Source organism: Hordeum vulgare, chromosome 4H, assembly GCF_904849725.1.
Source record: "Hordeum vulgare subsp. vulgare chromosome 4H, MorexV3_pseudomolecules_assembly, whole genome shotgun sequence".
Classification (NCBI taxonomy): Eukaryota; Viridiplantae; Streptophyta; class Magnoliopsida; order Poales; family Poaceae; genus Hordeum; species Hordeum vulgare.
Window position 1 is genome coordinate 587,061,164 of NC_058521.1, and position 72,089 is coordinate 587,133,252.

A 72,089-nucleotide genomic window follows, 5' to 3' on the forward strand; every position below is an offset into this window, starting at 1 on the left:
TAACGATTTCCACTGCGTGCCTCAGCACTCATTGGACTGCACACATCAAAAATGTATTACTCCCAACAAGTTACTCTCTTGTAGCATGATTTGCATGTCTCAAGTGATTCAAAATCAAGTGAGTCCAAACAATCCATCTGCATGGAGTTTCTTCATGCGTTTATACCAACAGGTATGGTTTGCATGTCTCAATCGTTTCAAAAATGAGTGAGTACAAAGATCCATCAGCATGGAGCTTCTTCATGCATTTTATACCAACATGACTCAAGTGGCAGTGCTACAACTAAGTGGTACTATCATTATAACTTTGTATCTTTTGGCACCAATATTATGAACATGTGTAACACTATGATCGAGATTCAATAAACCATTGATGGTAATTATTCAAGCAAATAGAATAACTATTATTCTCTTTAAATGAATAATCGTATTGCAATAAACACGATCTAATCATGTTCATGCTCAACGCAATCACCAAATAACAATTATTCAAGTTTTACCACCAATCCCGATGATAGAGGGAGCGTGCGATGTTTGATCACATCAACCTTGGAAACACTTCCAACACGTATCGTCACCTCGCATTTACCTAGTCTCCGTTTATACCGTAGCTTTCATTTCGAGTTACTAATCACTTAGCAACCGAACCGGTATCCAATACCCTCGTGCTACTAGGAGTACTAGTAAAGTACACATCAATATCATGTATATCAAATATACTTCTGTCGACTTTGCGAGCCTTCTTATATACCAAGTATCTAGGGTAGCTCCGCCTCAGTGACCGTTCCCCTCATAAGAGAAGCACTTAGTCTCGGGTTTGGGTTCAATTTTGGGTTTCTTCATTAGAGCAGCAATTGGTTTGTCGTTTCATGAAGTATCCCTTCTAGCCCTTACCCTTCTTGAAACTAGTGGTTTTACTAACCATCAACAATTGATGCTCCTTCTTGATTTCTACTTTCGCAGTGTCAAACATTACGAATCACTCAAGGATCATCATATCTATCCTTGATTTGTTTATAGTTCATCACGAAGCTCTAGCAGCTTAGTGGCAGTGACTTTGGAGAACCATCACTATCTCATCTGGAAGATTAACTCCCACTTGATTCAAGCGATTGTTGTACTCAGACAATCTGAGAACATGCTCAACGATTTGAGTTTTTTTCCTTTACTTTGTAGGCAAAATATCTTGTCGGAGGTCTTATACCTCTCAACAAGGCACGAGCATAAAATCTCAATTTCATCTCTTTGAACATCTCTTATGTTCTGCGATGTTTTCAAAACGTCTTTGGTGCCTTGCTTCTAAGCCATTAAGTATTGCGCACTGAACTATTATGTAGTCATCAAATACGTGTATGTCAGATGTTCGCAACATCCACAGACGACGCCCGAGGTGCAGTACACCGAGTGGTGCATTAAGGACATAAGCCTTCTGCTCAGCAATGAGGACAATCCTCAGTTTTACGGACTTAGTCCACAAAGTTGCTACTATCAACTTTCAACTAAATTTTCTCTAGAAACATATAAAAATAGTAGAGCTATAGCGCAAGCTACATCGTAATTTGAAAAGACCATTAGACTATGTTCATGATAATTAGTTCAATTAATCATATTACTTGAGAACTCCCACTCAAAAAGTACATCTCTCTAGTCATTTGAGTGGTACATGATCCAAATCCACTATCTCAAGTCCGATCATCACGTGAGTCGAGAATAGTTTCAGTGGTAAGCATCTCTATGCTAATCATATCAACTATACGATTCATGCCCGACCTTTCGGTCTCTTGTGTTCCGAGGCCATGTCTGCACATGCTAGGCTCGTCAAGTTTAACCCGAGTGTTCCGCGTGTGCAACTGTTTTGCACCCGTTGTATGTGAACGTTGAGTCTATCACACCCGATCATCACGTGGTGTCTCGAAACGACGAACTATAGCAACGGTGCACAGTCGGGGAGAACACAATTTCGTCTTGAAATTTTAGTGAGAGATCACCTCATAATGCTACCGTCGTTCTAAGCAAAATAAGGTGCATAAAAGGATTAACATCACATGCAATTCATAAGTGACATGATATGGCCATCATCATGTGCTTCGTGATCTCCATCACCAAAGCACCGGAACGATCTTCTTGTCACCGGCGCCACACCATGATCTCCATCGTCATAATCTCCATCAACGTGTCACCATCGGGGTTGTCGTGCTACTTATTCTATTACTACTAAAGCTACGTCCTACAATATAGTAAACGCATCTGCAAGCACAAACGTTAGTTTGAAGACAACCCTATGGCTCCTGCCGGTTGCCGTACCATCTACGTGCAAGTCGATATTAACTATTACAACATGATCATCTCATACATCCAATATATCACATCACGGCATTGGACATATCATATCACAAGCATACCCTGCAAAACACAAGTTAGACGTCCTCTAATTGTTGTTGCCTGTTTTACGTGGATGCTATGGGTATCTAGTAGATCGCATCTTACTTACGCAAAAACCACAACGGAGATGTGCAAATTGCTATTTAACCTCTCCAAGGACCGCCTCGGTCAAAACCAATTCAACTAAAGTTGAAGAAACCGACACCCGCCAGTCATCTTTATGCAACGAGGTTGCATGTCAAGCGATGAAACCAGTCTTTCGTAAGCGTACGAATAATGTCGGTCCGGGCCGCTTCAATCCAACAATACCGCCGAATTGAGAAAATACTAAGGAGGGAAGCAAATTGAACATCACCGTCCACAAAACCCTTTGTGTTCTACTCGAGATAACATCTACGCATGAACCTAGCTCATGATGCCACTGTTGGGGAACGTCGCATGGGAAACAAAAAATTCCTATGCGCACAAAGACCTATCATGGTGATGTCCATCTACGATAGGAGATTTGGATCTACGTACCCTTGTAGATCGCACAGCAGGAAGAGTTAAGAAACGCGGTTGATGTAGTGGAACGTCTTCACGTCCCTCGAACCGCCCCACGAACCGTCCCACGAACCGTCCCGCGATCCGTCCCACGATCCGTTCCGCGATCCGTCCACGAACCGTCTCGCAATCCGTTCCACGAACCGTCCCGCGATCCATCCCACGAACCATCTCGCGATCCGTTGCACGAACCGTCTTGCAATCCGTCTCATGATCCGTTCCGATCTAGTGCCGAACGGACAGCACCTCCGCGTTCAGCACACGTACAGCTCGATGACGATCTCCACCTTCTTGATCCAGCAAGAGGGGCGGAGAGGTAGAAGAGTTCTCCGGCAGCGTGACGGTGCGCCGGTGGTGGTGATGATCTACTCCGGTAGGGCTTTCCCTAAGCTCCGCAGAAATACGATCTAGAGGAAAAACTACGTGGTATAGGGTCGAGCAGCACATGGCAAAGTTGTGTCTCAAAAACCCTCAATACCTCTAGTATATATAGGAGGGAGGGAGGGGAGGAGGCAGCTTCAAACCCTCAAGGTTTGGCCGAAATTGGAGGTGCAGGAGTCCTACTCCAATCCTACTTGGAGTAGGATTCCACCTTCCCACTTGGAAACTCTTTCCACCTTGTGTTTTTTCTTTCTCAAACCTTATGGGCCTTAGTGGGAAATTATTCCAGCCCACTAGGGGCTGGTTTATCTCTTCCCATAGCCCATGAACCCCCTTGGGGCGTTACACCCCTCCCGATGGTCCCGGGCACCCCTTCCGGCACTCCTGGTACACTATCGATGAGCCCGAAACTTTTCCGGTAACCAAAAAAGGACTTACTATATATCAATCTTTACCTCCGGACCGTTCCGGAGCTCCCCGTGACATCCTGGATTTCATCTGGGACTCCGAAAAACTTTCGGTTATCAACACCTATAACTCAATTATACCGAAACGTCACCGAACCTTAAGTGTGTAGACCCTGCGGGTTCGATAACTATGTAGACATGACCCGAGATACTCCTCGGTCAATAGCCAATAGCGGGACCTGGATGCCCATATTGGATCTTACATATTCCCCGAAGATCTTATCGGTTGAACCTCAGTGTCAAGGATTCATATAATCCCGTATGTCATTCCCTTTGTCCTTCGGTATGTTACTTGCCCGAGATTTGATCGTCGGTATCCGCATACCTATTTCAATCTCGTTACCGGCAAGTCTCTTTACTCGTTCCGTAATATAAGATCCCGTGACTTACACTTAGTCACATTGCTTGCAAGGCTTGTGTGTGATGTTGTATTACCGAGTGGGCCCCGAGATACCTCTACGTCACACAGAGTGACAAATCCTAGTCTTGATCCATACTAACTCAACGGACACCTTCGGAGATATCTGTAGAGCACCTTTATAGTCACCCAGTTACGTTGCGACGTTTGATGCACACAAGGTATTCCTCCGGTGCCAGTGAGTTATATGATCTCATGGTCATAGGAACAAATACTTGACACGCAGAAAACAATAGCAATAAAACGACATGATCAATATGCTACGTTCATAGTTTGGGTCTTGTCCATCACATGATTCTCCTAATGATGTGATCCCGTTATCAAGTGACAACACTTGCCTATGGCCAGGAAACCTTGACCATCTTTGATCAACGAACTAGTCAACTAGAGGTTCACTAGGGACAGTGTGTTGTCTATGTATCCACACATGTATTTGTGTTTCCAACCAATACAATTATAGCATGGATAATAAACGATTATCACGAACAAAGAAATATAATAATAACTAATTTATTATTGCCTCTAGGGCATATTTCCAACATGATTCTATGTTGATTTTTATGAAAATCTCGTTTTTATTCCGTTATGTATAAGAGATTGGTTAGGTCTGGTGAAAGCTCATTAGAGTAAAAGTGCTCCACTAAAGGTTTTCTCTACGAGATCCTTCGCTATTTAAGAGGATTTGTTAGGAATGCCCTTAGGGCATCTCCATCGACGACCCTCAAACCGTGTGTATCCGTACGGACCAAGTGTCTCGGAGGTGTTGTGCCATACAACACGGGCCTGTATCGGTATGCAGAGCGATTCAGATGTAATCTCTCAAATTGAAACCCCTCCTCCCTCACCCCCGTGTGTTCAGACATCACTGGCCCATGAAAACCCCTCTTCCTTCACCCGCTCACGTTCTCCCAACGCCACATGTCCACAATCATGCCGTTGTGGAGTGTGCCACTCCACATTTAAGACAACTCAAGGCGGATGCTTCCTCTAGCTGGCTTCGCTATTGAAGCGGCACGTTGGTCGACGGTGCCGCCAGCTGCACGCCTGGCTGAATGCCTAATCGGCGCGTTCAAAAGTAGCCACTAAATCCACTTGGAAGCCGAGAAACATACTCCGGGCACACGTCCGTTCACAAACGGGCGACATTAAACACAACGTTGGGCAAGCTCCTCCCCATCCGCTCGCTATATAAAGGACGCCAGACGTCAGGCAAGAATCGCAGCACTCTGCTGCTCCCCATCTCCTCCTTCCAACATTTTCTCCACCCTTTCGATGGCATCCGACTAGGTGGAAGAGCGGATCTCCGATATAAAATCCGACTAGGTGGCCCGTTGAGCCCGTCGGATACGAGGCAGCTTGCTGCTTCACCTCCCTCGCCTAATCCGACGCAACAAGGTTTCGCTCCAAACGAGGGTGTGGTTTAGCAAGTCAGTGATCCAACCCAGCTCGCAGAGGTGTGGTGAGTTTCTCCATCGAGGCACGCGAGGGAGCATGACGGAGTTGGCATCATGGGCGACGTCATGTCGTACAGCCCTCTCTTGCATGGGACCCTGCCATTCGCCATCAACGAATGCGTAAGCACACCTTGTAGTGAGAGAAAGAAGTCGACGACACGGAGATCGACGAGTCGGTCGTCTTGCCATGAGAAGATTGTATCCATTGGGCAAATATAGGTTTGATCAAGATTTGCTTTTCTGGAGTACCAAAAGCAAGCATGACGTCGTTATGAACATAAAGGCCCAAGGTATGGAATCCTAGAAAGAGGCTAGCCCAACTTAAATGAGATATGTTAATGATCTAACATTCTTGCCAATACATTATCCTCATTCTCTTCCGGATTTTAATCCCTAATGAAAAAAATTCTCGATGAGCAAAATCCCCTAGTATGATGACCCCTAGCCCTTACTCCGTTGTTTCGGTGGTTTGTCTCTACCTTTTTCTATCTCTTAGCTAGTTTGTCTTCCTCTTCTTTTTGAGGGTAACATAGTAAAAATCCTTTATTTCAGGGGTTCCCTTATCATTCCAAATGAATTTATGCTTAGTCTAAAATTGGTAAATACCAAATTTTTATATATATATATATATATATATATATATATATATATAGGGTCGCGCTATTCGTCATCCTGGGTGAGGAATAGTTATTCTTCACCCCCTCTATTTTTACATCTATACACCGTAATTTTACGTTTCTAAAATTTTAATCTTATCTCATACGTAAAAAGAGACCGTAAAAAAAACATAGTCATGGTAAGAAATATTTTATTTCACGTAAATTAATAAACATAAAAAATAGTGCAAATTATACATAAAATGTGTTTTTTCTGGTCTTATGACCTAAATTTTTGTTTTCTTATGTCAAACTTTTCGTAATGAATCAATATAAACGTATCTATTTGCATTTCAAATTTAATTTATTTATGAAATGGTCGTAAAATTACCTCGGGTGAGGATTAATTTAATCTGCACTGTGGGTGATGAATAGAGTTTCTCTCTCTCTCTCTCTCTCTCTATATATATATATATATATATATATATATATATATATATAGTATCGCGCTATTTGTTACCCTGGGTGAGGAATTCTTATTCCTCACCCTTGTCCAATTCTACACCCATGATTTGAAAAGGTAAGAAAAAATTAGACTTGAGGTAATATTACACTCTTGAGGAAGGAAGTTTCTCTTTCACCGTATGAAAAGATGTGAGGTAATTTTACAACATGCTTGATGTAAAGTTACGTTCTGTATGTTTGGAAAAATATGGTGCGACAATATAACACTAAAAGTTATTTCGATAATTTTACATTAGAAGTGAGGTAATTTTACATCATGCATGCTAAAAAGTTACGCTCTGCATGTGAGAATAAATATGGCTCGCTGAAATGGCTAGGGTGAGGAATAAGTTATTCTTCACCCTGGGTGCCTAATAGAGTCTCTCTCTCTCTCTCTCTCTCTCTCTCTCTCTCTCTCTCTCTCTCTCTCTCTATATATATATATATATATATATATATATATATATATATATATATATATATACATACATACATACATACTATTAGTTGTAGTAATATGTACTAGTTTTTTGAAACTAACAAATATAGTTATATCTTTGATTGACTTACTAGGCTTCCACATCTATATTATGGCATAAAGCACATTGTACCAAACGCCATTATGGTATGTTTTTCTTTTATTGAAGATCACTTCCAAAACATAACAATAGAATGCAGCTATCTCGAAAGGTACCAAACACCATTGGGGTCTTTCTTTCTTCCCTTATGTTGAATCGACTTCTTTGTCTCTTTCTAGAAAGTCGGCAGCACGCCCGTGGCCTGGTGGGAAATGATTTTTTTTTGGCTCAATCGAGTACTTATAGGATGAACGGAGTTCTCTCTCATATTGTTATGTTTACCTAGAATGCCATAAGCCCGCTCTCAAAGAACAACTCGAATCACTCCTGACGCGGGACTTGCTTTTGCACGGGTAGTTGGATAAATTACCCTCTTGTGGGTATCCAAGTCCTACCGACACAGAATTTAGAACTTGCTATCCTCTTGCCTAATAGACAAAGATTAACCTGTGTAGAAAGATTGATTCATTCGGATCGATATGAGGACCCAACCCTCATTCCATTGCCAGAATCCATGTTCCATATTTGAAGCGGGTTGATCTCTCTGCTTCTCTCATGGTACAATCCTCTTCCTGCTAATCCCCCTTTCTCCTCGGTCCATAGAGAAAAAGATGTAGATAGATCCAGCTTTGCAGGACAAGCATAACAAAAGTAAGCATTTGGCCAGACATTCAAATAAATCATATATCTAGAAATCCATCATCCATGTCTAAACGGTCTAAGCATCATATCTTTTTCTTTTCACTTCTGCTGCATCATCCGGACATCAGAAATAGATGCATTAGCAGTATCCCGCTACAACTCCCTTGGCAACCATCGCACCAACAGGAACAACTCAGTTCAAGCAAAAAGTAAAACGATTCCTTTTTTTTATAAATATCTTTATTCAGGTGATAACTAGGTAACGAAGTTATTTGATTAACTTTTTTAATTTAACCAACTACTAAATCATCGAGTTGTTCTAAAGAATCAAAACGGTCGGTTATTAATGGAATTACTTGTCCGCTTTCCGTGAAATACTCGTTTGCCAAGGATTTCCAAACACGTCATAAGCTAAACCCATAGTGACAAATAAGCAACCCGCATTGAATAGGGAAGGTATAATAATGCTATGAATAACCGAGTATCGAATACGGGTAGTAATATCAGTAAAAGAACGTTCTCCCGTGCTTTCAAACATGCTAAACTCCCAAAAATTTTGTACATTCAAAAAAGGAATTGATTTCGTAAAAGATGGGATCGACCAGTAAATAGAAAATTACTGATATTTCATCCTTGTGAGATTGTCAATTTTGTACCAAAGGTGTATTTTGACAATTATTCCAACAATTACATATCCGATTTGCCTTATGGACGAATATGCAAGCATACGTTTCATGCTTGTTTGAGTAATAGCAAGGAGATTCCTTAAAATCATGCTAAGAATAGCTTGGATTTCCACACAAAGATGTCATTCGTTTGATGACAAATAAAAAGGAATATCAAGAATTCGCGTGGCTGAAGCTGAAGCAACTACTTTCGAAATTACAGAAAGAAAAGCAACGACTGGATGGGGGAGTCAGAGTCAAAAAGAGGATTCCTCGCTTCTTTCTCTCATGCAAAACCATGTCGTAGAGCAACTAGTATCCATCGTTTATGGCTAGGACTACTTGGGACTCTAATCCCATTTGCTCCCCTAGCTTTCGTCTCTCAGTGTCAGTGTTGGCCCATCAGAGTGCTTTCACCGTTGGTGTTCTTTCCGATCTCAATGCATTTCACTGCTCCACCGGAAGTTCCCTCTGCCCCTACTGTACTCCAGCTTGGTAGTTTCCACCGCCTGTCCAGGGTTGAGCCCTGAGATTTGACGAGGGACTTGAAAAGCCACCTACACACGCTTTACACCCAATCATTCTGGCCAGCGCGTTCGTGTCTGCCACCAACATCGTAGGAAACTAGAACACGAGAGGTTGTCGCCGCTTGGTTCCCAGGGAGGCCACCACCATCACGTCGCCGGCTTGTACAACTGATGATCTGTCCGGTTCTTTATCTCAGAACATCGTCGGCCCCCGTCCGGGCTCCATGGAAGCGGAGGAGCTCCCTTTTCCTTCCAACTGAAGCACCCTCTTTGCCATTTGGATGAGCAACACAGTTGGACATAGGGAAAATACGGAGAAGAATATACCTTATGAGCTCCCAGCAGCTCGATGAGTGGGTCTTCGGATATGGACAAGACAAAGGAAATCATCACGGCCGGTCATAGACTAGTGTAGTGTATGAAGCTTCGTACGATCGTACATACATATAGTTTTATCATTTCAGTTAAGGCTACCCGTAATGGAAGTATCATAGGTAGTATCATGCATGTCAACTAAGCAATTTTGATAAGATGGCATGGAATTAAATGAAGAAGAGTATCATACTATAATACTGTATCATATTAAATGATGTGCTACTATGTGTCTTACATTACAATAAATGAGCTACCCTATGATACTAACATATGATACTATGCATTACGGATGTGGTGATACTAGTATATGATACTATCCATTACAAGCAGACTAATATATGTCCAAAATATAAATCTGCTCGTCCAATTCGTATGAAATCCGTTGCCTTTACACGGAATTCATCCCGTTATTTTTTTTAAATATGCGGATGGCGTTGGACAGCCGCCTCCCACATCCGTATCTGCGGGCTGGCTTTATACTCCACTACCCTAATTTCCTGACCGTCTCGTTGAGTGAATCCTGGAAAGACCGACGACTAGTTTCGTCCGTCGTCCAACAAATGATAAACCTCGTCACCAACCCATTCGACCGATCGAGATTGGCTTGGCGCCCATGAATGAAAATCGTTAGTCATCGAGCGAAGAACATCGTCGCCGAAAGCAGCGGAGCATGAATCCTGCGGCTCGGCGACTTGCGACGCTGCCCACCGAGAAAAGTTACCGGATTTTGTAGTATTTTGTCTGTACGTCCGGCGATTCAGGCCACGGCCTCGCCGCCGTCGTCTACTCATTATCGCTTCATGGTTGCTACTCGTACATACTACTACTAGTATCTCACACGTCAGCTGCAGCTCATGCACGTTTGTCCACAAGAGTTGGATAAGCAACAAGGACTCAACGTGTCTCTGCGTCAGTTACTAATCTCTATCTATCTACCAATCCTTCCAATTGCAATTCCAAGCCAAGCCGAAACGGGCAGCAGCAGTGACGAGGCTTGCCATTTCGTTCGATGCCCAGCCATGATTTTGGAGCCTAGCTCTTCCTCTTGGCTTGCCTCGTCGTCGTCGGTGGTCACCTCACCTCCACTCCTGCGCGTTGCAGGGGAAGCAGGCTTCTTGGGCGACGTCGGTGATCTGCACGCCGGTGTCGTAGACCTCGCCGGCGCGCCACCCGCGCGGCAGGACCTCCCGGTCGGCCCAGACCCACTTCCCGTCGTACCCGCCGGTCACCACCGCCCTGAGCTGCAGCGGCCCCGGCGGCGCCAGGCTCGTGCTCCACGCCGGCCCGTGGTCGCGTGTCAGGGACCTCCAGCTCGACGACGACCCGACCTGCGCGACGTCGACGGCGACGATGTCGGTCTGGCCGCCCTGGTAGAGCAGCGTGACGGCCAGCTTGTTCGGCGCGCGGCTCCGCTCCTCCACACGCAGCGAGAGGTTCTTGCCCTTGTACTCGCACGGCACCCTGCACATGCGCGGCAGCGTTCACAACCGTGAGCATCGCTTCCAAATTCTAACAGCTTCGAGACAAGTGAAGTCATGTCATGTATTTATGCCATGACGGCAGGCATGCTCGGCCGGCCGCCGCTCTCTTTTTTGTTCGTATGCCGCACATGGCGCCCGCGGTTGGTGAAAACCAGAGAGGGGCGTTCTGATTACCGCTTGTACTCGACGTCGACGGCGCCGAGCCTGGCGAGCCGCGCGGCCATGCCGGGTCGGGCCATGGCGGCGAACGCCGGGCTGCTGAGCACGAGGTCGGTGTCGTTCGTCTTCGACCTGGCGCGGTCCGTGACGACGACCCTCACGCCGGCGGTGCTGCAGAGGTCCTCGTCCTTGCACCGCACCTGGAAGCACGCGCCGCAGCCGACGCCTTGTCTGTACAGGGCCGGGCCCGCCGCGGCGAGCAGGCCGCCGTTGAGGGACGCGGCCGCCGCGCCGTACCCGCAGGAACCGGCTGCAAGACACGAGCGACAATCGAACAATCAGAACCACACATGCAAAGGTAGAAAACAGAGCATCCATATGAACATAATATGCAGCTGCATGAATCGAGAAGAGTTGAATCGATCGATGGGTACCGGCGAGGGTGAGCGAGGAGGTGTAGTAGGCGGCTCTGGAGCGGTGCACGCAGCGGTCGCAGGCGGAGGCGAGCGACGGGAGGGTGAGGAGTAAGAGGAGCGGGGGAAGGAGAAGGATGGAGCGGAGAGGGAGAGATACGGCCATATTTTCTTTTCTTTGGTTGCGGGCGAAGGGGTGGTGGATGATCCTCCCTTGTGCCTCACGACGGCTTATATGCATCACAAGGCCACCACGGCATGCCACGGTTCACAGAAACTGACAGAGTTCACGCCTCTCACACACGACGACCTCGGTGCTCTTGTTAACTGACTTTTTCTTTTTTCAACTTCTCTTGTTAACTGACTTAACTGTATTCGGTGCTCTTGTGCAGGTACAAGTGTGTAACTCAGCTGCACAGAGCTCCAGAGGATTTTATGGACTGACATGACAACGCTTCTTGTTGGTGTGCATCCACCAGGAATTGAACCCGTATATTCACTGTTGAATAAAACCAGCCGGAGCTCAAACAGGTGCTATGGCCTATGGCAGCCGTTTTTTCACCGCCAGCGTTACTAGTTTGCAGCGTTTTTGGCTTTCCTTGTTTTATTTTCAAGGAACAGCTAGGCGTCCACCGGCGGATCTGTACTAAACATCCGTCATCCGAATGACCGTTCGATGTACGCGCTCGTAGTCGTCCGATCCACCTGCTAGCACGCGGCTCGGTCGTTTTCTTGATCAATTAATTTCTGAAGCAACGGTCTAGTTGCAGAAACAATGAATGCGTTGCGGAAACAATTTCTAAAACAACGTCTCTGGTCGCGGTGGAGACCGTGCTGCCGGGCACGGGGGTGGCACCTGAGGCCACTGGGGCGTAGCCCCTACTCAGCCGCATCGGATGGGGGTCCTCGGGGGCTGAGGGATGACCGAAGGCGGCGGCCGGAGCTCAGCCAGGTCAGGCCCGTCGCTAGGGGCAACGAGGGGAGGAGCTGGAGTTAGCTACGAGCTCAGGGAAGTGTGGAGAATGCGATGAGGATACTACGACAAGCGAAGGAGCTCAGGAAATGGGAGCTCAGCGGCCATGGCCATGGCCGGAGCTCGGGCTTGGCAGCGAACGATGCTAGGAGAGGGAAACTACGACACGGCTAGGAGAGTTGCAGGAAACTGTCCTGAAACAATAGGTGAGCTGCAAGAAAAACGAAAGCGGCTTCGGCAAACAATCCTGAAACAACAGGTGAGTTGCAGGAAACTGTTATGAAACAATAGATGAGTTGCAGGAAAAACGAAAGCGGCTTCGGCAATCTATCCTGAAACAACAAGTGAGTTGCAGGAAACAGTCCTGAAACAATAGGTGAGCTGCAGGAAAAACGAAAGTCAGCAAACTATCCTGAAACAACAAGTGAGTTGCAGGAAAGTGTACTGAAACAATAAATGAGCTATAGAAAAAACGAAAGCGACTTCGACGAAAGCGGGACGTTGTCGACTGTCTGATCAACACATGATCGAACGGCCATGGAGTCGGCAGACGGGCGCGCGTGATCAGCCGATAGAATGTAATCTTTTCCCTTATTTTTATTATGTTTAGTCGGTTATTTAGTTTTTAGCTCTTTGGGCATCTTTAATGCGGTGTGTAATATTATTTTCCGGTATCCGTCTATGGAACAATGGGTCAGTCCGTGGACGGTGATGCCGGAGACAGTCATTCAAGGCTGCTTGCATACATTTCAAACACTTGATCAACAAACTGAATGAATTTCATACAGATACATCGGATTTCATATAGACCGGACAAAATTCATTACATTTTGGGTATATTTTTTACTAAAATAGATAAAATCTTATGCACGTCCGAATGTTCCCTAGCCCTCCAGTCAGGGCCGGCCCTGGCGTATGGCCGAAGGGACGACCGGCTAGGGCCCCGCGAGTTGGAGGGCCCATGATCTGGTATGGATGTATAGCCTCGTAAAATGTTTAGGTAAAGAAAAGAAGACAAGGAAGGCAGGGTGATGGGCTAGGCTTAATTGGCTGATCGTTAGGGAAAGGTGAAGCGTTCTAAAGCGAATCACGTGCCGCAATCCTCATCAGATATACTAGCAAAAATGTCCGTGCGTTGCAACAGAAGAAAAAAGTCAACCCTATTTTCAAAGAGGTGCCACATCTGGAGTTCATGTGAGCCATACGCGACACTCTCTCTAGTGAAACCACCCTTTGTTATATCTTGAAAATGTAGAATCAGAAATATAGGTCATTTGACATATATCAATTTTACTTCAGGTTTTCTAGATACTGACTTATGCATTCAGGACACTGACAGGCATGTTGTCTTAATTTTCTTTTGCGATCTCGGCAAGAAATCTTTTGCGATCTCGGCAAGAAATCTTCAGATGTTCAGCCCTTTTTCTAATGACTGTAGAGATGACTCTTCCATGATCTTGTTTTCCGAGTAAGATATTTACATATAAAGCATGCAATCTTTTGATGTTTCAGTACTTTTCACGAGTTGAATATGTACTATGGTAATTTCTTACCAGATTTTGGATGAATTTTCATACCAACAGAGGCCACTCAGCTATCACTCAACAACCCAATGTACAGACCCTACCGAAATCAAGAAATGGTGGCTGCTTAGTGTGATCCAAAAATTAGTTACAATTTATGGAGAACTACAGCTTCACCGGAAAGCGAAATAAAAGATTTGCCAAGAGGGACATCCTTTTTGTTAAACAACAAAAAGCGAATTTATTGGTAAACAAAATAAAATAGCAATAATTAAATTCATGTTCCAGCAGTACTGATCCACAAACTATCTAAACTAATAAAATTTGTTGGCAGTGATCCACAAATCATTTGATTACTTTGCTGGCAATATTGATCCACAAATTCATTTGCTGACCAACCCACACAGTGACAAGCTCAAGTGCCAACACTCATGTGAGCGTGTAGCTTTGCATCAAGGCGCCTCTCATGCCAACTACAGCTACAAATTTTACAGAGTTGGAAGTGCATCGTGGAGGCTAACTCACATCACTGGAAAAAGACACATGATACCAGATCTTGATGATGGATGGCTGGGACCGAGGACGCGCCTGGACGCCCTTAGGAAACGCAGCAGCAGAGTAGCTCCACCGTGCTGGGGGCCGACCCTTGGTACCTGGCGGCTGGAACCACATGAAGAAAGCAGGGAGGAGATGGAGCTTCGAAAGGGCGACAGCGACCCTAGACCCGTCGCGTCGGCAGGGCCATCGACCTTGACGAACCAGAAGTGATGGCGCAACATCATCCAAATCGGACAAACGACCCCACTCCCCGGCAAGCCTCCACGCGCGACGTGCCCGAGCTGCCATGCCCCGCCTAGATCTCGCCTGGATCGAGAGAACTAATGCCCCACCCCGGACTTTGCTTGGCCGTCCGCACCGCCTCTCCATTTGCTTGGCTGCTGCAGCGGGACGCCGGCGGCAAGAGGCGCAGCGACGCACCTTGCCGGAGGACGGGGTTGGAGAGGAGCGTGCTCATGGCCGCGGTGTAGGACTGGCCGGAGAGGAGCGTGCAAGTGGCCGTGGTGGAGGACGGATCCGGAGAGAGGATCCCTGGTGGAGGACGATCCCGCGATGGAGGACGGGGTGGATAATGTGAGCTAGGTCTTTTTTTAATAAAACTGAAACATTTTTTGTTCACTCAAATCAGGAGTGCGGGTTGAATACACAAAATGTCAGGGGCTTTTATGCAAAAATATCACGACGGACGACAGAAGACTACGTCCTTTATTATTAGGGAGAGATTCTTTCATTCTTCGTCCGTCATCCATCTCTTCCGATTCATGTAGCCGCTCGCCGCCCAACACTCCAGTCTGCTCTTTCACCATGTCGACATGCCGCAGTTGGCGTGTTGGTCGTTACCCGCCTGCCCTGGCTGGCGGCCGCTCACGTCCGACAATCCGCAACCGCGAGTTCAGTTCACTGTCCTCTCATCCTTTTGGTGTTTCACATTCATCAGTATGTATATAATTCATTCATCCCCAACTTCCAATCTACATAGTATATTATTGTTACGGTTCTAATGCATAAATTTCTAATTCTATGTGTTCTTTTTTTTCATGATATTAGGTTACAATGTTTCCTAAGAAGTACTTGCATGGTCTCTCAATTAAACCACCGTAGGGTTCTTTACTTATTTTTGAAGCGCCAAAGCATTATGGTGGCCAATCAAGTCACTAGAAATTGGTTCTTATTTAAGGTAATTATACCAGTTTATTTTGCTATATTTCTAGTCTTCTCGTTGTAATATGACATTGCCCAATAATTATTATTAGAAATCTAGAGCTAAGGGTGTATGGTTGTTGAAAGTTTACTCTTAAGGTTTTGTAAATAAGTCGGATATATGTATGTTCATATAGAGCACACAGATACATTTTATTTTAAATAGGCACACACACACATATAATCTTAGGGGCCTATGTCACCGAGTTCGCCCTAGGACCTTCCCAAACATATGGTCGGTCACGACGGATCCCTTTATCTTTCCCATGTCTACTAGCCCTCTTATCACACTACCGGGAGCCCCACATGTATATTCCTCCCCTATCCCTATCTTTGGTTGTGTTGCTCGCGTGAGTGGCAAAGAGGGTGCTTCAACTCAAGGAAAAAAATTGCATCCCGCATCCGTGAAACGCGGATCTGTGCTTGTTTTTTGGACGGGGAAGGAAGGTGTCATGCGAGATAGGACGAGACACCAGTTGTGGACATCGACGGCTCGCCTGCGGTGGCCTTCCTTGGCCCAAAGTGGCGATGTTGCCAAGCCGGCTTTTATGTCGTAAAAATGCTCTTCTGGCTAGTCGGATGCCATCGAAACGGTGAAGATAATGATGGAAAGACGAGACGAGGAGCGGAGAAGCGGTGCATTTCTTGCCCTCCGTTTGCCCTCTTTTGAATAGCGAGCGGACGCGAGAAGTTTGCCTGACATTGTGTTTAATGTCGTCCGTCTTAGGAACAGACGTGTGGCCGGAGTAGGTTTATTGGCACATGCACAGGTTTAATGGATGCATTTCAATACGGCGAAGAGGCATGTTCAGGAGGGTATGCAGCAGGGCGGCACCCTTGATTGGCGCGCCGCTTCAGTGAAGGAGCCTCCGCTCTAGGTTGGCTTCAATATGGACCGACTACTCTACAACGACATGAATGCGGGGAGCCAGCGTTGGGTGGGAACGCACGCGGGCGAGAGAGAAGGGTTTTGGATGGGCTAGGGCGATCAGAAGCGGGCGTGGTGTTGTCCGAATGCCTGGAAAGCCCTCCACGTTCGTCTGAGGTTTTGGAAAAAAATGTCTATACTTTTAGTAAGACTGATGCACATCCACGTTAGATATATGTCTTTCACGGTCTAAACGAATGTGGTTGGTTTAAGATTCGGTGTTGGAAATGTCCTTAGACTCAACTGTTTAAGTGTTTCTCATGGCGCAAAGAGCTCGCTCTTGGGATGGCACGAACCAGCGGGAGTTGTGGGATGTGCACAATCGTTGCTAGTCGAATAAAAAGAGAAGAAATGAATAGAAAAGTCGTTAAGAGCATGTACAACCGGACATCTCAAACGGTCTTTCGGACGCGCCTAGTCTTAGATCAATCAAAAGAGAGAATAAAAAATGTAATTCAACCGGACCACTCATATCATTCATATAAACTTGGGTTGTCCGTGAATCCTTATATTGAACACAAATATAGAAAGGCCGATGTTACAGATCAGCTAGATGATATATGCAAAATATCATCCGCCCTGGGAGCCGTCTGATTAAAGCATAGGGCTTGTTTGATCTATAGGCTCGTAGCCCGTATTTCTCCTCTAGTTAGACCTCCATGAGGACAGCCCAGCCGTCCTTGTATCTCCTTCATTGCGGCACCTCCATGCCTCCCCCGCCCCCAACGCTCATGGCAGCACCAATGCCTCCGATGAAGCCCCATTGCGCCCCCAACCGAGCTCCAACGCAGCATCGTCGGCTCCGACGAAGCTCCAATGCAACTCCGGTAAAGGCCCATTGCAGCCCCCGACAGAGGTCCAACACGGCCCCGGCGGCTCCGACGAAGCTCCAATGCAACTCCGACGAAGCTCCTGTGCAGCCCCGAAGGAGCTCCAACGCGGCATCGATGGCGCCAGCGAAGCTACAATGAAACTTCGGCGAAGCATCATTGCACCATCGATGAAGCTCCATTGTAGCTCGCAACCACCTATTGATTTGTGTAGCTAGAGCCCATGAGGATGGCTCCCAATTCTCGTAACAACGACATATGCACCGGAGAGCCGTTGGAGCACCGATGACCCTGCATCGTGGCACCCGGCCAACTGCAGCGCCCTCGAGTTGGAGCATCGCAGCTCCGGCGACCATTGACCCCGGGTTGCTCTGACGAGGGCTGATGGTGAAGAGGTGGTGCAGCTTGCTTCGACCACGATTAATGGCGAGCCGATGGACATATTGGACGGGATGAGACAAAGGTAGGAGAGGAAAAGGGAGTTCTCGCTCAGGCATGCGGTAGGAAAAAGGGAACGAGAGACCGCCATTGACGCTAGAGATAAGGAAAACTGCACGGGATCATGGTGTGGCCCCGCGGACGCGTGGCGAACAGGCGACATGGCTTAACTTGTGGAGAAATCATTCGGATTCTTTTAAACATTTTTCATATAGGAAGGATATGAGGGTTTGCGGACATGCCCGATGAGTCCGTCACGTAGAACGCGGCCCCATTCCGAATCACTTTTTTTTATTCATCTATTTTCTTCATCTTCTAGTCACTAATCACATGCAGGTGACCTGACAAACATATAAGAAAGAAAATAAAAAATATAAATATGCAGATAGATAAACATGAAACACATCTGATCTCTCACCGGCGCGTCCATAAACATTTAAATGATAATATTTATTATGTCCAATTATAGATGCTCTAACTTACGCGGCGCAAAACTTGATATGTGCCGTGCTTTTGCATGAGTGTGTCGCGAGGAGCTTCGATGAGCTAGTTCCGGCGAACAATTGGCACAATTGGCATCGGAGTGACGATCTGGCGGCCATGTCGAGCGGCAGAGGAGTTACTGGAGAAGAGCGCCTCATCCGGCTCACTCAATCGCGGACTGTAAACACTTCCACCCGTCCCGCCGGCCGAATCGTTCGGTCGATCGCGCGCGGGCTGCGCGCCTCGCTGGCAGATGCATGCAACATTTTTTCGTCAGATTTGCTGTAACCATGTATGAATTTGATACAAACGTTTTTTTTTCCATTTTGCTACAATCTGTCTATTCGAAAAGCTACATCTACGTCTGGTTGCAACTCGAGTTCGTTGAATTTTTGCTACAACCGACATTTGACGTTTTGCTACAACCGTGTTAATTTTTGCTACAACCGACATCATTTTTTTGCTGCAATCGTTTACTAAAAAAGTTGCATACACGTTCACGTAGATATTTGCTACAACCGGCATTTAACATTTTGCTACTACGCATCATATGCTTCGTTTTTTTGCTATGATCACGTAGATATTTTTTTTGCTATAATTTTTTTATTACAACCGTTGACGAAAATTGTTGTATAACGTTAAAATTTGTTGCATCGAGAAAAATGTTGCATGAAGATCTAACAGCGCAGCTCGTCTCCAGCTGGCAGATCAGGCGGCTCGCGCGCGGCCGGTCGAATCGTTCGGCCGACACACTGACGCAGAGCATCGCCCATCACGGACCGACGTGACGGCGGTGAGATCGTTTTGCAGCAGGTGGTACAGCAGCGATACCAACCTCCAAAATGCAAAATTGCAGGCAAATCCATAGCAACTTGTTTTTATTTTAGATGTGCGCGGTACTGTTCATTATAAAAAGCAAAGGAAAACGCTTTTAGCCGGCGCGCCCGCCGAAGTGTTCGGTTGATCGCGCGCGCCCTGCACGGCTGGCTTGCCAGGGCTTGCAACATTTTCTTCATTCAGATTTGTTGCAACCAAGTTTAAATTTGCTACAACCGTTTCTCATTTTGCTACAATTTATTCATTAAAAAAGTTGCATTCACGTTTGGTTGCAACTCGAGTTTGTTGGATCTTTTTGCTACAACCGACATTTGATTTTTGTTACAACCGTATTAATTTTTGCAATAACCGGTATCATTTTTTGCTGCAACCGTTCATTAAAAAAGTTGCATACACGTTCGTGAGAGTTGCAACCCAAGTTCTCCGAATTATTTTGCTACAACCCACATTTTGTTTTACTACCACGCATCATTAGCGTCCTTCTTTTTTGCTATGACCACGTTGATATTTTTTGCTACAATCATATTTTTGTTGCAACCGTGGACAAAATTTGTTGCGTCGTGGCCTATATTTGCTGCATCGAGGGATTTTTGCTGCATTGGAGATCTAACGGTACTGCCCAGTACTGCCCAAAAGCAAATTATTTTATGTTGGGAATACATATGTAAATATGGTATATGGGTCCCACAAAAGACAACCTTTAGTCAGACAGGTACAAACCTTTGAAACCAAACTTCTAATTTTAAAACTTTCTACATAATTTAACTCCTGCAGCAGAGACCTTTGAAACAAGACATATTTTATACGTTTTAAATTGGTCCAAAAATCATGAAACATATTTCACGTAAATAACATCTATTCCAAATTACACATTTTGAAGAAACAAATTCACGCTTTTAAAATAAATTGTCACACATTTCCAAATAATCATTTTCAAAAAGGACATTTCAGTTTTATATTCTTTCCATGTTCAGAACCCACATTTCACTTTCCACAGCTTGTTTCGAAAATATCACATCTATTTCAATTCCATATTTTTGAAATAAAAAAATAGACTTTCAAAATAAAATGTCACACACTATCAAATAATCAGTTTCACAAGTCAACATTTCAGTTTCATGTTATTTTTATTTTTAGAACCCACATTTCACTTTTCACTATTTGTTTCACAAAAAACACATCTATTTCAATTGCGCATTTTGGAAATAAGATCGTTAATTTTTTTTGAAATAAACTGTTACACATTTTCAATCAATTTGTTTCACAAGGTGACATTTCTGTTTTATATAATTTTATTTTTAGAACCCATATTTCACTTTTCAGAGGTTGGAAACATTGGCAGAATTTACCCATCGATAGGTTGGAGGTGTGATGGCAGTCGAAATGCTGGATGACCCTCATGACCGTATGCTTGATGATACCCCAACACTTTTTGAAGAAGATACCCGTGAAACCATCTGAACCGAGCGCCTTATCGCTTGACATCATTTTAATGGCCGCCCATACCTCATCTTCCGTGATGGCGCTACCTAGATCGTGCAAGTTGTGGGTCTCCAAACCTAGCTCATCCCAGTTAAAATCTTTGTTGCTACCGCTTTCCCTTCCCATGACCTCAGAGAAGTGGTCATGGATGATCTTGTCTTTTTCGTCATGCTTGGTCACCCATCCATGTGCGTGTTTGATCCGGTGAATGTGATTCTTCCTCCTTCTAGCATTGATGCGGCGGTGGAAGAATTTTGTGTTTGCATCCCCATGCCTTAGGTTTGCCAACCGAGCACATTGACTCTTCCTAGTCCTCTCTAGAACCGACAAACTAATCACCCTTCGCTTGAGCCTCAAGCGTAAGTTATGTTCCTCCACAAAAAGGGCTCTTGCCTCTTGTGCAATGTCAATATGGAGAATCACAAGCAGGGTCGCATGGAACTGGACTTTCGCCCTGGAGAACAGATTCTTGCTCTCGGTAAGCCATTGACTGGCACTCTCTGGCAATAGCTAGATGAATGCTGATCCTGTGACAACAAACATTCCCCTGCAACGGCACCAGAAGAATGCTGCTAGCACTCCCCGGCAACGGAGCTAGAAGAATGTTGTTGATGGCCCACCAGCGCATGGGTTCGCAACAGTTTTCGAGGGTAGAGTATTCGACCCAAATTTATTGATCGCCTATAGGAGGTGAGAGGATCATACTCTCAAGTATTAACAGCTGAATGTGTCAGATTGAACCACACCTGAAAGATTAGTATCTGCAAGCAAAGTAGTAACAACAAAGTAGCGAGTAACAGCAGTGGCAAGGAACAGCAGTAGTGACAGCAGTAGCAACTAGCAACAGTAGCAAGCGATAGTAGTAGCAACAGTAGCAGCAGAGCAAGACAAGTAACAGCAGCAGAGCAAGACAAGTAACAGCAGTAGTAGGACAAACTCGTAGGCAATGGGTCGGTGATTTGTTTGGATGATATTCATCATGCAACAGTTATAACACGCAGAGATATGTGGCTAGCTCCCGTTCGTCAATGTGATGTAGGCATGCATTCCGTGTGTCGTCATACGTGCTTAGGGAAAAGAACTTGCATGACACCTATTGTCCATCCCTCCCATGGCAGCGGGGTCCAAAAGGAAACTACGGGATATTAAGGTTCTCCTTTTAATAAAGAACCGGACCAACGCATTAGCACTTGGTGAACACATGAAATCATCAAACTATGGTCATCACCGGGAGTGGTTCGGTTATTGTCACTCCGGGCTTGCCGGATCATAACACATAGTAGGTAACTACAACTTGCAAGATCGGATCTAAAACACATATATATTGGTGACATCATAATAATTTCAGATCTGAAATCATGGCACTCGGGCCCTAGTGACAAGCATTAAGCATGGCAAAGTAGTAGCAATATCAATCTCAGAACATAGTGGATACTAGGGATCAATCCCCGTCAAAACTAACCCGATTACATGATAGATCTCATCCTACTCATCACCGCCCAGCGAGCCTACGAATAGATTACTCACAAACGACGAAGAGCTTCATGGAATTGGAGAGGGAAGAAGGTTGATGATGACGATGGCGATGATTTCCCCTCTCCGGAGCCCAAAACGGACTCCAGATCTGCCCTCCAGATGAAGAACAGGTTGTGGCGGCGCCTCCGTATCGTAAACGCGACGAAATCTTCTCTTTTTATCTTTTCTGGGACGAAAGTGAACTTATAGAGCTGAGATTGGGGGCGGCAGAGCCGTGTGGGCCCCACAAGCTTGCCCACCGCCACCAGGGGGTGGCGGTGGCAGGGCTTGTGGCCCACTGGCCCACCCCCTTAGGTAGATCTTTGCGCAGGTATTTTTCATATTTTCGAAAAATGTTCCCTGTAAATTTTCAGGACGTTCTGAGAACTTTGATTTCTGCACAAAAATAACAACGTCAGTCCAGGTTAGTTCCATTCAAATCATGCAAATTAGAGTCCAAAACAAGGGCAAAAGAGTTTGGAAAAGTAGATACGATGGAGACGTATAAACTCCCCCAAGCTTAAAACCTTGCTTGTCCTCAAGCAACTCAGTTGACACACTCAAAGAGAAAGAAAAACTTTGACAAACTCTGTTTGATCTTGTTGTTGCAACTATGTCTAACTCATAACCAGAATTTCAGCAAGATCACAAGTTAAGCACATAAGCAAGTGACACAAAGGTCTCACGGTAAACTAATATCAATGGCATAATCAGCTAATAAGCAAATAATAATGAGTTTCAAATACCAACACTTCAATCAAAACAAGCATGAAGCAATATGAATAGGTGGTATCTCGCTAGCTCTTTCTGAGACCGCAAAGCATAAATGCAGAGCACTTTCAAAGATCAAGGGCTGACTAAACATTGTAATTCATAGCACCGAAGATCCAGTCATAGTCATACTCAATATCAATCAAAAGCAAAGCATAAAAATGTCAGAAATGCTCTCTAATTAGTGCTTATAAAAGAGGAGGATGACTCAATAGGAAAATAAATAGACAGGCCCTTCGCAGAGGGAAGCATTGATTTGCAGAGGTGCCAGAGCTCAAGCTTTGAAAACAGAGATAATAATTTTGGTTGGCATGCTTTCATTGTCAAAGAAATACCAAGAGTTCTCAATATCTTCCATGCTACTCATGCTATAGGCGGTTCCCAAACAGAAAAGTAAAGTTTTAACTCCCCCATCACCAATCAATCACACTCCATGGCTAGACGAATCCTCGGGTACCGTCCATACTAACATCAATCCGGGGGGAGTCTTGTTTTACAGTTATGTTTTCGATTTAAGCGTGGAACTGGGCATTCCAATTACCGGTCCCTTTCTCGTGAATGACAGTGAATAAACACATGTCGAGGATAACACTCCTAGCATGGAAGATACCAATAGCCCTCTGTCACCACATGAGCGGTTTGGGCATGCAAAACAGATTATTTCTTGAAGGTTTAGAGAGTGGCACATGCAAATTTACTTGGAACAGCAGGTAGATACCGCAAAATAGGTTGGTATGGTGGACTCTCATGGAAAAACTTTTGGGTTTATGGAAGTGGATGCACAAGCAGTATTCCGCTTAGTACAAGTGAAGGCTAGCAAAAGACCGGGAAGCGACCAACTAGAGAGCGACAACAGTCATCAAGATACAATGAGTTTGACTAACATTGAAGGCAAGCATGAACAGGATATAAATCACCATGAACACGAACATCATAGATGCTATGTTGATTTTGTTTCAACTACATGCATGAACATGCGCCAAGTCAAGCCACTTGAATCATTCAAAGGAGAATACCATACTATCATACTACATCGTAGTAATCTCAAAATCTATGTTGGCATTCAAGACAAACCATTATAAACTCTCAGCTAAATAAGCATGGCATCAGAAACTATGATCTCTAAGTTGTCATTGCAAACATGGTTCTCTCACAACAAGGTTGAATCTGGGATGACAAGCTAGTCATATTTACAAAAACAAAATAGATAGGGTTCATACCAGCTTTTCAGTCTCAGTCACTTCATCATATATCATCATTATTGCCTTTCATTTGCACGATCGAACGATGTGAACAATAATAAGAGTGCTCGTGCATTGGACTAAGCTGAATCCGCAGGCAAACACAAAGGAGAAGACAAAGTAATATGGCTCTTTGAAAGCTAAACAGGTATGCATGCAAGAGCCACTAAACATTGTAACCAATATCTTCTACCTTGACCCAAAGAAAAAGAAAACTATTTACACGAGAAAGCTCTCAACAAGCAAAAGAAGAAAGAAAAATCTTTTTGGGTTTTCTCAAAAGGACACAAAACAAGAAAACAAAAAAAACGAAAATAAACTAGCATGGATAATACAGTGGCAAAGTGTGAACACCAGCTAACAAAGTGAAAGCATAAGCATGAATGTAAAGTCGGTGAGAACATGTACTCCCCCAAGCTTAGGCTTTTGGCCTAGCTTGGTCTACTCCGAGGGATGGTCCTGGCGAAACCCAAAATTATAATGGGTGTTATACGGGAGTGCTGGAGCCACTGCCTGAATAGCTGCATCGCGAAGTCGAGCAACCGTCGCCTCCCTCTCATACTCCTCTACCTCCCCTATGGTTATGTAGTATCCTCGTTTTACCTGAAAGTCAAAGAAAGCAGGAGCAGGAAGGGTAATATGGAAAACACGCTGCCGGTTAAATATCAAGCGGTATAGGAGGGATCCATGATCTCTCTCAAGGAACTGGTAGCGTGTTAGAGCGACACGATCAAGGTAGGCTGTACGGAGAGGAGGGTCTTCTGAACGGATGGATATTCCAAGAAAATTTGCTAAGCGTGTAGCATAAACTCCACCAAAGAAATCCCCCTCACTGGCATTTTTATTCAGCCTCCTTGCTATTATAGCTCCCATATTGAAGCTCCTGTCACCTGTTAGTGCGCTCTTAAGGATACTAAGCTCAGAAGCGCATAGGTGACAATGTGCACCCTTGCCGTTAATGCACCTACCTATGAAGAGAGCAAAGTAGTGCAAGGCAGGGAAATGGATGCTTCCTACGGTGGCTTGCGTGATATCTCTGGTTTCTCCAACAGTTATACTGGAGACAAAGTCTCTGACCGAAGACTTAGAAGGATCATTAATACTACCCCCATCGGGTATCTTGCAAATCATATTGAAATCCTCCAAATCCATGGCATAGGATTTATCGTACAGATCAAACAGTATGGATGAGTCACGGCCAACTGAAAATTTAAATCTTCGCACGAAAGAGGCAGTGATCATAGCATACTGTTCACATTTATCTGAGAGGAATTCTTCTAACCCGGCATTGCAGACAAGTGTATCAAACTCATCCTTGAAACCTGCTTCGATCATAAACTCATCTGAAGGCCATTCACATGATTGCACCAGTGCGTCCCTTAGTTGAAATGGTTTGGGCTCCCGAAAAGAAAGACGGGGACCCTTCTTACTTGAGGAACCACCATGAAACTTCCTCCTGAACATAATTTCCTTTTGCTGAAATTTTTGAAGTTCAAGAGAAAAGTGAATGAAGACCATCCATACCTTGTAGCAACTACTCCTACTAGTGCCTAGAGACCATATCGCGCGCTAAAACTACTTGGGACCAGCTAAAATCAACCTTTCTAGCTCAAGAACAGGGTCACCAAGGTAGCAAGAATACGCGAAAGATAAAGCACTAGAGCAAAAACTAATTGGACCAATGGAGGAGTCACTTGCCAATGAGTAATTTCGCCAAAACGGTTCGAAGAATGGTGCTTTGAGCAAGGAGATTGAAAATCACAGCCAAATGAGCAAGGACACGGGTTTGAGCTGCGAAACATTTTTTTCTGGAGGTGGAAGAAGAGGCTGGGAGCTGGAATGAGTGGAGGGGGTCCTTGTGGGCCCCACAAGCTTGCTCTCCGCCACCAGGGATGGCGGTGGATGGGCTTGTGGCCCACTGGTCTGGCACCCAGGCCAGCTCTCAGGCCCAGTAATTTTCAAAAATTCCAGAAAAAATCATACTAAATTTCCAGGACCATTGGAGAACTTTTATTTTCGAGGAATTTTTCTCCGGGACGCTAAAACAGAAAACAGGAAAAACTAAACTAAATCCGTCATTTTTCTTCTAAGCAACAGAAAATGAAAGCTCAAAACAGAGGTATGTGACTCTTTGATTCATCCATTTCATGGTCATCGAAAGAAATCCGTCAATGGGGTTGATCAAGTCCTCATGACAAAACCTTCTCGAATCTCAAGAGAGAATGGAGAATTTTCGAATAGCCACTAAGTCACCTCAATGGGGATATGTATCTCCCCAACAAGCAAATCATACTTCATCTTGACACGAGGAATAGGGCATTCAAAGCTCCCAATAAGAATCGATAAAGTCTTTTCGATAGCATTGACGCAATGTACTTGATATCGTTTCTTCGGAAAGTGCACTGTGTGCTCATTACCGTTGACATGGAAAGTGACATTGTCTTTGTTGCAATCTATAACAGCCCCTGCAGTGTTTAAAAAGGGTCTTCCGAGGATGACAACCATGGTATCGTCCTCGGGAATATCCAAGATAACAAAGTCTGTTAAGATAGTGGTGTTAGCAACCACAACAGGCACATCCTCGCAAATGCCGATAGGGAAAGCAGTTGATTTGTCGGCCATTTGCAGAGAAATTTCAGTGGGTGTCAACTTATCCAACTCAAGTCTACGATAAAGAGAGAGCGGCATAACACTAACACCGGCTCCAAGGTCACATAAGGCAGTTCTTACGTAGTTTCCTTTTGATGGAGCAAGGTATAGTGGGCACTCCGGGATCACCAAGTTTCTTAGGAGTTCCACCTTTGAAAGTGTAATTGGCAAGCATGGTGGAGATCTCAAGATCTGGTATCTTCCGTTTATTAGTCACGATATCTTTCATGTACTTGGCATACAGAGACATCTTGAGCATATCAGTTAACCGCATCTGCAGAAAGATGGGTCTTATCATCTCAACGAAGCGCTCAAAATCTTCATCATCCTTTTTCTTGGATGGCTTAGGAGGAAAGGGCATAGATCTCTGAACCCATGGCTCCCTTTCTTTACCATGCTTCCTAGCAGTAAAGTCATTCTTATCGTATCTCTTAGGTTGTGGGTTATCAGGATTAACCGTAGGTTCAATCTCCACATCCTCATCATTGCTAGGTTGTGCATCATTATGAACATCACTGTCCATTTTGTCACCAGCTTCATGTTCATCACCAGATTGTGTTTCTGCATCAGACGCAGAAATATCATTAGGTTCTTCAGGTGTGACAGTATTTGGTGAACTGGCATGTAGGTTTCTATCATCCTTCTTCTTCTCCTTAGGATGACTGGGTGTATAAGCATTGATTCCTTGAGAATCTTGATCAATTCTCTTAGGATGACCTTCAAGATACAAAGGTTCCTGAGTCATTTTTCCTCCTCTAGTAATGACTCTAACAGAGTTGTCTTTTAGTTCATTGAGCAGGTCATTCTGAGCTTTAAGTACTTGTTCTACCTGAGTAGTAATCATAGAGGCATGTTTACTCAGAAGCTTCAGATCATTGACATTTCTGTCTACACAAGCACTTAAATGGCTAAGCATACGAGTACTTTGTTCCAAATGTGTGCTAACATAATTGTTGAAACTCTGTTGTTTGGCAACAAAGTTGTCAAATTCATCAAAGCATAGGCTAGCAGGTTTGTCAAAAGGAATATCACTCTCATCAAACCTACGCAGAGAATTCACTTCTACTACCTGTATCGGGTTATCGAGACCATGGATCTCTTTGATAGGTGGTAGATTTTTGACATCTTCAGATCTAATGCCTTTCTCTTGCATAGATTTCTTGGCTTCTTGCATATCTTCGGGACTGAGGAATAGAATACCTATTTTCTTAGGAGTTGGCTTAGGAGGTGGTTCGGGAATAGTCCAAGTATTATCGTTGATCAAGATGTTATTCAGTAGGGTCTCAGCTTGTTCTACAGTTCGTTCCCTAAAAACACAATCGGCACAACTATCTAGGTGGTCTCTAGAGGCATCGGTAAGTCCGTTATAGAGGATATCAAGTATCTCGTTCTTCTTAAGAGGGTGATCAGGCAAAGCATTCTGTAGCTGGACGAGCCTCCCCCAAGCTTGTGGGAGACTCTCTTCTTGGAGTTGAGCAAAGTTGTATATTTCCTGCAAGGCAGCTTGCTTCTTATAGGCAGGGAAATATTTCTCACAGAAGTAATAGACCATATCCTGGGGACTACTCACACATCCAGGAGGAAGAGAGGTGAACCAGGCTTTAGCGTCATCCTTTAGAGAGAAAGGAAGTAGCTTAAGGATATAGTAGTGGCAGATCTTCTCCTCATTAGTGAAAAGGGTGGCTATATCGTGTAGTTTGGCAACATGGGCTACGACCGTCTCAAACTCATAACCGTGGAAAGGATCAGATTCGACTAGAGAGATTATCTCAGGATCGACAGAGAATTCATAATCCTTATCGATGATAAAGATAGGTGAAGTGGCAAACTTCGGGTCGTATTTCATGCTAGCTTTCAGAGATTTTTCCTTCCACTTGAGAAGTAATTTCTCAGTGTCATAGGCATCCTTACACGCAAGAAAATCCTCAGCTATCTCTCCCTCCATAACGTAACCCTCAGGTATATCAGGCAATTCATATCTAGGAGAGCTAGATCTAACAGGAGCAAAAGCAGGTTCTATCTCAATAGTATCGGCAGTTTCAGAAGCACCACGAGCATTGGCAGTAACTCTAGCAATATGAGCATCAAGGAATACCCCTAGTGGAACATCATGCAAAGTAGCATCTCTAGCAGTATCAAGCATATCATCATTAGGCAAAATAGCATCTATAGCATCATCAGGCAAAGCAGTATCAGGCATAGCATCTCTAGCATCATCACGCATAGCATCTCTAGCAGTAGCACCATAAGCATCATCAAGCACAGGAGACATATCAAGATTTCTAGCAGGAGGTGATGTCGCAAACTTACTCATAACTGAAGGTGAATCAAGTGCAGAGCTAGATGGCAATTCCTTACCTCCCCTCGTAGTTGAGGGCAAGACTTTGGTTTTTGGATCCTTCAGATTCTTCATAGTGATCAGCAGATATAAATCCCAAGTGACTCAGAGAATATAGCAATACCTCCCCGGCAACGGCGCCGGAAAAATGCTGACTGGCACTCTCTGGCAATAGCTAGACGAATGTTGATTCTGTGACAACAAACCTTCCCCTGCAACGGCACCAGAAGAATGCTGCTAGCACTCCCCGGCAACGGAACTAGAAGAATGTTGTTGATGGCCCACCAGCGCGTGGGTTCGTAGCAGTTTTCGAGGGTAGAGTATTCGACCCAAATTTGTTGATCGCCTATAGGAGGTGAGAGGATACTCTCAAGTATTAACAGCTGAATGTGTCAGATTGAACCACACCTGAAAGATTAGTATCTGCAAGCAAAGTAGTAACAACAAAGTAGCGAGTAACAGCAGTGGCAAGGAACAGCAGTAGTGACAGCAGTAGCAAGTAGCAACAGTAGCAAGCGACAGTAGTAGCAACAGTAGCAGCAGAGCAAGACAAGTAACAGCAGCAGAGCAAGACAAGTAACAGCAGTAGTAGGACAAACTCGTAGGCAAAGGGTCGGTGATTTGTTTGGATGATATTCATCATGCAATAGTTATAACACGGAGAGATATGTGGCTAGTTCCCGTTCGTCAATGTGATGTAGGCATGCATTCCGTGTGTCGTCATACATGCTTAGGGAAAAGAACTTGCATGACATCTATTGTCCATCCCTCCCGTGGCAGCGGGGGTCCAAAAGGAAACTACAGGATATTAAGGTTCTCCTTTTGATAAAGAACGGGACCAACGCATTAGCACTTGGTGAACACATGAACTCGTCAAACTATGGTCATCACCGGGAGTGGTTCCGGTTATTGTCACTCCGGGGTTGCCGGATCATAACACATAGTAGGTAACTACAACTTGCAAGATCGGATCTAAAACACACATATATTGGTGACAACATCATAATTTCATATCTGAAATCATGGCACTCGGGCCCTAGTGACAAGCATTAACCATGGCAAAGTAGTAGCAACATCAATCTCAGAACATAGTGGATACTAGGGATCAATCCCCGTCAAAACTAACTCGATTACATGATAGATCTCATCCTACTCATCACCGCCCAGCGAGCCTATGAATAGATTACTCACAAACGACGTAGATCTTCATGGAATTGGAGAGGGAAGAAGGTTGATGATGACGATGGCGACGATTTCCCCTCTCCGGAGCCCAAAACGGACTCCAGATATGCCCTCCAGATGAAGAACATGTTGTGGCGGCGCCTCGGTATCATAAACGCAATGAAATCTTCTCTTTTTATTTTTTCTGGGACGAAAGTGAACTTATAGAGCTGAGATTGGGGGCGGCAGAGCCGTGTGGGCCCCACAAGCTTGCCCACCGCCACCAGGGGGGTGGCGGTGGCAGGGCTTGTGGCCCACTGGCCCACCCCCTCAGGTGGATCTTTGCGCAGGTATTTTTCATATTTTCCAAAAATGTTCCCCGTAAATTTTCAGGACGTTCTGAGAACTTTGATTTCTGCACAAAAATAACACCAAGGCAATTCTGCTGAAAACAACGTCAGTCCAGGTTAATTCCATTCAAATCATGCAAATTAGAGTCCAAAACAAGGGCAAAAGAGTTTGGAAAAGTAGATACGATGGAGACGTATCAGCCATATTGCCGTTTTTTTTGAACTAGTGGTAGAGCACTTGGTATGGCTCCGAGTGCCCGACGTGCTCATCCACGCCAATTTCACCACTTCAGAGAAGCCGGGCAAAGAGGCCCAAAAGTTCTCAAACTTGAAAGATCTTGGCCTTCTAGGCCATTTGTTATCCTCCAACAAGAGGGGGCAATGGCTGGAAAGAGAAGATGATAGAGCGTGCATCACATGGGTGTTAAAGGCCAAAACCCACTCAGCATTGCAAAAAAAAGGAGTCGAGGTTGCAAAGTGTTGTCGTTTCCTCACGACATATGCCATAGGTACGCTTATCGAGAGTGGTTGGAGCCGAAAGGACGCCGACAGGCTCCGAGAACGAGATTAGTAACTAGCGAACAAGACGCACGATGTACCCAGGTTCGGGGCTCTCCGTGGAAGATAATAGCCCTAGTCCTGCCGGAATGGTTGATGAATAAGAGTGTTTACATGATGCTCCTTGCGTTGTTCGACAGAGGAGGAAGAAGGAGTTGCCGGCTCGCGTTCTCCCTCTCATGTGTATGTGTGTGGGTGTGAGAATGGACGACCCTCTGTATGGAGGGGGGTCGGGGGGTTTTATAGATGAACCCACCTACCTACAAAATGGATATAAGTACATAGTGAGGAACCCGGCTGGCAGCCTCTCTAGCCGGCCAGGGGACCCACTATGGTTTAGTCTTGTCACTTGAGGGACCCGCCGGCAAGCCTATGGGGTTGGTGTGTGCTGCCCACACACGACGCGTGCTGTACGTCCGTCGTCATCTTGTGGGATACGGCGCAGGTCACCAGTATGGTTGTCTCCACTTTAGCCACGCCGGACCGGGTAATGGAGTGGGCGCTGGCGTGCGGGTACTGTGCGTGTTTGACGGATCAGAGCCGGCGTCGACCAGCGGTATGACCGCTGACACTGTAGCCATGCATGCGCTTCTCTCTCGTACACGTGTTGACGTACCTTCACCTTTAATCGAAGGCCCCAGTCACATCCTAGGAATTGATGCGACGGGAGCCCTTTAGCCGGCTGGCGGCATGACCAACCAGCCAGAGAGTAGCCGGTTACGCTAGTAGCCGACAAGAGCTTCGTAGCCGGCCAGGAGGAGCCGATAATTGAGGAAGTTATTGCTTTCCTCTATACCCAAAGTATAGAGGAGTAGGCTTGATGTGCCTACCCCGGGGTTATCCCCCCGTCACAAAGCGTTGGGTTTTCCCGCTCATTACTCCAAGTGAAGCCCCTATTTTGCAGATGCATTTCGTTAAGTTCACAAGATTCGAATTCAATCCTAAAGAGATTGATCCTTCCCCTGTCAACAGTTCTCTTGTTCTTGTCTTGCGCGCGAACAGTTGGTTGAAATCCCCAAGGGCCAACCAGGCGATCCTGTTGGGAGGCTTGTGGGAGATGAGCTCGGCAAAAAAGGCATCTTTGCAAGCGTGGTCAGTTGGCCCATAAACGGACGTGACCCAGAAACGAACATCGGTTGCCGTGATACAGACCATGCCACACAGGCAGTAGGTCGATGCAGTGATATCAGAGACGTCAGGAACATTGTCATCCCATAGAAGTAGAATCCCTCCCTTGGTGCCTATTGCTGGGCGTTGCACAAAGCTTTGGAGCCTGTTGCCACCCAGGAAGGAAGCGATGAACTTATCAATGTTGTCGAGCTTTTTCTCTTGAAGACAGACGAGGTGGCAGGAGGAGGCGCCAATCATTGCACTAACTGTTGCCCTCCAATCCCGGCAATTCAGACCACGGACATTCCAACATAGCGTTGATGGGTTGTGTCATCATGGGTCACACAAAGAGTCACTTGTCGATTGCCACACATAGCAGCCGAACACAACCAACATAATGGGAATAGAATTAGCAGGGACACTAGGATGCTGAAGCAAGAACATAGAACAAAGGCACACCCTGGTGATACAACCCATATTGCTAGAACTAGGGGCAACACTACTACTAGTCCGAGAGGACACACATGACGCACTAAGAAGTTGGGCTAACATTTGCATCAGGAAGACACGTGCATGCAACCGAGGGGCTTCAAACATCTTGTAACGCTGTATCACCTAGCTGAGCAAGATCCAACGCTCCCTCGCCCCCATGGTCGAGCAGAGCGTCTTCGACTCCGTTGACAGCCGCGTCATCGGGGTGAATGAATCCCCGCATGGCCATGATCACCTCTCGAGCGACATGGTCCTTGAACTTGGAAGTGAACTCGTCGAGAGTTGCTTCCGTCACATCTTTCCCACCCATGGTTATCCCAAGCATGTGACACACCAATTTTTCTGCGACTTTGGTCACCAGCACAGCCAAAACCTTTGGCCTAGAATGCTTTATACGCTGCAGAGAGAGGCCACCCTTCATGGAAATCCGCACCACAGCCAACGTCTTCCGATGAGCCGTAGGAGGCCTTGGACATGGCGATGGTGGCATTGCAGAAATGCTCCTATGACACACCTAAAAAAGTGCTTCCGTAGGATCTTCAAGGGTTTTGTCTTGAGGAGCACGCAATGGTGAGGGAGTGCACTGCAGCGGGCCGGCGCACATCAAGGGCGATGTTAGGAAGGACTGCAAACCGGTGGCCTGGAAGGCGACAACGTGGGCCTTTGGAGCGATGCAGGTGAGCACAACTGAAGCAGGGACCGGTCAGGAGCCACTTGTACAAGAGGGGAGTTTGAGGTTCCCACCCACTTGGATTTGGGTCTTGGAGGCAGCACCAAGGTCGGAGAGAGCTAGGGGGACACCGGAGGAGAGTGCTCGTCCTGAGAGCGGTGCCTAGCGGAACGAGGCGACACGTGGCGCACGGGGTTGCAACCGCGGCCACCATCCAGCCCCGGTCCGTCGAAGGCCAGCAGCTCCATGTCACAGACTGGTCCCTCACTGCCCGACCCTGAGCCCCTGAGGACAGCTGGAGCAACTCCAACCAAATAAAAAGCCTGGAGGGCAGCAGGGGCGCCTCTATCATGCCGCCGGCCACCAGAGTGCTCTCACCTACGGTCCTGGGCTTCCTCATGCTGGCGATCACGCGTGTTTCGAGAGAGCAAGCACTGCACCGTGGCGCCCCAGCTCTCTCGTGCACGTTCACCGCCAGGCCCATGTGGCTCGTCGCGGTAATCATAGTCGTCATGCTTGTCGGAGCGGCGGGCAACATCTCCTCATTGTTACTGCCGCTTCCATGGGATGTAAGAGCCATCATCGAGAGTGCAGTACGAGGTGAACTCATGGACTTCCGGAGGATGCGGGTTGTAGTCGTTGTCAACAGCCTTGAAGTGGTCCTCATGGAGGTCGAGGTGGATGATGACGCGATGTCGGAGGCAGCGTAGCCCCGACGACGGTGGCCACACGCAGGAAGGGATAGCCATTTGACCTTGGGGATAACGTTGGAGTGTGCCGTACACGCCCAAAGGGCCATGTCCCTCGTGTTCTCCTTCTGAAGTGAGCGCGGCTCAATGTAGTCGAGGGAGAAGCCGCGACCAATGAGGAAGGAGGCGACGTAGTTGTTCCAACCATGAAGCGGGACTCCCTCCAAGCAAAGGCAGTCGTGGTGGAGTTGGTCCTCATTGTCGGCGTGTGCCTCAAGCGGCCACTCCCTCACATAGATGAGGTAGCCAGCGTGAGGAAGACAACCACGGGACACCGCGAGGGCGGAGTGGTGCTGATGCATGAAGCGGACAAAGAACTGCTCAGGGTAGTGCCTGACGACCTCGATGTCGGCCTATTGCGCACCCAAGGTCGTCGTCAGCTCAGAGGCCACCTGTTGGCAGGAGACATCCTGCCTTGCGTCGTCGAGCCAAGCTACCACCCCGTTGGTGGAGAGGAGGGCAGACTCGGCCTGGATCTCGGGAGTTGCAGGAACGACGACACAGTACTCAGCCGGACGGAGCGACGCGTCACCCAGGCGGGGCGTCCTGGCCGAAGGGGAGGCACCAGGCGACATGGCGAGGCGGGGCGGGGCGAGGCGATCTGGGTGGCCGGGCAGGCCGAGGGAGGGGTGGTTCAGGCACTTGGTTGCAACCGAGGATGCTTAAAGGCTTCCAATGGTTCCGGCACCCGCGCGACTTGTGGTCGTTTTGAAGTCGGCGGGGGCACCTTAGCGGGTCACAGCATGCCTCCGCCCTAAGCCCGCGGTGGAGGCACCTACAACATCGGCCTAGAAGCCAACGGGGTATGGGAGCAGGTTTGAATGCAGCCGTGAGCTGAGTTGGAGCGCCCGACCCTTTTCGCGACGCGATAAGCTGCCAGTCGCTGGTCACCTCAGCCTCGCGCCCCGTGTCGGACCGTGTCACCGGAATTGAAAGCGCACGAGCTGCAACAGGGGCGGAGGAGGCCTGCTGCCCCACACACGCGCAGTTAATGCCACCACCAACTCGATCTTCAAGGCGCAAGGCAGACGCAGCAGGGGCAAAAGGCGCCGAAGCAGCCATCGCCCGGCCCGGAGATGCCGCGGTTGGTTGTGAGTCGGGGACGAAGTCAACGGAGGCAGCGAAAGCGGCGAGGCCGCCCGAAAGCGAATCTGGATCTGACGCCACAGGGGAGGCAGAAATCGCGGCGATGGGAGGTCACGACAGCCGCGCGACCGCACGAGCAGGCCGACCAACAGGTGGCGGAGGCAGCGACATGCCGGCGCTGGGAGCCAAGTCCGCCGCCGTCGGGATAGGGGTGGGCGTAGGAGGAAAGCGTGGGAGGATACATTGCGATAAATGTAAGAGCATCTCCAACGGCCGCGCCAAAAGACGCGTGCGCGGTAAACCCAGCTTTTAGCGCGCGCGGGAGGTTTTGGGGCGCTCCAGCGGCGGAGGGAAAGTCGCACGCGCGGGAACCGCTTGCGCGCGCGCGAAAAGGCGGCAGTTCGTGCGTCAATTTTGCCGCGCCACGTCCGGCGCGCCTATAAAATACGGCGCTCGCCACGCGCGCCTCCACCGCTCCTCTTCTCTTCCTCTACCTCCCGCGCCTCCACCGCTCCAGCGCCCCGCCATCGACACGCCACCATGCCGCCGCGCCGCCGAGGAGCATCGGGCTACCGCGGCGTCCGCCTGCGCCCCAACGGCGGGTACTACTCGGAGATACGCTCCGGCGATCTCCGGCTCAGCCTCAGCACCTACGAGACGGCGCATGAGGCCGCCCGCGCGTTCGACGCGGCGGCGTGGCGCCTAGGCAGGCCGCGCCGGCAGATGAACTTCCAGGACGTCTACACGCTCCAGCAGGCGTTAGACGTCGCCCCGCCGCCTCGTCTTAACTCCGTACAAGACCGTGCGGAGCACATTGCGCGGCAGCGCCGCCTCCTCGTCGCCCAGGAGGACGAGCGGGTCATGGCGGAGTGGCGCCGGCGCCACCCGGAGGACGTCGCCTACGAGCAAGACTACTGGGCGGAGCGCCGCGAGGAGGACACGCGAAGGCGCCGCGAGGAGCGGTTGGACACGCGTCGGCGGAAGGCATTGGCGAGTGCGCAGGCCGATCTCGTTGCTGCAGGCGGGAGGTCGTTCTTCACTGAAAACGACGATCGTTGGTTGGACATATGACTGTCAACATCTGACGACACCAACGACGATGATGATGGTGATGATTGGAGTGACTGGGAGTAGTTTATATGTTTTCGAACTATCTATCTACTTGCACCGTACTTTTATCTATGTTTTCGAACTATCTATCTAGTTGCACCGATGTAAAATAACTTTGTATCATTTTTTATTTTATGCAATCTATTTTTAGTATTTTGCTGATTTTGCAATCTATCTATAGTTGTGTGCGCGCTGCATTTTTGCGTGCTGCTGGAGCGGCGCGCGCTGCATTTTGGCGCGGCTACTGAAGCCAGCGTCTATCCCCGCGCTAAACCAGCCGTAGCGCGCGCTAAACATATTTTTTGAAGATGCTTTAAGATAGTTATTTTGCATCCAGATGTAAAATAGCAAATCTGGCACCAGGTACGCGTTGTCGCAGCGGCTGCAGTTTGTGAATGTGTGCATCGTGCATGACTCACATACGTGCGACTAGTTAAAAAACCAAAATAACTAGATAAAAATAAATGGGCGTCTAGACCTCAGTTCATTAAGTATTTTTTAGAGCTCAGTTGACATACCTTGTGAACGTTTGAGGATTCGAATTTATCAAATATAAATGTAAATGGATAAAGTCCAATCATAGGATATGACATTCAGGTCATATGATCGTCTCGAAGCGACAGCGAGTTACGCCGCTGGGCCGGCTCGTGCCTGACTCGCACTCTATTCCTGCAACCTCGCACCGCACCGGTCGACTGTCCTGTGCGGGTACACAAAGTTTCTTTTTTTTTTTTCTTTTTTTTTTGCGGCTACACATGTTGCACCCTCAATTAGCCAGAGATCAGTTGTACGCCAACTCGATTGATCGCTTGATGCTGCACGCCATGGTACATGGCTTAATTTAGCACGCACCTAATCTTTCAGGCCGCTGCAAAAATGCTCAGAACTTTCGATTCAGTAGAACGTCCTCCTGTTGCTTTCCTTATGCCTTAATTAAACTTTTGCACTGTCCTGAAAAGACGTACTACGCCTATTCGATTCAGTAGAGCAGGGCAGGCCGAGGGAGTAGTTTGGACTGAACTCGCGTCGATCAAGATCAGAATGTTCTGATTTGCATCCAGACAACTAAAATTTCAGGCCTAATTAACTACGCAAGCTATTCCAACATTTATGCGATTAGCCTGTGGTTACAGACATACTACATGGAGTCCAAGGACGTGCACGTTTTGCTCGTTCGTGTCACCCCTGTGCCTGAAATTTGCCCACCGTTTACGAAAAATGCATGGATTATTTACGCGGTTCGACGGCGCCGCCCGTGGTTGGTAGCGGCGGACAGATGTACAGTGCACTCCGAGAGAATGTCGGATGGATTTCACCAGCCAGCACCACATAGTACATACATTTTGGCCAGTACACTACAAGTTCCAATGTCGATCGTTGTCATACCGTGAGGAGTAGACGGTTGCAGTTGCATTGATGAGTGGCTAATGTTAGAGTATCTACAAACCGGACATTTTGTATTATCCTAACACGAGCGGCATCACGGATCATTGACCAGACAGAAGAACGATATCTCCCCTAATAATAAAGCGAGCAGCGCTTCTGTCGTCCGTCGCGGCATTCTTAAAAAACATCACTGGAGTTTCCGTTATTCAACCGGCGGTACGTTTTTAAGTGATACAAACAAAAAAAAATTCGTTTTTGTAGAAACGCCCCTGTAGTTTTCCGAATTCAACTCGCAGTCCATTAAACAAACACATCACGCCAGATCCCCTTCCTCTTCCCCACGCACGCCGAAGCCCTTCTCGCCATGCCCCGTCGCCAGGCTGCCTCACCAGCCCCGCCGCCTGTGTGCGTCCTCCGGCTGGATCCGGCAGCCGCTCCTTGCCCCGGCCAGATCCGGTCCCCTCGCGGAAGGATCCAGCTATCCCCGGCGGTCCCGTCGCGTGCCACCGGTCCCGTCGCGTGCCACCGGTCCCTGCCGCTCCCCTGCGCCGCCTTGGTCTCGTCGCGGGAGGAGGACAAGGGCGCTCCGCTCGCCCCGCTGACCCGCTCGAGCGGATCTAGGCGATAAGAAAAACCTAAATTAGTTTTCTCCTTACCTCATAGCTCATGTCATCAATGTCCAGTCTCATGTCCCAGTGATGGCGGACTGCCGCGCGCTGGAGGTGGTGCCGCTCAAGGGCGCCATGACCAACAAGGTGTACCAGGTGTGCTGGCTCATCACCCTGGCCGAGGCGGGCGCGGGCGCGGGGCCGCTCAAGGAGAGGGAGGTGAGGAAGGTGCTGGTGCGGATTTACGGCGACGGCGTCGACCTCTTCTTCGACCGCGAGGACGAGTTGCGCACCTTCGAGTGCATGCCCCCGCCTCCTCGGCCGCTTCCCCAACGACCGCGTCGAGGAGTTCATCCACGCACGGGTAGGTGCATATCGCGTCTAATGAACAAAATAGCTATCAAAATTGCTTCTACCTTTCAGTCTTTCTTGGTTCAGAGGCCATTTCAGAACTGGTATCCTCTGTTTCTTGGCGAATTTCATCCTCTGCCCCTCCTCTCCACCGACCGGCTCCCCGGAGCATCTAGTGGTGGAGGAGATCCTCACTGACGGGGGTCACCGGCGTCGAGGTGGGTCTCTCCCGGCCATTTCATTGCTATATAAGCGCTTGACACTCACTTGACATGGCCACAGATCACAGATCCATCCATTCCATTCAGTACTATCAGTGCAAGAACAGAGAGACAATGAGTTCCTCGCCTCCGAGGTGGGGTTGGAGCCGACTTACATTGCTCAACGGTCCATAATTCTCTGTTACAGCCTAGAGGGCCGGCTGAGAGCCCGTCATTATGTTATGAAGTTCCTTAAGGAAAACGGATTGCTGAAGCATGATCGGAGCTACTTTGCTGCAGTCGTAGTGAGCGATACTTATTTCATAAAAAAGTACATACGCCCTTACGTGGAAGTTGTGCCGCACCTAGCTGAAGACTATGATGCCGCTTGCAAAGGGGAATTGCCGACTAATTTCAGATTCACGTAAGCCAAGAAAGGGCCATGAAAATTCCTAACTGTGTGCTGGTTGTCCGATGTTGTATGCTTGTTAGATGCTGGATTGGTGGTCATTGCTAATGTGTGATGAAACTGATAATTTGATTCCTGAATCGTGATATGTAATGCCATCATCATTCAGTAGAGAGGAGGCCATGGCTTGGTTATGAATTTGTTTGTCCTTGTTCATGTTTTTAAACACACGTATTGGTTGCTGGTGCATTCTGCATTGCATTAAATTGCAGTTTTTCAAATTAGTTGGTGGTGCATTGAGAGGCAATGAGCCAAGGTAAGGCCCCCTTCTTGTGGGTAATACATTCCTACTGTTCTATACTGTTTTTGCAATTCATAATGGATAATTTGAGGATCAATCTGATGCCCGTTCCAAATTTAGCTAAATAGTCTTTTTGGAATGATCAATTCACGTGGCTTTAGCCAGATCAGTTTGGTTTGCTCATATATGCAGGTTCTTAGCGATCCATCTTTGTTTTAACTAAGGATAAACATATTCATTCAATTAGGGAAAGTGTCTACAAGCGAGTTCTCCTTTAGTTGGATCAGAAGTAACGATTTGGAGCCATTGGTTGTATTACAACTAACTACTTGGCTGTAGGATGAAATGTGCAGGACTAACATCTGTCAAGGTTATCTGCTAAAGAGAGATGCTCACTTAACTAAACATGAAACTTTCAGATAATGGAGGAGGGCTAGCATCATTTAAATTTAAGTAAAGTTAGGTGTCTCTGTTCATTTTTATGCTAGCAATGTTACTGACACACTGGAGAAGTACTTGCTGCCAGTAATGTTATCTTGACAAAGAGGTATTAATTTTGTATTGTGTGTATTGTGGATTTTCATGCTCTGCACCAAATGGAGAAGTTGTTTGTGGCATAGATAAAAGAAACAATACATTTTGTGCCAAGCAAAAAGTGGCCGGGAAATATATAGGAGCATACTGAACTCATGATTTGAATCAGAGCTGAAAGTTAACTCTGAATCTGTGTGTGTCTTAACATGATGGCTGAACTCTGCCCTTACACCCTGGTTGACAATAGCTGCCTTCCGGTCATCCCTTCCTCTTGACATCAAGGATGTTTAACTGTATCTGGAAGTATGTTTCTGATCCAAGCTTTTATCAGCCTGCTTAGTCATTGAGAGTGTCATTTTTGCAGAGCAAGAATTTGTGTTCCTGTTACTTATAAAGTTGTGACCATCCTGTAATTTTGCAAGTTTATTTTGCCGTTTGTGATGATGTGACTACATTCTCCCCAAACTCGAGTCCCGTTGCAGCTTGCACTTGCCGCTGCCCTCAATCACTATCTCTGTGTAGCTAAGAGCATCTCCAGTCGCGCCCTCAACAGCCCCCTCCAGGCACCTTTTTAGTCGTCGGCTTATGTAAGCATTACATTATATTTTAAAACTTTAAAAGAAACTCCTTCCGTCCAAAAATAGATGTCTTACATTTAACATTATAATTTACATTTAACATTTAATGGAAAAAAATAGGTTCTGCATTTTTTTCTAGCCCGGTGCAACGCACAGGCATTATTACCACTCAATAAAAATGATAATTATTATTAAAAAATTAATCCAATTTTTATGTAAGCATTACATTATATTTTAAAACTTTAAAACAAACTCCTTCCGTTTAAAAATATATGTCTTACATTTAACATTTAATGGCAAAAATAAAAGATTCTGCACTTTTTTCTAGCCCGGTGCAACGCACGGGCATTTGTACTAGTCCTATAAACATGGTTCAAACGTTTGGATTGACCAACACTTTCATGCATAGCTTAAATCTGGAACCAAAATGGGACGTTCGGACCGGTCCATTACATAGGACTGACTGCATTGGCCTATGCCAAATCGCTTGAAGATGACCATCTCCTTATCAGATACGTCATGTTTCTTTCCTCTTTCTTGCCTCGTCTGCTTAGTTGCATTGTAGCTATGCCATCATCGTTGCTCTGTCACCGTCCCTAACCCACAACGCTGGCGACAATAACCCACAATTCCTTCGACCATGCGGCCATCGGACGCCACCCCGGTACGTCCAACTTCTTCGGACATACACCTCGTGCTCTATGTGTTCGACGAAATGTCTTAACATTCTTTTTATTTTTCTAATCATTTGTAGGTCACCAATGGAATCATCGTCGAATTATGGCTATGAAAACACGAACATTGCCGAGTTCATATACAAAGAGTTCATCGAATAGTCAGATTCAGACGATGAAGATGTTGAAATGATGATGATGATGAGCATTCAAAAAGACATTGAGATGGAAGAGGAACACATATTGAACTTCAAGGGTTTGATAAAGGATCGGAGAGTTGTTCCCCGGGAAAGGATGGCGAGCGCACGACCAACTACTTCACACTGGATCCAAGGTACCATGAAGATTTCTTTCGACATCGCTTCCCGATGAGCCAACTTTGTCCATGCACATAGTGGCTGTTGTGGAGAAGGCTAGTGACAACTTTAAGATAAGATGCATCGACAACTTCAAGAACAACATTGCTCACATGTAACTTCTCAATGATCTTGTGATGTGGATCCACATTGGAAATCACTAAACTATGATTTTTATGTTTCAGTTATGCACTATGAACAAATTTTATGCTTGGATTATATTTGGACGACTTTTAAAATTAAGAATAGTTTGTAGTCGTGTGCGTTGCTCATTGTTTGTGTTTGATGCTCAACATGCATGTGCTTGCTTGGATATGAATTTTAAATTTTTGAACCGGGCTTTCTCCCCTTTCTATTACTTTCATAATGGAAATACAATGTTTATGAGACTAGGACCGGAAAGAGAGCGAAAGGGAAAAAAGCGAGTTCGGAGCAATATCAGGAAACCCGCCGTTCACGCCTGTCGTCGGGAACATGAACTGCGGGGCGAAAACCCGATATCACCCTAAACTACACAACAAGGATCACAAGTATCAGTACCACTACCAGGCACCCCACAACAGCCACCACCAGACCAGGCTCACCAAAAGAGCACAAAAACAAACTGAAAAAGTTTTCACCAATTGGGACACAAAGCCTAGAGCACCACCATGGACATGAGGCCATCATCACTGCAAACCAACAAAAGTGAACCGAACATCTCCCTATCTGCATTCACCATTCATCCCAGATTTCTTCATCCTCAGCCTGCTCGCTTGCTTCTGCCCTCGGCGGTTCACACAGCCGCAGCATTTGAGCTGCACTCTTCTTTAGCAACTGAGCTCCCTTCTTCACATTCTCTGCCATCGCCGGTTTCTGCATACCTGCCCAGTAATCAATAAACGCACTCGTTGTGAAAGCAATTTCAAAAGGAGTTTTGATCCATTTCTTCTCAAAAGTAGCCCGATTCCGAGCCAACCAAATGGACCAACAAACTGCAGCTAAGCCAACAGTATAAATTTCGCATAAGCCTGGCAAAAAAACATATAACCAAGAAAAGACCTGCCAGATTGTTTTCGGAATATAACTAGTACCAAAAACAACACCAACCGTTCTCCAAACAATCCTGGCCACAGAACACCCAAAGAAAAGATGTTGCGCCGACTCAAGTTCATTACAAAAAGAACATTTAGGATCTCCCTGCCACTGTATTTTTCTCATATTATCTCTAGTAAGAATAGAGTTTTGGAAAAACTGCCACAAGAAAATTTGGATTTTTAGAGGAATTTTAGCCCCCCAAATCCACTTATAATGTGCCCCCGCAAGGTTTCTCTCCAACCATCTATACATAGATTTAGTAGAATATTCTCTGGAGTTATCCAGCCTCTAGTAAACCTCATCATTTTTATCTGCACAAATTTTATCCAACACCCATTGCTTCATATCTTCCCATTTTCGAAGCATAGCTGGAGATAACCTCCTCCTAAAAGAAGAAAGATGATTCATACTTTCTAGTTTATCCACAGTACACTCCTTATCTAAGCAAATCTCAAAAAGATCAGGATATTTATCTTTAAACAGAAAATTCTCACCCAGATCATCTAGCCAAAGACTAGCAATGTTACCTTTATTAAGCACCACCCCTCTACCAGCCATGTAATATTCCTTAACTTTCAAAATATTTTCCAACAGGGGGAATCAGAAGCTTTCTGCTTAACTTTAGTTGCAGATGTCCTTCTGAGGTACTTAGCTTTCACAATATCTTGCCATAATCCTTCCTTCTTCTCCAACTTCCACCACCATTTAGCTAACAAGCTAATGTTCTGTTTCCTTAAATCTTTAACCCCCAGGCCCCCTTTGCTTTAGATCTACAAACACGGGTCCATTTCACCATATGATATCCTTTTCTTCCTTTGCGGTGCCAAAAGAATTTTCTTCTCGGTTTGTCCCATTTTTCCAGTGTAGATTTTTTAATCAATGCCATGGACATATAATATGAGGGAATATGAGATAGTACCGCATTAACCTTAATAAGCCTACCCCCACTAGATAAAGATTCACTAATCCAGGATTCCCCATGACTAATAAACTTGTCATCAACAAAAAGCCAATCACTCCACTTAAGTCTAGCATAACTGACAGGCATACCTAAGTATTTAATAGGAAAAGCCCCAATCTCACAATTGAACATATCAGCATAGTTTCTCATAGTGTCATCATCCGCACCAACCGAGAATATCTCACTCTTCACAAAATTGATTTTCAAACCAGACATAATCTCAAAGAGATAAAGTAGCAATTTAATATTCAAGGCGTTATTAACATTGTCTTCAAAACATAAGATAGTATCATCTGCGTACTGGAGAATTGCTACCCCATTTTCCACTAAGTCCGCTGCTAACCCAGTAAACAGGCCATTCTCCTGTGCTTTCAGGACCATCTTAGTAAGACAATCAGCACCAAGATTAAAAAGGAAAGGGGATAAGGGATCCCCGTATCTCACTCCCTTAGCACTCTGGAAATATTCTCCCACCTCATCGTTTAATTTCACGCTGATAGTACCACCTACCAGGATTCTCCTAATCCACTCAATCCATCGTGAGTCAAAATTTCTTTTGCTATGACATTCCAATAGGAAGTCCGAGTTAACTTTATCATACGCTTTTTCAAAGTCAAGTTTAAGGACAATCCCTTTTTTCGTCTGAGCATAAGTATGATGCAGGATCTCATGTAGTGACATGATCCCGTCCATAATATCTCTATTTTTGATAAAGGCATTCTGATGCCGACTAAACAAGATGTCTGCATGGGGTTCTAATCTGATAGTCAGCACCTTAGTAATCAGCTTGTAAATACATCTAAGCAAGCAAATAGGTCTGAACTGTTGCATTTTATCAGCTCCAGCTACTTTAGGTAACAGTGTTATTATACCATAGTTGAGTCTCTCCACATTGAGCTTATTTTCATGAAACCACTGGAAAAGTGACATCACATCTTCCTTAACAATATCCAACAATATCCCAGCAGGATTGAAAAAACTCAATAGGAATATCATCAGGGCCAGGGGCCTTGTTATGTTTCATTGAGAATAGAGCATTTTTCACTTCTGTATCCGAAAAAGGTCTAAGTAAGAGAAAGTTTTCAATATCTCCCAATTTTTCTTTATCACCCCACATATTCCCATCAATCTTGCACATGTTTCGAGGGGCAGGACCAAAAAGTTCTTTATAAAAATCAGTGGCATGTTTAAGCATGTTCTTATTCCCTTCTATTATCACATCCCCACAGCTAAGAGAAACGATAGTATTTCTTCTTCTCCTGCCATTCACAATCCTATGAAAATATTCAGTGTTGCTATCACCTTTTAGCAACCAATTATCATGTGATTTCTGTAGCCAAGCTACCTCCTCTTCCATCAGCAGGCTGTTTAGTTCAACTAGCATTTCCACTTTTTTGCAGTAGAGCTCAGGACTCAAAACATCATTTTCCTGCAACTCCTCAATACGGAGTTTGGGTCGTGCGGATAGAGTTGCTTTTATTGGCGCATGCGAGTCACCAACTGTGCTCAGCTCAGTTCATACGCGTCTCCGTTGTGCTTATGCTCATTGCAGTATTGCATTTGAAGTTTTGTGTTCAGCTCCTTCAGTGAATCCTGGAAGAGGAAGACCAACGGCTAGTTTCGTCCGTCGTCCGACAAATTAATCTCGACACCAACAGACCCATCCACCTGATCGAGCTCGGCGCCCATGAATGAAAATTGCTATGTCATCGAGCAAAGAACATCATTGCCGAAACCAACGGGGCCCCGACATGCATGCGACGTTATTCATCGAGTAGTATTTTGCAGGTCCGGCGATTCAGGCCACGGCCTCGCCTTCGTTATCACTACATGTTGATACTACATACAGTACTACGTAGCATCTCACACCTTAGCTGCAGGCTGCAGCAGTGCAGCTCATGCATGTTTCTCCACCGTCACCCGTCACTTCCACTCCTGCGTGTCGCAGGGGAAGCAGGCTTCTTGCGCGATGCTGGTGATCTGGACGCCGGTGTCGTAGACCTCGCCGGCGTGCCACTGGCGCGGCAGGACTTCATGTTCGGCAAAGACCCAGCTCCCGTCGAACCCGCTGGTCACCACCGCCCTGAGCTGCAGCGGCCCCGGCGGCGCCAGGCTCGTGCTCCACGCCGGCCCGTGGTCGCGTGTCAGCGAACTCCAGCTCGACGACGATCCGACCTGCGCGACGTCGACCTCGACGATGTCCGTCTGGCCGCCCTGGTAGAGGATCGTGATGGCCAGCTCGCTGGGCGCCCGGCTCCGCTCCTCCACCCGCACCGAGAGGTTCTTGCCCTCGTACTCGCACGGCACCCTGCACATACGCGGCAGCAATGACAATTTTTCTAGTGCTCGACGTCGAAATAAAGCAGGAGGAGTTTAGATTACCTCTTGTACTCGACCTCGACGGCGCCGAGCTTGGCTAGCCGCGCGGCCATGCCGGGGCGGGCCATGGCGGCGAACGCCGGGCTGCTGAGCACGAGCTCGGTGTCGTTCGTCTTCGTGCTGGCGCGGTCCGTGACGACGACCTTCACGCCGGCGGTGCTGCAGAGCTCCTCGTCCTTGCACCGCACCTGGAAGCACGCGCCGCAGCCGACGCCTTGTCTGTACAGTGACGGGCCCGCAGCGGCGAGCAGGTCGCCGTTGAGGGACGCGGCCGCCGCGCCGTACCCGCAGGAACCGGCTGCAAGACACGACAACCGAACAATCAGAATCATGCATGCGCCATGCATAGGTAAAAACAGAGCATGTGTATGCAGGCGTATGAATCGTACCGGCGAGGGTGAGCGAGGAGGTGTAGTAGGCGGCTCTGGTGCGGTGCACGCAGCGGTCGCAGGCGGAGGCGGGCGGCGGGAGGGTGGAGAGGAAGAGGAGCGGGAGCAAAAGGATGGAGCCGAGAGAGACGGCCATCGTTTCTCTTCTTTCGTTGCGGGTGGTGGATCCTTGTGTTGTGCCTCACGGCGGCTTATATACACCATCAACAGGACCTGCCACGGCTCACACCTCTCTGGCTCTCACACACTACAACTACAACCTCGGTGATCTTGTTGACTGACTTAATTGCGATCCCTCCCTTACGTGCAGGCACACGCATACCTCTATTTAGCCGAGTGTTTTGCACCAATATTCCGACTAGATCTTCCGAGTCTTCTCGTAACTATTTTTCATGTAATTTCGGATTTGTATCCGGAAGAGACTCACTCTTGGTATTACTTGATCAATAAAGAACGATATTTCTAAAAAAATGTGCTACTAATGAACACATATGCAATATGCATGTTGACCCTCGTCATTACACATGTCTGCCGTGCATATGTGCAAGACATTTGACAAATGATTTACGAGACTAAAACGAGCGGACAAGAAGAACGACTCAAACACCTTGATATCAGTAGTGATGAGCCCCGCCGACGAACGATCAATCGTTGAAGCATTGGTTCTCTTGATAATAGACAAACAGTCTAAGGCCGCTCTGATTTGCAGGATTTAAAAAACGCATCATCAACAACAACAACCAAGCCTTTCAGTCCCAAACAAGTTGGGTAGGCTAGAGTTGAAACCCATAAGATCTCGAAGCCAAGTCATGACTCTGGAACGTGGATAGCTAACTTTCACGCACTCCTGTCCATGGCTAAGTCTTTATCGATATTCTAAGCCTTCAGGTCTCTCTTAACGGACTCCTTCCATGTCCGTTAAGGATTTGAGTGGCATGTACACTTGACTATTATAGGATTAGCATAGAGCATTTTATGCCACAAAAGAAGAAATTAGAAAAGGAGGTTGCAGTGGATGCTAGATTTCTAATGCAATGTAGTACACTTGGTTCACGAAAAGAAACATATAGGATTCGAACCGGTGAATCAAACAACAAAAATAGAAAAAAAATCCTATAATTTCTAACCCTCCAAATATCCTATGGAGTTTTTTTGAATCAACGGAGCCCTGATTGAAAATCGCCCATGAAAAGCTTTTCTGTACCTTCAAAGGAGTGAGACAAGGAGATGCTCTTTCTCCCCTACTCTTTGATATTGCGGCTGATGCACTAGCTTTGATTATGAATAAAGCAAAATAAAATGATTCAGTCAAAGGGGTTTTGAGAGAGAACTTGAACAAAGGGACAAATATGCTTCAATATGCAAATGATACTATTTTTCAATTGGTAGATGATATATACACTACTAAGAAGCTGAAACTAATTATGTGTGCCTTTGAGCAAATGTCTGGGTTGAAAATTAATTTTCATAAAAGTGGTTGAGATGCTGTTAATAAGCATAGCTTAAACCAATAAATTTTTACTTGTAAAATGGGGGCTCTACCTATGAAATATCTTTGGATGCCTATGTCAGATACTAGAATAGAAACAAATATTGAAGTTGTGTGATTGATAAATTGAAAAAAGATGTGGATGCTGGAAGGGGAAACTATTGGGATCCATTGTTGGTAAAATAACCTTGGTGCAATCTTGTCTCAGCAATATTCCTCTGTTTATTTTGTTTTAGAAACGCGGTCCCTTAGGTACTGATCCCATTAAAAAAGGTCGAAGAAAGTTGTCCGGTTAATAATCGGAAAACCAGGCTAAAACCGTCACAATGCGCCCGCCAAAACAAGGCACACAGGGCGACCTGACAACCTACACAAGAACGCACACACGTCGCCAAGGGAAAGAACTCCGTCGAGGTTGCAATCCGGCGTCATCGTCATCATGACTCCGCGAGGGCGACTCCGACTTCACCATCGACGACCACCGATGTAGCCTCCACCGCAGACGAGCGTAGAGGACTGCGTCAGACAACGCCAAACAGTCCACCGCACACGCCGGCGACCAGACAACTTTGACTCCGCCGATGAGCATTGTAGGTTAAAAAGCGCTGGACTTGCGCCGAGCCAGCGCCAGAACCGACCACCTGTCTCACGTCATCGTCGCCGCAAGGTTCCTCCTCAAACAACTCCGACTTCAGAAGACAAGAGAGGCACGGCGACCCCTCGAACACGCCGGATGAGACCGACTACCAGAACACAACAGCAAATCATACTCCGCTTGAAGGGGCCATCGTTGCCACACAAGAAGAGGCGCAGATCATCCACATTGTCGGACGGCCCCGAGCCGACCGCAATGTAGCGAGCATCTAGCCCCTGGGAGTGCAAACGAGATCCAAAGCTCTTCAAGACGACGCCCCCAAGGAGGAAGCGACGATGCCGACGCCGTCGTCCGACCCAACCGGGCCTAAGGTTTTGTCACGCCCAAGATGCGACCCTATCCTCAATTTGGCACGAAGGCCTCGTCAGGGATAGAAGCGCATCTCGTCGTGTCGCAAGAATGGATATCGTTACAAGTACATGTACTGAAAAGAAGAGATATATAAAGAGAGTTGGCTTACACTCGCCACAAGCTACATCAGAGTCACTTCAGTACATTACATAAACATCAAGAATAAGAGCAGGGTCCGACTACGGATGAAAACAAACGACAAAATAAGAACGACGTCCATCCTTGCTATCCCAGGCTGCCGGCCTGGAACCCATCCTAGATCGATGAAGAAGAAAAAGAAGAAGCAACTCCAAATGAACAATCAACGTGCTCGCGTCGAGTAACCTCTACCTGTACCTGCAACTGGTGTTGTGGTAATCTGTGAGCCACAGGGGACTCAGCAATCTCATTTCCAAAGGTATCAAGACTAGCAAATCTTAATGGGTGAGGCATGGTTAAGTGGTGAGGTTGCAGCAACGGCTAAGCATATATTTATGGTGGCTAACTTACGAGTACGAGAAATAAGAGGGGGAAGATCTACGCATAACGGACGTGAACTACTGATGATCAAATGAATGATCCTGAACACCTACCTACGTCAGACATAACCCCACCATGTCCTCGATCGGAGAAAGAACTCAAAAAAGAGACAGTCACGGTTACGCACACAGTTGTCATATTTTAATTAAATTAACTTCAAGTTATCTAGAACCAGTGTTAAACAAAGTTTCCACGTTGCCACATAACCGCGGGCACGACTTTCCGAAAGATTTAACCCTGCAGGGGTGCTCCAACTAGTCCATCATAAATTACCACAAGCCGCATAGAAATCCTCAATCACGAAGCTCGCGATCTCGTCGGATTCCCTAGTGGAAAACCTCAACTCTGAGATTACCCAAAGCATCACCGGAATCCCGATGCACAAGATATCTCGTCAAAGGTAAAACTAATCCAGCAAGACCGCCCGACGTGTCGACGTACCCGATAGGAGCCGCGTATCTCGTCCTCAGGACACGACGGATGGAACTAGCTACGAGTGCCAAACCTCGAGTTTCCTCGCGGTGGCCCCGCAGGCAGACCGTTTGGGACCAACACCATCAGCACTGGCCCCCCCTGTTTATGTAAAATTACTCCTCGGGTAGCGCTAACTCCCTATGCATTTCAGTGTTAACAAAATTATTATGTTGGGCAAATATAGAACCAAAGTTGGGCCTTGCCAGACCAACTTTAATCTAAAACGAATTATCAAGGGGGTCCCTATAACAACCCCGATCGTGTTAGGAGCGCTCGTTTATGGAACATAACACCGGTTGTCGAAACTAAGGGGGCAAAGGTGGAACAAAACACCAGGCTAGAAAGGCCAAGCCTTCCACCTTTTACCGAATATATAGGTGCATTAAATTAAATAGCATTTAATATGGTGATATAACAAGGAACCCATGTTTTCACATGGAAGCAACTGCACCTGCAACTAACAACGCTAACAACAGGATTAAGCAAGCGGTAACATAGCCAATCAGTGGTTTGCTAGATCGAACAGGTTGATGGTAATCATGGCATTGTTGAGAGGCTGATATTTAACAGGTGGTAGGCAACGAGACATAAACGATAGAAGCGATAAACTAGCATGGCAATGGTAGTAATGGTATCTGGGGAAATGATCATCTTGCCTGAGATCCCACTTGGAAGAAGAATGCCTCCGTGAAGCAGACGAACCGACGTAGTCGAACGGGTCCTCACAATCCGGCACGCTTGCGGAACTCTAACGAGACGGGTAAAACCGGAAACACAAATCAACACACGGAATTCACCACGCGATGCATAACACGTATGATGCATGAGCAGTTGTATACATGCAAGTCACGTCATGACAATTCACACCATCAACCACTACACATTAAGTGAAGTTCAATATGCAACGGGTTGCATATTGACGAAACTCCACATATGAATTATTTAGTTCACTCTCGATTAGATACACGGCAATATTAAATGTGGTTAAACATGGCAAGAGGTGAAGCGCAATTAATCTACCTATCTAGGCATTTTAAATGAGGTCGGAAATGACTTATAGCATCTCCGAAACGACCTCACATGTTAATTTACAAATCTGTCCAGATCTGAACTAACACATTTAATTGGTTGTTAAACAGCAAAACAAATAGGTTCACGTGATTCTACGCGTCATTTCAAGCAATCTACACATAAAGAACATCACCAACGGAGCTACGGATCAAAAGTTACGAGCACCGCAAGATATGATGGCATGAATGCAATATGTATGCAACGACGGTCACGAGCACTTCAAAACATACAAACAGCAAGAGAACATGAAACTACACGAGATTCTAAGCAAGTTTCATGTAGGACACGATCAAATCGGAGCTACGGATAAAAAACTACGAGCTAAACAAGAAATAAATACAATCTGCCAAAATCAGCCACATAGCATTTCCTACGCCCCACAACTACAGCTACACAACTCCGATAAACTCAAGCAAGGCATGGCACGAAAGAGGGCAAGACGCACTACTACAAACAACTAACAACAACTAGCATGGCATCATGGATCACTAAGGAAAGAAGACACAAAATGGCTTCCCACACACTATTTCAGACTTAGTGAAAATTACACCTCACGAAAGTGCAGTTTTCGATCTGAAGCAATATTGACAGCAGCAAAATCTATAGCTACAGGACTCCAAATGACATGAAAATTTACAGCATGCTAGAGAAACCCAAGGGGTACAACTAACTCCATTGGACCAACCTCAAAAGAGCTACTGATCACAAGATGCAAGCAAGACAAGACAGCAACAAAATAATAACAGATTCCAGACTTGGAAATATTTCAGCTCCTCTAAAACAGCACTATTTCTAGCAACTTGAGAGCAAGCAAACAACACCTAAACATGCATTTCTATTGCAACCAAAAATACCAGGGGCTAAACAAAACATCCAAGATCAACTCCCTAGTTGACAACTAATTCAAACGAGGCACGGAATAAATCCTACGAATTAAACAAAAGGGCAACTTAGCAAAATATCTCGCGAACTAACTTACTCGAAAGCTAAAACTAATTGCACAGAAAAATCCATGGAATTTTCTACCCCGGATACATATAAAATATGTGGGGTTTGCAACACAAAATAATGCCGCACATAAATGCGAAAAAAAAAACATATAAACGGGAAAATAAACTAGAGGCAAACCCTACACGCAAAAATACGAGTGACTGCTCTAAAATACATGCAAAAATGATTCCTAAAACGTGGACATTTAATCTACGTTATGCGGGCAGTCCGGACACGCACGAGAAATTATACGGGACACAAACATTATAGGACAGCACGTTAAACTAGGCGTTTGACACGTAAAACTACGTCAAATAATTATTCATGTTTCAAATTCGTATTCTACGCGCGAAACTACCACAAAACCATATATAATACGCGTCATTCCGACTTACGGTTATTAAACTACGGACGTTTTAAATATATCTATTTTCTGGAATTTATTAATTCCAAAAATTAAAAGACCTAAATTATCTAAATGGGCCGAAAACATTTCTAATGCTACACAGGGGGGGTGGCGCAGGTTTCTATACAGCGCCTAGTGCGCGATTTAGGCGACAGAGGGGTCTCACCTTCGCGGGTCGAGGCCCAAGTCGGAGGAGAGGCTGGCCTGGGGAGGCGCTGGCTAGCTGGGCCAGCTGGGCTGAGGCGGTGGGAGGCCTGGCCTGGTCGGGGCGCTGGAGCAGGCCACGGGCGATGGGAGGCCGAAGCTGGGCCGCTGCGGTGGGAAGGCCCAGACGGGGTGGAGGCCCAGCGATGGCTGTGCACGAGCGGTCACAGGGGGGATCTCCTCGTCCTCCCGTGCAGGGTCCCCTGGCGGCGGCGGCGGCTGCCGGCGATGCGTGGCGGCGGTGTGGCATCGGAGGTGGCTGGGAGGCGGCGGCCGGTCAGATCCGGGGCCACCGGGCCCATTCCCGCCGGTGGGAGCCCGAGCCGGGGGCCGGTGGAGGAGATCGTCGGCGACTGAAGGGGCAACGCGGCGAGGGCTTCGCGCGGGGCGGCGCTGCAGCCCACGGCGGTGCGTTTCCTGGTGGCGGCCGGCGGCGGGGAACCTCCAGCGAGGAGCTGCGGGGTCGGGGTCGAGGTGGCGCATGGCGAGCACCGGCGGAAGACGCGGCGCACGAGCCTGAAGAGCTCGGCAGGGAGCTCTCGGGCGAGGCGGCGGCGCCAGTTGGGCCTGCCCGGGCCCGATCTGGGCTCGGCGGGCCCGCGGGGGCTGGGGGAGGAGAGAGAGGCAGGTGGGAGGCTAGTGTTTCGGGTAGGTTGCGCGGATTTCGAGGCAGAGGGGGAGTGGCTCTCTAATTAATGGCATGGGGGCTATATATAGACAAACGGGGGGGGGGGGGGGGGGGGCTCGGTTAACCGGAATCGCGTTCCGGATCCAACCGCGGGGTCGAATTCGGACGAGTCCGAACGCGGGTATGGGTACGCGGCCGTGTAGAGGGAATATCCGGAGACGAGAGGGAGAACGGGCGGCGCGGCACGAATTTTTAAAACACCGACATACGTCCGACGGTAGCCCGAATACGGTGCCGCTACGGTCGACCGTTCGGGTACCAGACGGTCTCCGATCGCGACGAAATTCGACAGGCGGCCTAGCTATAAATAAATAATACCGCCGACAAATTCCAGCTCAATCGGAGAAAGTTTTAAACGCACTTTAAAAACAGGGTTTCGACGATTCCGCGGGCGCGTGCGAGTGCGGTCAGGCTCGGAACGAACAACGACGATAACCGGCAACTAACAACGGATGCAACGTTTGAAAACTGGTGGCAACGGAGATGCCGATGCAATGCAGATGATGCGCATGATGCGACGATGATGCGACAAATAAAAATAGACACACGACGAAAACAGGAAGAGAGGGGAATCTTCTGGAACGTCGGCATCGGGCTGTCACAGGTTTTCACCCGAAGAACTGGATCTGAGGATGTTTAGGGGGAGAACTCCTCAACGGTGCCTCCAAGGAGGTGAGACGACATCCACAGACGCCGACACCGTCGCCGACAAGATGTTGTCCGGCAAGCTTTCACCGGAAGCACCTCCCAACACCACAACCCCACGCACAACACCTCCGCTAGCACACATGCCTTCCACCAAGCCATCACGCCAAGACCACGCAGGAGCCGTCATCAAACCTCGACGCTGAACAGAACGCCAACGGGTCAGACCCGGCCGAAACCGGCCAAATCAGGCAAGCCATCGCCGCTGCATCGCCACACAAGGACCCCGAGCAGGGGGCGCCACCCCACCCCCAAAACGCTGGACGGAGCTGCCAGATCGCAGCCCGACACTGCCGAAGCACCAGCCGGCGCCACACGTGCACCGGGTCGAAGAATCACTCTACAGGGGACTCCAGGGCGCCAAAACGCCGGCAGGGACGAGCCTCCCTCCACCAGGCCGGCGGTCGAGCTACCACCGCGGCGCGCCCGTCGCAGGCCCGCGAGGGCCCCAGATCAAGCCCACGCGCCCCCAGCCGCCACCGCACAAGCACCGCCGCACGCCCACCTAGGCGAGCCCGTCAGCGCCGAGGACCTCCCCGCCGCCGCATCGAAGGACTCCGCCCCGGATCTGGGCGCGCCCCGTGCCATGCGCCATCGAACAGGATGCCCCGCCGCCACCTTTCCCGAGCCTCGCACGGGATTCTCCTGCAAGTCCTCCGGCGGCGGCAACCCAACGGAGAGGGAGAGGAAGGGGCTAACGGCGGCGGCTAGCTGGGCTTCCCCCGTGTCGCCAGAGGTGGGCGACGCGGGGGACGGGTAGACTGCAATGTGCCTACCTTTTATATTTTTATTGCTCTGTTTATGATGTCATTCTACCCTATGCATGTTGGTATCATTAAATATCTGATTTTTGTAGAGTCAGATTGGTCGCCGATTTGTAACTTTCTGACGGGTAGACAAGCAGTCGCCGATTTGTAACTTTCTAACCGGCCGAGGCAGCAGGAAGGGGTAGAGGTCAATCCCGGGCGTGTGGTGGCCCACGGCGTGATCCTGGCGGCTGGTATAGCTGGAATCATAGGCAGCAGCCCAGCGGCGGTGGGTGGGGGGAGCGTGGGCTGAAATGTCCCACCTGCCAACCGCTCCTGCTATATACAAGGCACCGGTGGGGCGAGGGGGAGAACCTGCATTTTTGTGGGTTGGGGTGGGAATATTGTCGCGCCCGGCAAAAATATTTATGGGTCTGTCGCGTTTGCGGGGTCTCATCGGGCAACTTTTTTTGCGCAGACTCGTATTTTGGCGGTTATTTTGTGGGTCGGGAAATTATATGGGGTCTGCTAGAGATGCTCTTAGACTAGGTTACTTTCATTCAAATCATGCAAATTAGAGACCAAAACAAGAGGAAAAGTGTTTGAGAAAATAGATACGTTTAGGACGTATCAGTCCATGGCCGGCCCCCATGCTGCCCTCGCAACCATGATGACATAGCTCTGTTGAGATCCCCTAGGGTCGTGTAACAGCCCGAGAACAATGCTTCATATGCATTCCTTTTATTTCAAGTTTCGTAGTGTGTTCCATTTGGTTGTCACATTCATCATCGCATCATTCGCATCTCCTGCATAGCATCACCACTTCGTTGCCGTCATTTTTAATACTTGCATCCGTCAATAGGTGTCGATTCTCGTCGTTAACTGTTTCGTGACCAACCACACTAGCATGCGCTCACGACATCGCTGAAATGTTCATATTTAAAATGCGAATAATACTTTCTTGGAATGGGTTGAAAGTTGGCGTGCGGTCTTAATATATTGTAGGTAGGCCTCCTTCCAAATTTTGTCGTATTCGGAGGTCATTTGATACCCCATCGGATAAACCTATAGCGACACTACAGTCGGTCAAATCGCAGACGTTTCAGTATTTCTAAAAATCAATGTCGGGACGCACCAATTACCAACTCTACACAGCCTACTAAGTCCACACACAAACTATCATAAATCGTAGTCATTCGATAGGAATTGTCGAGCTCGAAGCGGTATCAAAATCCCCTTCTACTAGCTACCTGCTATTTATAGCAGATGAACCCTAGCTAAATCAGTGAAAACCTAGCCCCTAGCCTCCATTCCCGAGGAGTCACCGCGACCTGGTTGCTCGTCGACCCACACGCCTGCCCAATCTCCTGTATCCCCTCTGTTTTGTCCCCTCTTTCGATCTTGTCCATTAGATCCCAAATCCAACGTCCAGGAGAGCCCCTGACAGATCGACAACTCTGTTGGGGAACGTTGCATGGGAAACAAAAAAATCCCTATGTGCACCAATATCTATCTATGGAGTTGAATAGCTACGAGAGGGGGAGTGCACCTGCATACCCTTGTAGATCACTAAGCGGAAGCGTTAAGAAATGTGGTTGATGTAATCGAACATCTTCGCGATCCAATCACGACCCGCCCCGATCTTGTACCGAACGGATGGCACCTCCGAGTCCAGCACATGTACGTCTTGACCACCTCAATCTAGTGAGCGGAGGTGAAGTAGTAGCTGAGTTCTCTGGCAGACGTGGTGGCGGCGGTGGTGGTGTGATCTTGGCAGGTCTTCGCCAAGCGCTACCGCGACCGCGATGGAGGAGAAGCACTACGAGGGGGAGAGAAAGAGAGAGGAGAGTTGTGTCATGGATTATGGTGTGGCTTCCCTCCCTCTCCTCTCATATATATAGGGGGAGGGAGGAGGGGGCTGCGCCCTAGGGTTTTCCCTAGGGTGGGGCGACGGCCAAGGGGTGGCTTGGCCCCCCAAGTTGGGTGGCCCGCCCCCTTATGGGCATGCACTCCACCAGCCTAGCTGCCCGCGCCTAGGTAGGGACGGGCGCCCAACCCACCAGGGGCTGGTGCACACCCTACTAAGCCATGTGGCCCTTCCAGGGCTGGTGGGCCCCTTCCGGTGGACCCCTAAACCATTTTGGCACTCCAGTTACATTACTAGTGACGCCCGAAACTTCTTCGGTGACCAAAATGGAACTTCCTATATATCAATCTTTACCTACGGACCATTCCCAAGCTTATCGTCATGTGCGGGATCTCATATGGTACTCCGAACAACCTTCGGTTACCAACATATACAACTCAACAACACTATCACATCATCGAATGTTAAGCGGGTGGACCCTGCGGGTTCGAGAATGATGTAGACATGACTGAGACACCTCTGTAGTCAATAACCAATAATGGAACCTGGATGCCCGTATGGATTCCTACATATTTCACGAAGATCTTTATCGGTCGAACCACGATGTCAAGGATTCGGTCAATCATGTATGCAGTTCCCTTTGTCCATCGGCATGTTACTTGCTCGAGATTCGATCGTCGATATCTCCATACCTAGTTTAGTCTCGTTACCGGAAAGTCAAATTACTCGTTTCATAATACAAGATCCCATGAATAACTCCTTAGTCACATTGCTTGCAAGCTTATTGTGATGTTGTATTACCGAGTGGGCCAAGAGATATCTCTCCGTCATACGGAGTGAAAAATCCTAGTCTCGGTCCATGCCAACCCAACAAACACCCTCGGAGATACCTGTAGAGCATCCTTATAATCACCCAGTTATGTTGTGATGTTTGATACACATAAGGCATTCCTCCGATGTCACGGAGTTCCATGATCTCATGGTCTTAAAAGTAGATACTTTGACATGCAAAAAGTAATAAAACTAAACTTAGTGATACGATCAAATGCTATGCTTACGGTTTGGGTCTTGTCCATCACATCATTATCCTAATTATGTGATCCCGTTATCAAATGACAACTTATGTTTATGGCTAGGAAACCTTAACCATCTTTGATCAACGAGCTAGTCTAGTAGAGGCTTACTAGGGACATTGTATTGTCTATGTATGCAAACATGTATGTGAGTTTCCAATCAATACAATTATATCATGGATAATAAACGATTATCATGAATAATGAATTATGATAATGACCAATTTATTATTGCCTCTAGGTCATATTTCCAACCGTCTCCCACTTGCACTATAGTCAATAATCTAGTATTACATGGTAATGAATCTAACACCCATGGAGTTTTGGTGCTCATCATGTTTTGCTCGTGGAAGAGGTTTAGTCAATGGATCTGCAACATTCAGATCCGCATGTACTTTGCAAATGTTTATGTCCTCCGCCTTGGTGTAATCGATGATGGAATTGAAGCGGCGCTTTATGTGTCTGGTCCTTTTGTGAAACCCGAGTTCCTTGGCTAGAGAAATGGCACCAGTGTTGTCACAAAACAGGGTCATTAGATCTAGTGCATTGGGCACAATTCCAAGATCCATCATGAAGTGCTTCATCCAGACACCTTCCTTCACTGCTTCTGAAGCATATATGTACTCCGCTTCACATGTAGAATCAGCTACCACGCTTTGCTTGGAACTGCACCAGCTCACCGCTCCACCATTCAGAATAAATATGTATCTGGTTTGAGACTTAGAGTCATATGGACCTGGTTCAACGCTAGCATCGACGTAACCTTTACGACGAGCCCTTGATCACCTCCATAAACTATGAACGTCTCCTTCGTCCTTTTCAGGTACTTAAGGATATCCTTGACCGTTGTCGAGTGTTCTACTCCTGGATCACTTTGAGACCTTTTGTCCATACTTATGGCAAGCTGATACATCTCCAACGTATCTACAATTTATGAAGTATTCATGCCATGTTTACAACAATTTTATATAGTTTTGGTATGATTTGCGTGCAACTAACCCGGTCTAACGTTGTTTTCAACAGAACTACCTTGGTGTTGTTTTTTGTGCAAAAATAAAAGTTCTCCAAATGCAACGAAACTTCTTGACGGTTTTGTTTTGGGAAAAAAGAGGCACTAGAAGTTTCGTGGGAGGACCAAAAGATAAGGGAGGTGGCCACTAACCACCAGGGCACGCTAGCCCCCCCCCCCTCACGCGCGCCCTGGTGCCTAGTGGGCCACTCGAACCCCATCTGGACGTGAGACTGACGCCAAAAAATCCTATAAATACAGAAACCCCAAGAAATAACACTAGATCATAAGTTCCATCGCTGCAAGCCTGTGTAGCCATAAAAAACCAACCGGGAGCCCATTCTGGCACCCTGTCGGAGGGGGACATCATCACCGAAGGCTATCTTCACCATCCCTATGGCCACCATGATGAGGAGGGAGTAGTCCACCCTTGGGGCTGAGGGTTTGTACCAGTAGCTATGTGTTTAATCTCTCTCTCTCTCTCTCTCGTTCTTGAGATGGCACGATCTTAATATATCACATGCTTCATTAATATAGTTGGATCATATGGTGTTTCTCCCTCTCTATTTTGTTGTGATGAATTAGTTTTCCCTTTGAGATTTTGTTTTATCAGATTGAATACTTTTATGGATTTGAGAGCATTTGATTTATGTCTTGCTATGAATACTCATGGTGACAATGGGGTATCATATTGATATACTTGATATATGTTTTCGCACTCAACACGCGGATTCCCGAGGTGACATTGGGGTAATCTATGCATAGGGGTTGTTACACATTCTCGTCTTTGTTTCTCCGGTAGAAATCTTGGGGAACTCTTTGAGGTTCTTTGTGTTGGATTGAGTATTATGAAACTGAATTTGTTATGGTGTTATTTTAATACGAACTCTTGGATAGATTGATCGAAAAGGATAACTTGTTATTTTAGTATGAACTCTTGGAAAGATTGATCGGAAAGAATAACTTTGAGGTGGTTTCGTACCCTACAAACAATTTCTTCTTGTGTTGTCGGCTAGATAGGAACTTTGGAGTGATTCTTTATCGCACGTCGAGGGATTGTTATGTGATCCAATTATATTAGCATTGTTGAGAGATTGCAGTAGCGAAAGTATGAACCCTAGGCCTCATTTTCAAGCATTGCAATACCGTTTGTGCTACGTTTTATGAACTGCTACCTTGCTGTTTTTATTTATTCAGATTATAAAAGTATATTTCTATCATCCATATTACACTTGTATCATCATCTCTTCGCCAAACTAGTGCACCTATGCAATTTACCATCTTATTGGGTGTGTTGGGGACGCAAGAGACTCTTTGTTATTTGGTTACATGGTTGTTTGAGAGAGACCATCTTCATCCTACGCCTCCCACTGATTGATAAGCCTTAGGTAATCCACTTGAGGGAAATTTTCTATTGTCCTACAAAACTCTGCGCTTGGAGGTCCAACACGAGTCTACAAGAACAAGTTGTGTAGTAGACATCACAAGGCTGACATCTAGTCTTTTGCAAAGCATCGCATACATGATAGAACCTAGGGCTGAGGCATAGCGTATGACACTCATCTTCTCTCTATCCTCTGTAGTCGCTGGGCATTGAGTCTTACTCAACTTCACACCTTGCAGGACAGGCAAGAACCCCTTCTTGGACTAATCCATTTTGAACTTCTTCAAAACCTTATCAAGGTATATGCTTTGTGAAGTCCTATTAAGCGTCTCGTTCTATCTCTATAGATCTTGATGCCTACTATGTAAGCAGCTTCTCTGAGGTCTTTCGTTAAAAAACTCTTGTTCAAATATATCATCACGCTTTCCAAAAGATCTATATTGTTTCCACTCAGCAATATGTCATCCACATATAAAATTAGAAACACTATAGATCTCCCACTCAATTTCTTATAGATACAAGCTTCTCCGTAAACTTGTATAAACCCAAACACTTTGATCACCTCATCAAAGCGAAGATTCCAGCTCCGAGATGTCTACACCAGTCCATAAATGAATTCATGGAGCTTGCACACTTTGTAAGAATTTTTTGGGTTGACAAAACCTTCCGGTTGCATCATATACAACTCTTCCTTAAGGAAACCATTAAGGAATGTTGTTTTGACATCCATGTGTCAGATTTCATAATCGAAAAATACAGCTATTGCTAACATGATTCTCACAGACTTAAGAATCGCTACGGTTAAGAAAGTCTCATCGTGGTCAACTCCTTGAACTTGTGAAAACCCCTTTGCAACAAGTCAAGCTTTATAGACGATGACATTACTGTTTGCGTCCATCTTCCTCTTAAAGATCCATTTGATCCGAATAGCTATTCGACCATCAGGTAATACTTCCAATGTGCACACTTTTTCTTCATACATGGATGCTATCTCGAATTTCATGGCCTCTAGCCATTTGTTGGAATCTGGGCCCATCATCACTTCTCCATAGCTCCTAAGTTCATTGTTGTCCAACAACATGACCTCTAAGACAAGATTAGCGTACCACTCAAGAGCAGTACGTGTCCTTGTCAACCTACGAGGTTTGGAAGTAACTTGATCTGAAGCTCCATGATCATCATCTTTAGCTTCCTCTTCAACTTGTATAGGCATCACAAAAACATCTACCTGTGCCATGCTACTCTCTAATTGAAGTATCAGTTCAATAACCTCATCAAGTTCTACCTTCCTCCCACTCAATTATTTCGAGAGAAACTCATTTTCTAGAAAGGACTCGTTATTAGCAACAAACACTTTGCCTTTAGATCTGAGATAGAAGGTATACCCAACTGTTTCCTTTGGGTATCCTATGAAGATGCACTTATCCACTTTGGGTTCGAGCTTATCAAGCTGGAGCCTTTTGACATAAGTGTCCCAGCCCCAAACTTTAAGAAACAACAACTTAGGTTTCTTGCCAAACCATAATTCATACGTGGTCGTCTCAACGGATTTAGATGGTGCCCCATTTAAAGTGAATGCAGTTGTCTCTAATGCATAACCCCAAAACGATAGTGGCAACTTAGTAAGAAATATCATAGTACGCACCATATCCAATAAAGCACGACTACGATGTACACACACACCATTACACTATGGTGTTCGAGGTGATATGAGTTGTGAAACAATTTCCTGTTGGGGAATGTCGCATGGGAAACAAATAATTTCCTACGCTCACCAAGATAAACCTATGGGGATCAACATCTATGAGAGGGGGGGGGAGTGTATCTACATACCATTTTAGATCGCTAATCATAAGTGTATATAACGAGGTTGATGTAGTCGAACATCCTCGCGATCCAACACGGTCCATCTTGCGATCCCATCACGATCCATCCCGATCTAGTGTCGAACGGAAGGCACCTCCACTTTCAGCACACGGATAGCTCGATGACGATCTCCACCTCCTTGATCCAGCAAGAGAGAGAATGGATAAGTAGATGAGTTCTCCGTCTGCATGACGGCATGGTGGCGGTGTTGGTGGAGCTGTTCCGACAGGGCTTGGCCAAGCAAAATTGGAACTGATCTTAGTGGAGAAAACTGATCTATGGGAGAGACAGGGTTGCGTCGTGGTATTGGATGGTTGCAGCCCTCTCTCCCCATCTATATATAGGGGGAGGGGAGAGGTGGCTGCGCCCTAGGGTTTCCACCCTAGGGGTTGGCGGCCAATGGAGGGAGGGGCGGTTGCCCTAGGAGTGGCTTGGCGCCCAAGTTAGGGTGGCGCCACCCCCTAGGGTTGGCCCTCCACCAGCCCAAAGCGCTTGGGCATTAGGTGGGAGGTGCACCCGGCCCAACAGGGGCTGGTGCGCATCCCTCTCAGCCCATGTGGCCTCTCCGAGGCTGGTGGACCCCCCGGAACCCTTCCGGCACCTCCGGTACGCTACCGGTGACGCGCGAACTTTTTCCGGTGACTAACATGGAACTTCCCATATATCAATCTTTACCTCTGGACCATTCCGGAGCTCTTTGTAATGTCCAGGATCTCATCCGGGACTTCGAACAACCTTCAGTCACCAACATACATAACTCAACTATACCGAAACATCACCAAACCTTAAGTGTGCAGACCGTGCGGGTTCAAGAACTATGCAGACATGACCGAGACACTCTCCTGTCAATAACCAATAGCGGGACCTGGATGCCCATATTGGTTCCTACATATTCTATGAAGATCTTCATCGGTCGAACTACGATGTCAAGGATTCAATCAATCCCGTATGTTGTTCTATTTGTCCTTCGGTATGTTACTTGCCCGAGATTTGATCGTCGGTATCTCCATACCTAGTTCAATCTCCTTACCGGCAAGGCTGCTTACTCATTGCATAATACAAGATCCCGACTAAATCCTTAGTCATATTGCTTGAAAGCTTATTGTGATGTTGTATTACCGAGTGGGCCATAGAGATACCTCTCCGTCATACGGAGTGACAAATCCGAGTCTCGATCCATGCCAAACCCAACAGACACCCTCGGAGATACCTATAGAGCACCTTTACAGTCACCCAGTTACGTTGTGATGTTTGATACACACAAGGCATTCCTCCAGTGCCCGAAAGTTGCATGCTCTCAGGGTCATAGAAATAGATACTTGACATGCAGAAAACAGTAGCAATAAACTAATACGATCACAAGCTACGTTCATAGTTTGGTCTTGTCCATCACATCATTCTCCTAATGGTGTGATCCCATTATCAAATGACAACTCATGTCCATGGTCGGGAAACCTTGACCATCCTTGATCAACGAGCTAGTCCATTAGAGGCTTACTAGGGACGGTGTGTTGTCTATGTATCCACACATGTATTTTAGTTTCCAATCAATACAATTTTAGCATGGATAATAAAACATTATCATGAACAAGGAAATATAATAATAACTAATTTATTATTGCCTCTAGGGAATATTTCCAACAGTCTCCCACTTGCACTAGAGTCAGTAATATAGTTCACATCACTATGTGATTCACACCCAATGAGTTGTGGGGTTTGCTTGTGAGAGAGGTTTTTAGTCAACGGTTTTGAACCTTCCAGATCCGTGTGTGCTTTAAAAATCTCTATGTCATACTGTAGATTCTACTATCACGCTCCATTTGGAACTATTCCAAAAGGCCGCTCCATTATACAAATCCGGTTTGATACTTTAGAGTCATCTGGATTGGTGTCAAAGCTTGCATCGACGTAACCCTTTACGACAAACTCTTTTATCACCTCATAGTCGAGAAACATTTCCTTAGTCCTCAAGTTACTAATGGTAATTTGGACGATGTCCAGTGATCCATTCTTGGATCACTCTTGTACCCCTTGACCGACTCATGGCAAGGCACACATCAGATGCGGTACACAACATGGCATACTATAAAGCCTACGGCTAATGGCATAGGGGATGACCTTCGTCCTTTCTCTTTCTTCTGCCGTTGGTCAAGTTTTGAGTCTTACTCAAATTCACACCTTACAACACAGCCAATAACTCCTTCTTTAACCGATCTATTTTGAACTCCTTCAAAATCTTGTCCCGGTATGTATTCTTTGAAAGTTTTATCAAGCGTCTTGATCTATCTCTATAGATCTTGATGCTTAGTGCTCAAATACATTAATCCAGGTTTTCCTTTGAAAAACTCCTTTTAAACAACCATATATGCTTTACAGAAATCTACATCATTTTCGATCAACAATATGTCAACTACATATACTTATCAGAAATTCTATAGTGCTCCCACTCACTTTCTTGGAAATACAAGTTGCTCATAAACTTTGTATAAACCCAAAAGCTTTGATCATCTCATCAAAGCGTATATTCCAACTCTGAGATGCTTGCTCGAGTCCATAGAAGGATTGTTGGAGCTTGCATACTTGTTTGCATCCTTAGGAATGACAAAACCTTCTGGTTGTATCACATACAACCTTTCCTCAAGGAAACCGTCGAGGAAACAATATTTTGACATCCATCTACAAGATTTCATAAAAATGCAGCTATTGCTAAAATAATTCCAACATACTTTAGCATCGCTACGAGTGAGAAAGTCTCATCGTATTTAACTCCTTGAACTTGTCGAAAACCTCTTTGCGAAAAGTCGAGCCTTTTAAATGGTTACATTTACCATCATTGTTTGTCTTCCTTTTAAAGATCCATTTGTACTTAATAGCCTTACGCCCATCAAGTAGTTCTTCCAAAGTCCACACTTTGTTTTCATACATGGATCCTATCTCATATTTCATGGCCTCCAGCCATTTGTCAGAAGCCGAGCCCACCATTGCTACTGCGATAACACACCTTCCCTGGTACGGCGCCAGGAATCCTGCTGCTACGGCTACGCCTTTAGGGACTTCCTTGGCAAATATGCAAAATATTTCCCCGCGGCCTTGGAGCCTTGCGTTGGTGTTCCCTTGAAGAGGAAAGGGTGATGTAGCACAACGGCGGTAAGTATTTCCCTCAGTTTTGAGAACCAAGGTATCGAACCAATGGAAGATCTCGTCAAGTCACAAGTACCTGCACAAACACAAAGAGCTTGCACCCAACGCTATGAAGGGGTTGTCAATCCCTTATAGATTGTTTGCAAAGTGAGAACTGAAAGCAAAGAGTAAACAGAGCAAAGTAAAAGGGAAAGTGGAAACGATAGTTGTGAATAGACCCGGGGGCCATAGTGTTCACTAGTGGCTTCTCTCATGAAAGCAAGTAGACGGTGGGTGAACGAATTACTGTCGAGCAATTAATAGAATCGCGCAAAGTCGTGACGTTATCTAAGGCAATGATTATATCTATAGGCATCACGTCCAAAACAAGTAGACCGATACTTTCTGCATCTACTACTATTACTCCACACGTCGACCACTATCCAACATGCATCTAGTGTATTAAGTCCAAAAGAACAGAGTAACGCCTTAAGCAAGATGACATGATGTAGATGGACAATCTCATATCTACGATAAAAGCCCATTTTGTTACCCTTGATGGCAACAACACAATGCGTTCCTTGCTGCCCCTTCTGTCACTGGGAAAGGTCACCACACGGTATGAACCCAAAACCAAGCACTTCTCCCATTGCAAGAATCATAGATCTAGTTGGCCAAACAAAACCCAAGACTCGGAGAGACTTACAAGGATATCAAATCATGCATATAAGAAATCAGCAAAGACTCAAATATAATTCATAGATAATCTCATCACAAATCCACAATTCAACGGATCTCGACAAACACACCGCCAAAGTGGATTACATCGGAAAGCTCTCCATGAAGATCATGGAGAACTTTGTATTGAAGATCCAAGAGAGAGAATAAGCCATCTAGCTACTAACTACGGACCTGTAGGCCTGAAGTAGACTACTCACGAGTCATTGGAGAGGCGATGATGTTGATGTAGAAGCCCTCCAACTCCAAAGTCCCCTCCGGCAGGGCACCGGGAAGGGTCTCCAGATGAGATCTTGCGGAAACGGAAGCTTGCGGCGGCGGAAAAGTGTTTTCGTGGATGCCCTGATTTTTTTCTGGATTTTAGGGAATATATAGGCGAAAGAGCTAGGGCAGGGGGGCTCCAGGGAGGCCACAAGCCGGGTAGCCGCCGCCCCCTGGTGGCGGCTACAGGGCTTGTGGGCCCCTTGTGGCTCTCCTGCCTTGGCCCTCAAGTCCCCTGATCTTCTTCCGTTCTGGAAAAATTTATTTCGGGGATTTTATTCCGTTTGGACTCCGTTCCAAAATCAGATCTGAAAAGATTCAAAAACACAGAAAAATAGGAACTGGCACTTGGCACTGAATTAATAAGTTAGTCCCAAAAAAGATATAAAAGGTACATAAAACATCCAAAGTTGACAAGATAACAACATGAAACCATCAAAAATTATAGATACGTTTGAGACGTATCAACCATCACTTCTCCATAGCTCGTAGGTTCATTGTTGTCCAACAACATGACCTCTAAGACAGGATTACCGTAGCACTCTCGAGAAGTACATGTCCTTGTCGACCTACGAGGTTAGGTAGTAACTTGATCTGAAGTTTCATGATCATTATCATTGTCTTGCTCTTCAATTTGGTTAGGCGCCATAGGAACAACTTCTTGCGCCCTATTACACTCTGTTTGAAATGACGGTTCAACAACCTCATCAAGTTTCACCATCCTCCCACTCAATTCTTTCGAGAAAACTATTTCTCGAGAAAGGACCCGTTTTCATCAACAAACACTTTGCTTTCGGATCTAAGATAGGAGGTATACCCAACTGATTCCTTTGGGTATCCTATGAAGATACCATTATCCACTTTGGGTTCGAGCTTATCTGGCTAAAGCCTTTTGGCATAAGCATCACATCCCCATACTTTAAGAAACGACAGCTTAGGCTTCTCTAAACCATAGTTCATACGGTGTCATCTCAACGGAATTAAATGGTGCCCTATATAAGGTGAATGTGGTTGTCTCTAATCATAACCCCAAAACGATAGTGGTAATTTTTGATGCTTTCATGCTACCTAGCATAGATGTCCTTTGTAACTCCTCTTATGTGACGTGAATGTTCAGATCCATTAGATTCAAAACAATAGTTTGCTATTGACGTGGAGACAATAATAATTCAAGCAAACTAGCAAGGTAATCATGAACTTTCAAAATAACAAGGCCAAAAGAAAGTTATCCCTACAAAATCATATGGTCTGGCTATGCTCTATCATCATTGCACAACGAATTTAAATCATGCACAACCCCGGTATTGGCCAAGTAATTGTTTTCACACCTTTACTTTCTCAAACTTTTTCAACTCTCAGGCAATACATGAGCGTGAGCCATGGTTTTAGCACTATAAGTGGTGTGGAGTGTGGTGGAGGTTGCAAGACAAACAAGGAGAAGATGGTCACATTAACTAGGCATATCAATGAGCTGTGGAGATGCTCATCAATAGATATCAATGTGAGTGAGTAGGGATTGCCATACAAATGATGCACTAGAGCTAAGAGTATGTGAAAGCTCTTAAAGAAAACTAGTGGGTGTGCATCAAACTTGCTTTCTCACGAAGACCTAAGGCAAATTTGAGGAAGCCTATCATTGGAATATACAAGCCAAGTTATATAATGAAAATTTCCCACTAGCTATATGGTGGTGACAAAACGAGAGACTCTGAATCATGAAGATTATGGTGCTTAATAAGCACAAGTGTGGAAGGATAGTAGCATTGTCCCTTCTCTCTTTTTCTCTCATTTTTTTTGCTGGGCTCTTTGGCCTCTTTTTTTTTGGTGGGCATCTTTGGCCTCTTTTTGTATATGGGCTTCGCTGGCCTCTTTTATTTCCTCACATGGGACAATGCTCCATCAATGATGATCATCACACTTACAACTCAAAACTTAGAGCAACGATGACTCTGTATGGAATGCCTTCGGTAGTGTACCGTGACAATGATCTAGCATGGCATAGACATTAATGGAAACAACATGCTAGCTATCTTACGATCATGCAATGGTAATGTGGAAGTGGTGGCACATGTCATGGTGGTAGTTGCATGGCAATATATCTCGGAATGACTTTGAAAAAGCCATAGTAGGTAGGTATGGTGGCTGTTTTGAGGGAGGCTAATGGTGGGTTTTGTGCACCGGCGAAAGTTGCACGACACTAAGAAGATAGTGATGGTGGAAGGTGAAAGTGCATCTAAACCATGGACTCAACTCTAGTCATGAAGAACTCATATACTTGTTGCAAAATTTTTAGTAGTAATCGAAACAAAGCATTCAAGGCATACTCCTAGGGGAAGGGTTGGTAGGTATAAAGCATCGCGCGATCCCGACCGCCACACAAAGGATGACAATCAATAGACTAATCATGCTCAGACTTCATCACATAGCGGTTCACCATACGTACATGCTACGGGAATCACTAACTTCAACACAAGTATTTCTAGATCCACAACACCTTATTAGCATAACTTCAATATTACCACAACCACAACTCAGAACTAATTGAGATGAATCAAACTTCTCTAACTATTCAATGCACATGAAGGTGGAAGTTTTCATATCCCTTTGGATAACTACCCCTTTTGAGACTACTTTCAAAGCATAGATCAACTACCAAGCCACGCACCGCCGTGCTCTAAAAGATATAAGTGAAGCACATAGAGCAAAATCAACTAGCTCAAAAGATATAAGTGAAGCGCATATGAGCTGAATTGTCTAACCAAAGGATATAAGTGAAGCTCGACAAAATCAAGGTGAGTGCATGTATCTATCTCTAGGTGTGCATCAAGGATGATTGTGACACAACAAAAATAAAAGACACCTACGATACAAGACGCTCCAAGCAAAACACATAACATGTGGTGAATAAAAATATAGCCCCAAGTAACGTTACCGATGGATTGAAGACGAAAGAGGGGATGCCTTCCCGGGGCATCCCCAAGCTTAGGCTTTTACGGCATCCTTGAATCATCTTGGGGTGCCTTGGGCATCCCCAAGCTTGAGCTCTTGCCACTCTTTATCTTTTTGTCCATAAGAACTTCACCCAAAACTTGAAAACTTCACAACACGAAACTTAAACAGAAACTCGTGATAACATTAGTATAAGAAAGTAAACCACCACTTCCTTAGGTACTGTAGCAAACTTAAATTATACTTATGTTGATGTTGGGTTACTGTATTTTCAATCTTCCATGCTAATACCCCCCGATACTATCCATAGTTTCATCAAAATAAGCAACCAACACAACAAAAACAGAATCTGTTAACAGCACACCAGTCTGTAGAAATCTGTATACTTTGTATACTTATGGTACTTCAAAAATTCTGAAAATTTACAAAAGTCTGAATAATTTTCCTAGCAATCAGCAGCAAAAAGAATCAACTCAAAATATCTTACAGAAAAAAAATGAAAATTCTTTTCGTGAGCAGAAAGTTTCTGTCTTTTCCAGCATGACCAAACGATCATCCCCAAGACTAATCATAACGGTTTTGCTTGGCACAAACGCAAAAAGAAACACAAAAAACACAATCATAACAGAATTATGAAAGTGTGAAAAACACAAAACAGAAAGAAAAAGAATAGATTCGTTGGGTTGCCTCCCAACAAGTGCTATTGTTTAACGCCCTTAGCTAGGCAAAAGGTGATGGAATCACGTATAGTCATCTTTGGTGCTCAAACCATAAGTAGCCCTCATCATAGATTCATAAGGCAATCTTATTTTCTTTCTAGGAAAATTCTCCATGCCCTTCTTTAGGAGAAATTGAAATCTAATATACCCTTCCTTCATATCGATGATAACACCAATAGTCCTTAGGAAAGGTCTACCAAGAATAATGGGACATGAAGGATTGCAATCTATGTCAAGTACAATGAAATCCACGGGTACATAGTTATTATTTGCAATAATAAGAACATCATAGATCCTTCCCATGGGTTTCTTGACAGTAGAATCCGCAAGATGCAAATTAAGAGAACACTCTTCAATCTCATGAAAACCAAGAATATCACATAAAGACTTTGGAATCGCGGAAAAACTAGCACCCAAATCACACAAAGCATTACATTCATAGTTTTTGATCTTGATTTTGATAGTAGGTTCCCACTCATCATGAAGTTTTCTAGGTATAGAGACTTCTAATTCGAGGTTCTCTTCAAGAGATTTCATCATAGCATCTACGATATGCGCGGTAAAGGCTTTGCTTTGGCTATAAGCATGTGGACAGCTTGCAATGGATTGCATCAAGGAAATGCATTCAAACAAGGAGCAACTATCATAACTGAATTTCTTGAAATCCAAAGTGGGAGTTTCATTACTACCCAAAATTTTGATTTCTTCTACTCCACTCTCCACACCTTTATCATCAAGATAGGTGGACTCCGAATCATTGGGGCGTTTTTCAACCAAAGTGGATTCATATCCAGCCCCTTCATCAATAGGTTTGACACGCGAAAATAAAGATTCAAGAGGAGTCACACCAAGGACTTTAAGATCTTCGTGATTTGCATCACTAGAACGCACCCTTTTAAACCATTCATGCCTAGCGCGAATTTGGGCGGTTCTTTCCTTGCTCTCATTCATGGAGACACGCATAGCTTTTAAAGTTTCGTCCAAGTTGACCTTGGGAGGAGCACATCTAACTTTCAAAGCATCAATATCACAAGATATCCTATCAACGCTCTTAGCCAAATCGTCAATTTTGAGTAGTTTTTCCTCTATGGACGGATTGAAAATCTTTTGAGAGTTGATAAACTCTTTGATATTACTTTCTAAATCAGAGGGTAATTTGTTAAGATTTCCATAAGTGTTGTTGTAGGAATTGCCATAATTGTTAGAGGAGTTACTAGGAAAAGGCCTAGGAACATAGTTTCCTCTAAAAGCATTGTTGTTGCCAAAATTGTTCCTACCAACAAAATTAACATCCAAACTAGCGTTGCTACTCTCAATCAAGGAAGATAGTGGCATGTCATTAGGATCTAAAGGAGCATTTCTACTAGCAATCAAATTCATGAACTCGTCCATCTTAGCACTAAGCGAGTTAATTTCTTCTATATCGTGTACCTTTTTGCTAGCAGGTGACCTTTCAGTGTGCCACTGAGAGTAGTTGGTCATGATATTGTCTAGGAGTTTTGTAGCGTCTCCTAACGTGATTTCCATGAACGTTCCACCTGAGGCAGAGTCCAAGATATTGCAAGAAGCGAAATTCAAACCAGCGTAAAAGATTTGTATAATCATCCACAAACTCAAGCCATGAGCGGGACAATTTCTAATCATTAACTTCATCCTCTCCCAAGATTGTGCAACGTGTTCATGATCAAGTTGCTTGAAATTCATGATATCGTTACGTAAGGAGATAATCTTAGCCGGCGGAAAATACTTGGATATGTAAGCATCTTTGCACTTATCCCAAGAATCCATACTATTTTTAGGCAAAGAAGAAAACCAATTTTTTGCGCGATCTCGCAACGAGAAAGGAAAAAGCTTCAACTTAATCACGTCATTATCCACATATCTTTTCTTTTGCATATCGCAAAGCTCAATGAAGGTATTGAGATGGGATGCGGCATCTTCACTAGGAAGGCCAGAGAATTGCTC

General features: G+C 46.0%; 2 protein-coding genes and 1 pseudogene across 2 annotated transcripts; 1 reads left to right on the forward strand and 2 right to left on the reverse strand.

The window, feature by feature from the left end:
- Positions 1 to 10,116: 10,116 nt before the first annotated feature.
- On the reverse strand, positions 10,117 to 12,367 carry LOC123449769 (expansin-like A1). Its single transcript, XM_045127093.1, has 3 exons — positions 11,607 to 12,367; positions 11,188 to 11,482; positions 10,117 to 10,993 (listed from the first exon to the last, which is right to left on the reverse strand). The coding sequence occupies exons 1-3, from the start codon at positions 11,824 to 11,826 to the stop codon at positions 10,609 to 10,611; spliced, it is 900 nt and encodes a 299-aa protein (XP_044983028.1). The 5' UTR covers positions 11,827 to 12,367; the 3' UTR covers positions 10,117 to 10,608.
- A 26,354-nt stretch (positions 12,368 to 38,721) lies between these two features.
- On the forward strand, positions 38,722 to 39,016 carry LOC123450156 (annotated as a pseudogene).
- Positions 39,017 to 45,741: 6,725 nt separating this feature from the next.
- LOC123447309 (expansin-like A1) lies at positions 45,742 to 46,999 on the reverse strand. Its single transcript, XM_045123900.1, has 3 exons — positions 46,841 to 46,999; positions 46,455 to 46,749; positions 45,742 to 46,380 (listed from the first exon to the last, which is right to left on the reverse strand). Exons 1-3 carry the CDS (start codon positions 46,974 to 46,976, stop codon positions 45,996 to 45,998), a joined length of 816 nt encoding a protein of 271 aa, XP_044979835.1. The 5' UTR covers positions 46,977 to 46,999; the 3' UTR covers positions 45,742 to 45,995.
- Positions 47,000 to 72,089: the final 25,090 nt, after the last annotated feature.

Excerpts from the sequence above, each read along its gene's own strand:
- LOC123449769 (XM_045127093.1), bottom strand. The coding sequence starts at position 11,826 with ATGCATATAAGCCGTCGTGAGGCACAAGGGAGGATCATCCACCACCCC. Across the intron at positions 11,483-11,606 it reads CTCCTCGCTCACCCTCGCCG|CCGGTTCCTGCGGGTACGGC; the intron begins GTACCCATCGAT and ends CGTGTCTTGCAG. Across the intron at positions 10,994-11,187 it reads GTCGACGTCGAGTACAAGCG|GGTGCCGTGCGAGTACAAGG; the intron begins GTAATCAGAACG and ends GCGCATGTGCAG.
- LOC123447309 (XM_045123900.1), bottom strand. The coding sequence starts at position 46,976 with ATGGCCGTCTCTCTCGGCTCCATCCTTTTGCTCCCGCTCCTCTTCCTC. Across the intron at positions 46,750-46,840 it reads CTCCTCGCTCACCCTCGCCG|CCGGTTCCTGCGGGTACGGC; the intron begins GTACGATTCATA and ends CGTGTCTTGCAG. Across the intron at positions 46,381-46,454 it reads GTCGAGGTCGAGTACAAGAG|GGTGCCGTGCGAGTACGAGG; the intron begins GTAATCTAAACT and ends GCGTATGTGCAG.